The sequence below is a fragment of the Sturnira hondurensis genome, unplaced genomic scaffold (genome assembly GCF_014824575.4).
Source record: "Sturnira hondurensis isolate 20B ecotype Veracruz unplaced genomic scaffold, ASM1482457v3 Scaffold0008729, whole genome shotgun sequence".
Classification (NCBI taxonomy): domain Eukaryota; kingdom Metazoa; phylum Chordata; class Mammalia; order Chiroptera; family Phyllostomidae; genus Sturnira; species Sturnira hondurensis.
This window is the reverse complement of record NW_028081360.1, coordinates 390,016-462,104: the sequence shown is the minus strand read 5'-3', so window position 1 is coordinate 462,104 and position 72,089 is coordinate 390,016. Positions and strand designations below refer to the sequence as shown.

Genomic DNA, 72,089 nt, shown 5'->3' with positions numbered 1-72,089 from the left:
CACACTAAATGCTCCGATCTAAAAACAAAGGGTGGCTGAATGGACAAACAGCAATTCCTATCCATATGCCTCCTGCATGTGGCTCCTGCATATGGATATGTTTACTTCAAATCTAAAGATACACAAACTCAAAGTGAAGCATTGGAAAAAGATATTCTATGCAATTGGAACTGAAAAGATAGCTGGGGCAGTATTACTTAAAACAGACAAATAAACTTTTAAAGAGTGTAAAAAGAGACCAAGGCACTATGTAATGATAAGGGATTGATCCAAAAAGAAGACATAATACTAGTAAATATTTATGCACCCAATACAAGAAGACCTGTATATATAAATCCATATTAACAAACATAAGGAGATAAATTGAGTCATACAATAATACTAGAGGACTTTAATACCCCACATACAGCAATAGATAGAGCATCCATACAGAAAATAAATAAGGTATCATTGACCTTAAATGACATAGTAGCACAAATTGACTTAATAGATATATGCAGAACATTCCATCCAAAAACAGCAGAAATACACATTCTTTTCAAGTGGAACATGGAACATTATTTAAGGACAGATGCATGCTAGGCCACAAAATAACTATCAATAAATATAAGAAGATTTAAATCACATCAAGCACATTTTCCAATGACAATATGGAACTAGAAGTCAACCAAAAAGAAAAATGGGAAAAAATCAAAAATAAAGAACAAACAAAGCCCAACAGTACAAGGAAGAAAAAATAAGTATCAGGCCAGAGAAAAAATAGAGACTAAAAATTTTTTAAAGATCAATGAAATTAGGAGTGGTTTTTTGAAAATATGCTCAAGATTGAAAATCCTTTAGACACACTCAAAAAAAGAAAGAGAGAGAGAGAGAGAGAACATGTCTAAATAAATAAAATCAGAAATGAGAGAAAAGTTACAACCAATACCACAGAAAAACAAAAAAATTATAAGAAACTATTACAAATAGTTATACACCATCAAATTGGAAAACCTAGAAGAAATGGATGAACTCTTACACACATATGATCTACCAAAAGGAATTGAGAAGAAATAGAAAATCTGAAGGCACTGATTATTAGTAATAAAATTGAATCAATAATCAGAAAACTGCAAAAAATAAAAGTTCAGAACTAGATCACTCCACAGGTGAATTCTACCAAACATTTAAATAAGAGTTAATACTTATCCTTGCAAACTATTTAAAAAATGAAAGGAAAGAAACACTTTCAAACTCATTCTCCCAGGCCAGCATTATCCTAATACCAAAACTGGAAAAAGATACTACAAAAAAATTACAGGCCAATATCCTTCATGAAATAGATACAAAAATCTTCAGCAAATATTAGCAAAATGGACTCAGTAACACATTAAAAGAATCATACACCAAGATCAAGTGGTATTTACTCCCAGAATGCAAGAATAGTTCGAATTCAAAAATCAGGAATAGAACTACCTCACAATTCAATAATTCTATTTCTGGGTATTTTCAGTTAAAAAAATTGAAAACACCAACTTGAAAGATATATGCACCCTATGTTCATATGTCCTGATTGCAGCATTATTTACAACAGCCAAGATATTGAAGCACCCCAAGTTTCCATTCATAGATTGGATAAAGAAGAATTGATACATATACACAATGAAATATTATTCAATCATTAAAAAGAATAAAATCTCACCATTTGTGAAAACATGGATAAACCTAGAAGGAATTATGATAAGTGAAATGAGTCAGACAGAAAAAACCCACATGATTTTACTTCTTTGTGAAACCTGAAATATAAGACAAATGCCCAAAATAGAAACAGATTCCTAGATGCAGAAAACAAAATTGCTAGGGAGGAGGGAATTTGGGAAGATAAGCAAAGTAGGTGAAAGGAATTAAGGGGTATAAGCTTTCAGTTATAAAATAAATAAATCACCAAGTTATAATGTGCAGCATATGAAATATAGATAACAATACAATAACTTTGTGTGTGGAAAGATGGTTACTAGACCTATCAAGGTGATCATCTTCTAATGTATACAAATGTCCAATCACTATGTTGTACACCTGAAACATTGAATGCCAATTATAGTTCAATTAAAATAAAATAGAGGAAATAAATCTTTCTTTGTTGACCCTATAAAGTCTCAATTTTCTGTTATTCCTGCTACGTTTAATCCAGGCAGCACCCACAGGACCCAGAACTGGATGTGGACAGCTGTGGCCAGAGCCTGTGTCAGGCTGGTCAAGAAACCGGCCCTGGGGCCTTCCCTCCATCTTCAGGAAGGACTGAGTTCCTATCAAAGCCCTGGTGAAAATGCTATTATTGAACCACAATGTGAAAAAGCACAGTAAAAAGAAACAAACCATTGATAATCCCATGCTTATTCACATTCATGTCTGAGTGGTAGGGAAAGCTGGAGCGGAAGTACCCAGAACAGTATCCTGGTCCTCTCAGGGGGACTGAGGCCACCAGGCAAGATGTGCAAGTGGGAGGCAGGGCAAGGAGAGTGAGTTAGACAGGGTCAGAAATGGGAGTGGACTTGGGGAAAGGGTGTGGCAGGAAGGGGTATAGGAAAGATGGGGGAAGAAGAGAATATTCCGGACATTACAGTGGGGAGTAAGGGGGTAACATAAAGTCCTAGAGGGGAGGGACGAGGGTTTGCACAGGTTAATAGGTTAGTAGGTCAGTAAGTCAGCAGGTGAGCGAGGCACTAGTAGCAGATGAAGTGGACTTTCAGGAGTAATGGGAGGCAACACTAGTCCCTCTTCCTCCAGCAGTTCTGTTTCAGTGCAGCCTTTGCAACCGAATGCTTTACACTCCCTCTGGACCCTTGAGGATTCCCCTGGAGACCCCATTCTTAGAAAGCTCTTCCTCCCATGCCCCACCACCAGCCATCCCAACTGACAGGTCCTCTCTGGAACATTTCAGGCTGTGCCTTCTGGACCTTTACAACCCCAGCCTCTGTCACCCACTTCTGCATGGTCCCTTTTTCTTTCTGAACTCCCAAGGTTTCCCATGGGCAATGGCCTGAAGGGCAATGGTCCCTTTGTATGAGAAACATACAAAGCAAAGGATGACAGGCCTGAAAGAAGAATCAAACACATAAGCATAGTGAGGGGTTTCCACACCCTTCTCTCAGTAATTCACACAACAAGTACAGAGAATTTGTACAGATCTTTTTGTACAGAATAAGATACAGATCTTTTTTTAATGTTTTATTTATTTTTAGAGAGAGAGGAAGGCAAGGAGAAAGAGAGGGAGAAGAACATCAGTGTATGGTTGCTTCTTGTGTGCCTCTCCACTGGTGGCCTGGCCTGCAACCCGGGCATGTGTCCTGACTGGGAATGGAACCAGCGACCTTTTGGTTCATGGGCCCATGCTGAATCTACTGAGCTATAGAAGCCAGGACATCACTTTTTTAAAAAAACAGGCTTAATTCACTTTATTTTTCTTGTATGCAATTATGTGGTGACCACAACTGGAGCCTCGGTCCTCTGCACAGGCATGCTGGGGTGGGTCTTTCCAAGATGGTCAGTGAATTCTTGACAGAGACACTTGGTGAACAAGGTATCTTTACAGAGATTGGGGTGAGAGGGCTGTGGGTCTTGGAGATGGCATCAAAAGTGGCCTTGGTGAAGTTGCCCAGAGTGTCAGTGCAGCCCCTGACTGAGGTGTAGAAGTTGTCAATACTGGCTATCAGTAGCAGCTTCTTGAGCACAAAGGTTGAAACAATGCCAGTGCCCCATATAAAAAGGGCAAGATGCACCAGCATAGAGCCACAGCAGCAGTCACCTTGCAAGGAACAGTGTGAGACTTGTAATCTTTTTCCCCCAGTAGCCCCACCACAAAAAGACAATAGAGAGCTTGGCCAGGATGATGGCCCCACAGATGACAGTGGCTACTTCCTTTGAGCACTTAACAGACCAATATGTCCATTGTAGTCCTCAATGGTGAAAAATGCCTTGAACCAAGCCCTCTGGCCAGCCCATGTCTGCTTTTGTATAAGAATAATCCTCAAATCTCAGCCATGAGAGATGCCCCCCCAAAAAAGTCAATCATCTCAGATTCCTTGACTAGCAGGGAGAAGAGATAGATCTCCTCCAGGGACTTGATCTTCATGTCCTTGACCTGGTAGCCCAGCTTGGTGACAGGGATCCACTGCTTGTTCTTGGCCTTGCCTCTGTGAGCTCCATGGCCTCTGCCACAACCCTGACCCTGCTTCCTTAGCCCAGCCCTGGACATTGCTGCCAAATCCTCCAAGAAAGTGACTGTGGCCTCCCATTCTAGGTCCCCCTGGCTCTCTGGGCTGCCCACAGCACCAGCATCATCTGCCACTTGGGGTTTCATCAGAAAAGGTTTTCAGGAACAAATATAAAGGACGCATGGATAAAACCAAGGCAGGCATGGAAGCAGGCGAGGGAGGTGGGGAAGGCTGGGGTTGGAGGGAGTGGTGGGAGGTAAATGCAGACAACTGTATTTGAACAACAATAAAAGAAAAGAGGACTTCTGGCCAAGACAGAGGCATAGGTAGACACATTGTGCCTCCTCGCACAACCAAAATTAAGGGCAACAAAAATTTACAAACTAAAAAACAACAAGATCTGACAGAAAATTGAACTGTATGGAAGTATGACAACCATTCATCCAGACAGGTAAGGAGGGCAGAGTCGGTGGCTGGCAGAGAGGGGCTGAGGCAGGAAAAAGTGGTGGTTGGTGGTCCTGGGCATGCAAGCAGTGGCTGGCAGACCCCGCGTGTGGGGTGGCAATGGGCAGACCCACTGAGGCACGCAAGGATGCTGGATGACCACAGACACATATACGCATGCAGATAAACCAGGCAAAAATGGGGAGCAAGATGAACTGTGCAACCCACGGCCCCAGCACCAGGAAATAAAGGCTAAAAGCACTGATTGAAAACACGTGTGGGGGTTCAGGTACCAGGAGAGACTCCCAGCCTCACAGGAGAGTTCATTGAAAAGACCCATAGGGTTTTAGAATGTATGCAAGCCTATCCACACTGGAACCAGCACAAGAAGGACCCAATGTGTTTGCAGAAAGTGGCGGAAGGGACTGAAATACCAGAGTGGAGCAAGTGCCATTGTTTCCTCTCCGACTCCACCCCCACATACAACGTCACAACCCAGCAACTGAGTTGCCCTGCTCTGGTGAAAACCTAGGGCTCCGATCCTGCTATTTAACAGGCACGAACAGCCCAAAAGATGGCGCAAGAGGAACTCAAAGTCCCAGAGCCCATAACTCTAAGCGACCAACAGATTGCCAGCCTCTCAGAAGCCCAATTTAAGACACTATTTATCAGGATGCTCACAGAATTGGTAGATTACAGCCACAAATTAGAGGAACATATGAAGGCTAAACTAATTGAAATGAAGGGAGATGTCCAGGAAACCATAGCGATGGAAAGGAAACTGGGACTCAAATCAATGGAATGGACCAGAAGGAAGAACGAAACATCCCACCAGAAAGGAATGAAGAAATGAGAATTCAAAACAATGAGGAGAGGCTTAGGAACCTCCAGGACATCTTTAAATGTTTCAACATCCGAATTATAGGGGTACCAGAAGGGGGAAAGAAACAGCCACGAGTGGAAAACGTATTTGAACAAATAATAAAGGAGAACTTCCCCAGTCTGGCAAAGGAAATAGACTTCCAGGAAATCCAGGAAGCTCAGAGAGTCCCAAAGAAGTTGGACCCAAGAAGGAACACACCAAGGCACATCATAATTACATTAGCCAAGACCAAAATGAAGGAGAGAATCCTAGAAGCAGCAAGGGATAAGGGGACAGTCACCTACAAAGGAGTACCCATCAGACTGTCAGCGGATTTCTCAAAAGAGACCTTACAGGCAAGAAGGGGCTGGAAAGAAGTATTCCAAGTCATGAAATCCAAAGACCTACAGCCAAGATTGCTTTATCCAGCAAAACTTTCATTTAGAATGGAAGGACAGATAAAGTGCTTCTCAGATAAGGTCAAGTTCAAGGAGTTCATCATCACCAAGCCCTTATTATATGAAATGCTAAAGGGACTTATCTAAGAAAAAGAAGATGAAAAATATTAACAGTGAAAGGACAGCAAACACACAGTTATTAACAACCACACCTAAAACAAAAGCAAACCAAGAGGACAGCTAGATCAGGAGTGGAACCATAGAAATGAAGAACACATGGAGGGTTAGAAACAGGGGGGTGGGAGGAGGAGAAGGGGGGAGAAGGCACAGAAAATAGCATAGATGGTAGGTAGAAAATAGATAGGGGGGAGGGCGAGAATAGTGGGGGAAATATAGAGTCTAAAGAAATTGAGACATGTGGTTATAAACTAAGAGGGGGGAGAATAGTGGGGGAGGGAGTGTGCAGGTGGAGGGGAATGAAGAGGGGGAATAGAACAACTGTAATGGTATAATCAATAAAATATATTAAAAAAGAAAAAAAATGAAGGAGAGAATTCTAGAAGCAGTAAGAGATAAGGGGATAGTCACCTACAAAGGAGTTCCCATCAGACTGTCAGCTGATTTCTCAAGAGACCTTACAGGCAAGAAAAGACTGGAAAGAAGTATTCCAAGTCATGAAATCCAAAGACCTACATCCAAGATTGCTCTACCCAGCAAAGCTTTCATTTAGAATGGAAAAGCAGATAAAGTGCTTCTCAGGTAAGGTCAAGTTCAAGGAGTTCATCCATCACCAAGCCCTTATTACATGAAATGTTAAAGGAACTTATCTAAAAAAAAAAAGAAGATAAAAAATATGAACAGTGAAAGGACAGCAAACTCACAGTTATTAAAAATCACACCTAAAACAAAAGCAAACTAAGTGGACAGCTAGATCAGGAGCAGAGCCACAGAAATGGAGATCACATGGAGGGTTAGCAACAGGGGATTGGGAGGAGGAGAAGGGGGAGAAGGTACAGAGAATAAGTAGCATAGACAGGGGGGAGAAAATAAACAGGGGGAGGGCAAGAGTACTGTGGGAAATGTAGAAGCTAAAGAACTTATGACACATGGACATGAACTAAAGAGGGGGAATGTGGAGGGAGGTGTTCAGGGTGGAGGGGAATGAAGAGGGGGATATGGGACAACTGCAATAGCATATTTAAAAAAGAAAAGAAAAAGAAAAAAGAATTAAAAAACAACTCACTAGTAAAAAAAAGGTGTAGATCTTAATAGCAAATCATCTTAATCATATAGCTATAACCTATATCTATATAACAATAGTAGAATATACATTAATTTTAGGCACATATAATACACTTATAAAATTAGCCCTATTTATTTTGGCCACAAAGCAAATTTAATGTGCTGTATTTCAGAGGTATGAAATGACACAGAATATACTTCTGGTAATGTAATTGTGGTAGAAGTCACTGAGAAGAAAATGCTAACTAGAAATTCCCATATGTTTGGAAATACAGAACTATCATTATAAATCAAATATCAGTAAAGAAACCCCAAGGAAAAGAGATTATATTTGAATGAATGATGTAATCATGATACAATGGGCATAATTCAGGACTCCTTCTGGCCTGGGAATCCTGCTGTGTGTGACAAGATTGTATAATTTTAAAATGAACTTAAACATTTAACATATAAAAGAGTGGTAGACATGTCATTTATCTATGTCACCTGATAGCATGAGCTTCACTTTAAGAACTTCATTGGAAAAAAAATCCAAGCTGACTTGTAAGCATGTTAAGAGAGGAAGTTCATCAGCTTCTCTCCTGAGAGATCTAGGGACAACACCCACAGCTTGGCAGCATGAGCAGTGAGGGGCACAGATGACTAGGACAGACCCAACTGTGATCATCCCCCCTGGGCGTTGTCTTTTTTTAATATATTTTATTGATTATGCTATTACAGTTGTCTCATTTTTTCTCCCTTTCATTCCCCTCCACCTTGTACCCTTCTCCCACCATCATTCACCTACCTTAGTTCATGGCCATGGATCATACATACAAGAATTTTGGCTTCTCCATATCCCATACTATTCTTCACCACCCCCTGTCTATTTTGTACCTACCATTTGTCTTCTTATTCCCTGTACCTTTTCCTCCATTCTTCCCCCTCCTACTACCCACTGATAATCCTCCATGTGATCTCTATTTCTGTGAATCTGTTTCCATTCTAGTTGTTTGCTTCATTTGTTTTTGTTTTTTTAGGTTCGGTTATTGATAGTTGTGAGTTTGTTGTCATTTTTCTATTCATATCTATGATGTTCTTCTTTTCTTAGATTAAGTCCTTTTAACATTTCATATAATAAGGGCTTGGTGATGATGAACTACCTTATCTGAGAAGCACTTTACCTGCCCTTCCATTCTAAATGGAAGCTTTGCTGGATAGACTAATCTTGGATGTAGGTCTTTGACTTTCATGACTTTGAGTATTATTTCTTTCCAGCCCCTTCTTGCCTGCAAGGTTTCTTTTGAGAAATCAGGTGATAGTATTATGGGAAGTCCTTTGTAGTTAAATTGCCTCCTTTCCTCTTGCTGTTTTTAAGATTGTCTCCTTATCTTTAATTGCTAATGTAATTATGATTTGCTTTGGTGTGTGCTTCCTTAGGTCCAATTTCTCTGGGACTCTCTGAGCTTCCTAGACTTTCAGAAAGGCTATTTCCTTTGCCAGATTGGGGAAGTTCTCCTTCATTATTTTTTCAAATAAATTTTCAATTTCTTGCTCTTGTTCTTCTCTTTCTGGCACCCCTATGATTTAGATGTTGGAATATTTACAGTTGTCCTGGAGGTTTCTAAGCCTCTCCTCATTTTTTTGAATTCTTGTTCCTTCATTCTGTTGAAGTTTGAATGTTTCTTTCTCTCTTTCTTTCTTCCTTCTGGTCCACACCATTGATTTGAGGCCCAGTTTCCTTCCCTTCACTGTTGGTGTTCTGTACATTTTCTTTTATTTCACTTTTCATAACCTTCATCTTTTTCTCTATTTTGTGACCATACTAAACCATTTCTGTGAGCATCCTGATTACCAGTGTTTTGAACTATGCATCTGATAGGCTGGCTAGATCTTCATTGCTTAGTTGTATTTTTTCTGGAACTTTGATCTGTTCTTTCATTTGGGCCATATTTTTTTGTTTTATGTGCCTACTACATAGTAAGGGATGAAGCCTCAGGTGTTCACCGGGGTAGGGCAACCCATACACCTGCAGTTGTGATGCTTTATGTGAGGGAGGGGTCTGCAAGGGAACAATGCCTCTTGCTCATGTCTTAGCTGGCTTTAAGTCACTTCCTACACTACCCACAAGTAAATTGGGCCTTTCTGGTGCTGATTTCGGGTGGGTGGTTTTGTATACATTCTAGGGCTCTGCGGGTCTTTCCAATAAACTCTCCTGTGAGGCTGGGAACTTCTCCTGCCTCCTTAACCCCCACAGATTTTTTCAGTCAGAAGTTTTGAGGCTTTATTTCCCCATGCTGGAAACCTGGGTCATGTGGTTTGTCTTGGTTGTTCCTCCTGGTTTATCTGCATGCAAATGTGGGACTGTCCATTCCATCAGCTGCTGCCTTACCGGGGCCTTGTCTTGAGCTGAGCTTCCTAGAGGTACATTTTTGCATGACTGACACTGTGTTTCCCCAACTCCTTCAAGCTTGCAGAAGATTTACAGCATTGGTTTAAATCTTACTGCAGGTTATTGTTACAGAAATTATAGCAAACAGGAAAAAATGTATCACTGTTATAGTAGAACATCAATCTTTAACATTAATAAAAAGAAACTATAAAAACTTGCAAAACAAAAACAGGGATAGCAACAACAACAAAAAAACCTTAGATGCTCTTGCCTGCCTAAAGAACCCAAGAGCTGGGCTGTGCTGGTTATGAAGGGGAGACAGGTAAAGAATGGGTAGAAGTTAGACTAGCCCAAAAGTGAATGGGAGAGAGGCCCAGACTATAAGGCACTGTGGACTTCCTTGAAGGGTGCCAGAGTCCCCCTGACTACAGCTTGAGCAGGGATGAGGGAGGCGAAGTAGAAGGCAGAGAATATCTGCACTTGACTGATAGGGGCTCTCCTAGAACTACGTCTATAAAAGCAGTGACACTAGTTTACCAGAATCACAACTATTATCTGTTCAGGTAATCTGTCACAAAAAGCCCCATTTATTTCTAAGCTGCAATCGTATACTATAAACCATGAGAAAGAAGGCATGAAACTTCAAGAGAATTCAAGAAACAGAAAGAGGGGTTTTGGAATGGCAGGTAAAAGAGGTACCAGGTTCCTAAGTGGAGCAGAAATTCAATGAATATGGCTGCCCCACTATGATGCTTGGCTGGCATATGTTTATGGCCAATACAGGGAAGGATGGAGTCAGAGAAACTGTGAAGGAGGCCCATCTCTCAGCCTTATGCAATGTCAAGAGGGACCAAAAAATTACAAATGCATGTGGCATTTTAATGGTAGGTTCTTTTATAACATACTTGCTGAATTCCCATGAAACACAAGGTCAGTCGACCTGTAGTTTCTGACTTTATTTTTACAACTATTTTTTGAGATGGAATTATTAGTATCCTCCCTTCATTAATGAGGAAACTGAGGCTCAGAGGTTAATGGTTTGCTCTTGTAAATTGTTGGCCCAGAATTAAAAACCAAACATTTGACTTCAAGTCTCATATACTTTCTTCTTATTAATGAGCACTAGAGAGAGAAGTTTAAGGAAAAGAAACCTCAATGTTTTCTTCTGTTTTACCTTTTTAAATTTTATTGTTGTTCAAGTACAGTTGTCTGCATTTTCATCCTACCATTACACCCCATCCCAGACATCTCCACCTCCCTCCCCTGATTCCACCCCTCTTGGTTTTGTCCATGTGTCATTTGTGCATGTTCCTGAAAACCCTTCCCCCTTTCCTCCCCATTATCCTCCCCCACTTACCCTCTGGTTACTGTCAGATTGTTCTTAATTTCAATGTCTCTGGTTGTATTTTGTTTGCTTGTTTGTCTTATTGATTAGGTTTTACTTATAGATGAGATATGGTATTTGTCTTTCACTGCCTGGCTTATTTCACTTAGCATAATGTTCTCCAGTTCCACCCATCCTCTCACAAAGGGTACAAGCTCCTTCTTTATTTCTGCTGCATAGTATTCCATTGTGTAAATGTACCATAGTTTTTTAATCTCTTCATTTCTTGATGGGCACTTAAGTTGCTTCCAGCACTTGGCTATTGTAAATTGTGCTGCTATGAACATTGGGGTGCATAGGTTCTTATGGACTGGTGAGAAACCTCAGTGTTTTTAAACCCAAGAAACCATCAGAATGATAGTAAGCAGCAAGGGAAAAGAAGATAGTAATTACCCATAATGTGTCCTCTTCTTTTCTCTTACAAAAAATAAAAAATATAAACCATGTAAAGGTGCATGAGAAAATAGAAATACAAGGCTCACTTCTAATAAAATGATTATTTATTGAATATATCATAAGAATTGATAATTAAAATGCTGTTATATAGTTATGCCAGTGAATGGCAAGCAACAATTTCTTCAACAAATGCTTATTAAGTGCTAAATAGTGTCCTAATACTGACTATACAATAGTGAACAAATCAGAGCTCATTTTATAGTGGGGAGTTAGACAGTAAATAAACAAATCACTCAGATAATAGTTCAAATAATAGCAAGTGTGAGAAAGGAAAGAAAACAGCATAAGTGGTGTTACTTTAGAATGGAATGATCAAGTGAAATTTAGAACTGACATTTGAGTTGAGACCTGATGAACAATAATCAATTACATGAAAAATTTGAGCCCTGGCTGGTGTAGCTCAGTGGATTGAGCACGGGCCTGCGAACCAGAGGATCTCGGTTCGATTCCCAGTCAGGGCACATGCCTGGGTTGCAGGCCGGTTCCCTGCAGGCCAACTCCCAGCAGGGGATGCACGAAAGGCAACCATACATTAATGTTTCTCTCCCTCTCTCCTTCCCATCTAAAGATAAATAAATAAATAAAATCTTTAAAAAAAATTTTAAAAAAATTGAAGTGATGCACCTCAGACTGGGGGAACAAAAAGACAGCTGGAGCGTGGTGAACACAGGACAGAAGGGCTGTGGTAGCTGAGGCTGGGGAGGTGGGCAAACCATTGACGACGCTTTTAAAAAAACCATATGACTGGATTCCCTGTCTCAGAGAAACTGGTCTGAGATGAGACTCAGATACAGGTGTTTTGAAAAGCTCCCTGGAGATTCTTATGGATATCCAAGTTTCAGACTCTCTCATATTGAGGCTTCCAGAGAGTCTGGAGTGAGGAGAATATACGAAAGATTGTGTGTAGACACAGAAAACTGATGAAAACTAAACCCAGTAAGCTGAAGAATCATTTTAAAGAATTGCTTTCTCAAGAACATTTGCCCACAGAAAAATTTAAACAGTATTAATTTCCAGACCTCCTGAGGACATAAAAGCATTCCCTTCCAAGAACAGTAAGCCAAAGAGGCACACAGTAATAAAGAGTCAAAACTTTCCATTTTTCAAGCTAGCTGACATTATATTTTTATGGTGTGCCACACTCTGTGTGCTCAGTACTTTTCTACACGTACTTGTTTTACCTTCACAGCAATTTCATCCTATTTGTTCAGTAGACCAATTTTAAAGATGAAAATACTAATCTTGGAGAGATCAAGTGTCTTAAATAATGGCACATAACTATTAAGCAGGACTGACTTGAATTCAGGTCTGTCTGATTCAAAAAATGCGATTCTTACCACTGTACCATATATAAGATCTTGTTTGCTGTAGTCACAAAATGGCCAGGCCAATTTTTCTAAATTTAAAGTACTGCTCCTCTCGGAGCAATACTCCTCTAAATTTAAAGTACTGCTCCTCTGTGTTCTTCTGTGAAAGGCTCCCAGACATACAGGAATCTAAGCCATTCTGGCAAAATGATAACTATAGTAGTCATTACCCAGCTCTCCCCGACCCCTCAGGAGTGCCAGTATATGCACTGTGGCCAAGAGACACACAGTCTACCCTCTGTGGGGTTTTTTTGTTGTTGTTGTTGTTGTTGTTTGTTGTTTGTTAGCCAGGTCACAGAAGACCCATGAGGGACAAGTAGTGAGAGCAAAAGATAAGCAAACTCCTGTTGTTTTATACATTACAGGGACTTGGGAGGGGGGGGTGTTATACAGCCTGACAGAGCTGATCATTTATCCTGATACAGACTGGATCCTTCTGCTCTAATTTTTCCTAGGTATGACAAATTAACAGTCCTATTTATGCAAAACACATGCCAAAAGTGTGTATGTGCTTTATTTTGTTGCTAATAAGTCTATTAAAATTTAAAACTCTAAGTTTATAAGTGCAAAAAATTTCTCGAGGTATTTTTTCAGTATAAAGGGTCTGACAAGACAGTTGATGAATGGAAGTTCAAAGAATACCCACATTCAGACCACAAATACCTCCTTGGGAGGAAGATGCATATGTCAGCCAAGCAATGATAAAAGAAAGTTCCCCAGAGAAAAGCCTACACATGTTAATGTCACTATGGAAGCAACACATAATTTATTGAACAAACATTGAAAAAACTACTGTGTTCCAGGCATTACCCAAAATTCTAAAGACAGAATAGTGAACTGAACAGACAAAAATTCATTCTCTTGTAAGCTTATATTCCAATGGAATGAAAGAAAATGATGACATGACTCCAAAAGCATTTAATTGTACCAGTATAAACTCTTCTCATGATCTGAGGATCTGGCTGAATAAATGAGAAATGTAGAAAGCCAAGACCTCCTTTTTGCCTCAAGAATTAGTGTAAAGTCTGAAGCAATATGTGTGGTAACCTAACCTATATCATCCAGATCCTGCAATCCAGGTCAGTAATTTGGCTTAAACTCTTAAACACTGGTTTTTTATTTCCTTTCATAGGAAACAACAGCTCTTTCTTCTGGCTGCACCTGTGATCCTTCCCACTGGCCTAGAGAAAGAAGTGGAGTCATGTTTTGATATACCTGGTATCTAAGGTTTCCTTATTCTCTTGGGAAAACCTAAAGCTATGACTCTCCCCAGGGCAATTACCTACTCAGGCCAGAAGGCTCAGAGGGTAGAGTTTGAAGTTAGTGGTGACGCTATCTTTGACTCTAACTTGAATGTTCACATAGAAAATACTGCAAGTCTTGGTCAGTTCTCAGCTATTATGCCATCAATTCTACGAGATACAAAGGCAGTGATGGCTCCACCACATTTGTTTTATCCAATAACTATGAGCTTCTGTGTATCTATACCTCATGTGCCTCCAAGACATGCACAGCACCTGGTACAAAGTATGTTAATTAGTAAATATTTGAGGAGTAAATGTACCCTAAGTAATCACAATCTTCAACCAAATACAGAGAGATATAGACTCATAATGCTAATTACCAAAAGCAGGAGGTCACTTAAACTCATTGACTTGCCTCATGATATGATAAAATGCACTGTTTGAAATAGCACACTATTTTGAACATTAAAATGTTAGCAAAATGCAACAGCAAGTGGTGGCTGATTAACTGCTCATCAAATACCATGTCTCACTAAAAGAAACTGCCAGTCCTTGGAGAAAAGGCAGATTTAATAAACTGGGCAAGTAATAAAATGTACAAGATAGCTTATTGTGCCAGAAAGAAAACACATTTTCAAAAAAACACAAGGGTCATGTCAAAAGGACACAGAAGCCAACATGTCCCTTCTGGGGCAAGGAAGCCCACAAAAGAGGCTCCCATGAGTCACTTTGTAACAAACTGAGCAATAAATAAAATAACCTGATTGCATACAAACACTGTGTCCGAATACATAAAATTTCTACAAAAGAATCAAACATTAAAATGAGACTTGGAGAGAAGATGGCAGCAAGGGAGGTGGGAGTGGTGCCCAGTTCTCCCTGTGTCCCACTGGGACACCTAGCTGATCTTCTGAGGAACAGAGTGAACAGCCAATGGAAGCCCAGCCTAAATGAAGTTTGGAGGCCACAAATTGTTGAGGACATTGAGAAACAGACAGTGAAAAGATTGGGCTGGGACAGTAAGGTCCCTGGGATCTGCTCAGGGGCCTAGGCCACTGTGGCCCCTGGCCTGGTGCTTGCGGCAGGGTATGGGGAGGAGAGTTGGATCACCAGCTCTCTCCCCTACCAGAGCAGGGAAGGTAGCACTGCACCAGGAGGGACCTGGATGCTAGAAGTCACTGGGGGAAATAGAGACAGTGGGAGACACACAGAGGTGGTATATATCAGCTGGGACTGTGGGCACCAGCACCACAAAAATCGGGGTGCCGGGTGACACCTAGAGAAGGGAGGAATTGGACCATGTCGGACACTGACTCCGATAGTCTCCAGACTGGTTGGAAATGGGCTATGTGAAAAGACAGCCCAACTGTCTTTGTTTGGGTGCATGTTAAGAATGGCAGGGAGCTGCTTTGTAAGGAATTCTCAAGCAGTGGCTGGCTCATCTGAAGGGTGATTTGAGCTGTGCATACCCAGAGACTGAGTAGCAAAGTGGAACTGCATGCTTGAGTTTGGCTCAAGCTGCGCACCCAGAGTCTGAATGGCTGAGTGGAACAGTGCGCCTGAGCTTGACTCGCAGTGTGCACCCAGAGACTGAGTGGTTGATTTGAGCCTGGCAGCTCATAGAGGACCCGGACTGGAGGCTGGGCACCTGTGAATATTGCAGCCCAAACCTGGTCCCTATCCTCTCAAAATCACAGGAAGTGAGAAAAGTGAAGCCTAGCATCCCTCCTTCTGTGGATCCAGGAAGACCAGCAGAACTCCATGAACACTATTAAATAAAGCAGGAGGCTTATTTCTTTTATTTCCTCTCCTTTTTTCCTTTTTTCTTCCCCCAAGTGAGAAATAAGACATGAAGTTACAAAGGACCCAGAGAAAGATCCAAAGGGGGAGCACAAGGCTAACCCCAAAAGCTGAGACACAGAGACAAATGTCACTTTGCTAACCCATTAAGCAAACACTGTATTGTTTCCGTGTATTTTTTCATTATTTTTATTACGTATATTTTTTAGTATTTTTATTGACTTCCATATGTTTAGTTTTCATCATTTTATTTCTCTGTTTAATTGCAGTGTCTGACTGGTTTTCCTTATTCTCTCTTTATTGTATTTTAATTTTCCTTTCACTTCACTTGTGCTCTAACACACTACTCTTGATTGTGTACTTTCTATTCTGGTTATCAAAATCATATATCTCTTGTCATGTTATTGTTGTTCCAGTACTATTGTAAATAATAGTTATTCCATACAATTGTACATGCTACACAGAAATCCTCTATGATCTTAGCCCACTTCACTTTATTCCTTAGTATTATTATTGTGGTTAACTCTATTCTCTCACACACTATGTCTACTTTCTATCCTTTACTCTCACTATATATCATCATCTAACCTTGCACAAGTGCTCTATTTTCTGCATTCAGCTCAAAATCATCCTCTCCTCTACAAGAGTCTTATCTCTCTTTCACCTTTTATAAAAAGTGGCTAGTTGGGTGAAATATCATGGTTAATGCTATACTTATCCAAAGAATCTCCAATCTCTTCTCTACTTGCTAGTCCTTTAAACCCCATAAAATATTCTCCTGCTTTCTTAATCCATTTTGCCTACAACCTGCCACTGATTACATACCAGAATAGGTGGGAGCTGTGAACATCAGTATACCTGCAGGAGGAGAGAAAACACCAAAAAAAAGGAACCACCAAAAGATAAAAACCCAAGTACAACAAGAAAGCCCACACGAACAGAAGAAAGGGCATAGCTAGAGCATCCAGACAAAAAGATCAAAGAGACCACACCACCGAACCCCACAGAATTCCTACCATAGAATTTCACCCTACAAAGACAGCTAGTAAAGAGAAACACCAGAAAGTGTAAAAACAAACCGAAAGAGTCACCTAAAATGGGTAGACAAAAAAACACCATGCAATTAAAAGGAATGGAAGACTCCTCACTAAAAGAGCTAAATGAAATATAGATAAGCAAACTATCAGATATAAAATTCAAAATACTGTTTATAAAGATGCTCAAGGAACTCACAGACAACTATACAAAACTAACTGAGAACTAAAACAGTCTGGAGAAAAAAGAAAACATAAACAAAAACCAAAAAGAAATGAACAGTAAAATCTCAGAAATAAAAAAAACACACTAGAAGGAATTACAAGCAGGCTGGATGAAGCAGAGGATCAACTCAGTGAGCTGGAGGGCAACGTAGAAAACAACAGCCAGAAAGAGCAAGAAAAAGAAAAGAGATTCAGAAAGAATAAAAATGTGGTAAGGGAACCGCAAGACAATATGAAACCTATACTAATATCCATATACTAGGAACAAAAGAAGAAGAAAATAAGAAGAAAGAAGAAAGGAAGAAGAAGAAGAAAAGAAGAGGAAGAGGAGGAGGAGGAAGAAGAAGAAAGAAGAAAAGAGGAAGAGGAGGAGGAGGAAGAAGAAGAAAGAAGAAAGAAGGAAGAAGTAGAAGAAGAAAGAAGGAAGAAGAAGAAAGATGAGGAGGGATAGAAAACCTGATTGAAAAAATAAGGATAGAAAACTTCCCTAATTTGATGGGAGAAAAAGTCACACAAATCTAGGAAACAATGAGAGTCCCAATCAAGAGGAACCCAAAGTGGCCCACTTCAAAACATATCATATTTCAAATGACAAAATCCCAAGATAAAGAGAGAATCTCAAATGCAGGAAAGGAGAAACAGGAAGTAACATACAAGGGAGCCCCATTAAGGTTTGCAGCTGACTTCTCAATGGAAACACTCCAAGCCATAAGAGAATGGCAAGAAACACTACAAGTAATGAAAACCAAAGGCCTACAAGCAAGACTACTCTATCTGGTAAGACTCCCAATTAAAACGGAAGGCCAAATAAGGATTTCCTCAGACAAAATAAGTCTGAAAGAATACAACCCCATGAAACCAGTTCTGTTAGAGAGGCTGAAAGGACTGCTTTAAGAAAAGGAGGGAAAAAGAGAGAGACAAAGAAATACATGTATGAAAAAGTGGCAATGATTAAGCACCTATCAATAATAACCTTAAATATAGATGGATTATATGTTCCAATCAAAAGACATAGAATAGCTGAATGGATAAGAAATCAGGACCCACACATATGTTGCCTACAAGAGACCAACCTCAGAACAAAAGACCCATACACACTAAAAATGAAGGGCTGGAAACAAATATTCCCATCAAATGAACAGGAATAAAAAAAGCCAGGGTAGCAACACTCATATCAGACAAAACAGAACTCACAAAATGGGCCATGAAAAGATACCCATAAGGTCACTTCATAATACTCAAGGTAAGAGTCCATCAAGATGACACAAACATTGTAAATATATATGCGCTCATCATAAGAGCACCCAAATACATAAAGAAAATCTTGGAAGACGTCAAGGAAGATATTGACAGCAACACAATTAGAGTAGGGGATTTTAACACCCCACTGTCAAAAATGGACAGATCTTCCGAACAAAATATCAACAAAGATATTGTGGAATTGAACAATGCCCTAGATGAAAGGGACTTCAGTGATATATATAGAGCCCTTCATCCCAAAGAAGCTAAATACACATTCTCTTCGAATGCACATGGAACATTTTCAAAGATAAACCACATGATAGGACACAAAACAAACCTCAACAAATTCAAGAAAATTGGAATCATACCAAGCACTTTCTCTGGTCACAAGGGACTGAAACTAGAAACCAACTTCTAGAAAAAAATTCAAAACATTTAAACTCATGGAGATTGAATAGCATGCTATTAAACAAGGAGTGGAACAAGAATGAAATCAGGGAAGAAATCAAAAAGTTCCTGGAAAAAAATAATAATGAACTCACACAAACCCAAAACATATGGGAAAGAGCAAAGGCAGTCCTGAGAGAGAAGTTCATAGTGACACAGGCCTCCCTAAAAAAAGATAGAAACATTTCATATAAATAACTTAACCTTACACCTACAAAAACTTGAAGAACAACAAGAAAGATAGCCCAGAGCAAGTAGAAGGAAATAAATAACTGAGATCACAGCAAAATTAAATGACATAGAGACTAAAATCACAATTCTAAGCATCAATAAATCCAGGAGCTAGTTCTTTGTAAAGATAACTAGAATTGACAAGCCTTTAAGCAGACTCTTCTGGAAAAAAAGAGAGAGGACCCAAACAAATACAATCAGAAATGAAAGAGGAGAGATTACAACTGATACAACAGAAATACAAAGTATTGTAAGAAATCACTAAGAAGAACTATATGCTAAAAAATTTGAAAACCTAGGTAAAATGGACAAATTTCTGGAAAAATATAATCTTCCAAAACTCAATGAAGAAGAAACAGAAGCCTGAATGGACCAATAACAGCAGACTAAATTGAATCAGTAATCAAAAAACTCCCAACACGCCAAAGCCCTGGACCAGATGGTTCTACAGGAGAATTCTACAAAGCATTTAAGGAAGAGCTATCCCCTATCCTGCACAAACTATTCCAAGAACTCCAAGCAGATGAAAGACACTCAAACTCTTTTTATGAAGCCAGTAGCATCCTAATGCCACAACCAAATAAAGACACAGCAAAGAAAGAAAACTTCAGGTCAATATTGCTGATGAACATAGATGATAAAACCGCAACAAAATATTGGCAAATTGCATCCAGCAATACACTTAGAAGATAATACACCATGACCAGGTGGGATTCATCCCAGGGGTGCAAGGATGGTACAATATTCACAAATCAATAAATATAATATATCGCATAAACAAAAGAAAAAAACAAAAATTACATGATCACATCAATAAATGCAGAAACAGCACTTGATAAGGTACAGCACCCATGTATGATAAAAACACTCAGCAAAGTGGGAATAGAGGGAGCATTCCTCAACCTAATAAAAGCTGTATACAAGAGACCTACAGCCAACATCATACGAAATGGGTAAAAACTAAAAGCTTTTTCACTAAGGTCAAGAACAAGACAAGGTTATTCACTTTCACCACTTCTATTGCACATAGGATTAAAAGTCCTATCCACAGCAATCAGACAAGAAAAAGAAATAAAAGGCATCAAAAATGAAAAAGAGGAAACAAAACTGTCATTGTTTGCAGATGATATGATAGTATACATAGAAAATCCTATAGACTCCACCAAAAAACTGTTCAACCTAATAAATGAATTTGGGAAAACAGCAGGATAGAAAGCCAATATGCAGAAATCAAAGGCATTTTTGTATACCAACAATGAAATATCAGAAACATAAGTCAGGGGTAAAAAAACCATTTGCTATAGCAACAAGAAAAAGAATGTTTCTAGGAATAAACCTAACCAAGTAGGTAAAAGAACCATACTCAGAAAACTACAGAACACTGAAGCAAGAAATTAAGAAAGACACAAACTAATGGAAACATGTACCATGTTCATGGATTAGAAGAATTAACATCATCAAAATGTACATACTACCCATAGCAATTTATAGATTCAATGCAATCGGTATTAAAGTACCAATGGTATATTTCACAGATATAGATCAAACACTTCAAAAACTTATATGGAACATAAATTACCCTGAATTTACACCAATTTTGAGAAAGAAGTACAAAGTAGGACGGATCACAATGCCTGATATCAAACTCTATTACAAGGCCACTGTAATCAAAACAGCCTAGTATTAGCATAAGAACAGATACATGGACCAATGGAATAAAATAGAGAGCCCAGAAATAAACCCAAGTCTCTATGGTCAATTAATATTTGACAAAGTAGACAGCAGCATAAAATGGAGGGAAAAAAGCCTCTTCAACAAATAGTGTTGGGAGACGGGGACAACTACATGCAAAAAAATGAAACTGGACCACCAACCTTACAGCATACAAAAAATAAATAAATTCAAGGTGCACAAAAGACTTAAATAAAAGTCATAACACATAAAAGTCCTTCAGGAGAAAATAGGCAGGAAAATATCAGATATTCCACATAGCAATATTGTCACTGATATGTCCCCTAGAGCAAGGGACATAAAGGAAAGAATAAACAAATGGGATCTGATAAAAATTAAAAGCTTCTGCATGTCTAAAGAAAACAGCATTAAAATTAAAAGAGAACCAAATGTATGGAAAAACATATTTGCCAATGATACCTTAGACAACAGTTTGATCTTCAAAATATAGGAAGAACTCACATGACTCCATTCTAAGATGTCAAGCAACCCAATTAAAAAATGGGCAAAGAACTTGAACAGACACTTTCCAAAGAAGACATAGAGAGGGTACAGAGACATATGAAAAGATGCTCAGTATCACTAGCCATCAGAAAAATGCAAATTAAAACCACAATGAGATACCACTTCACACGGGTCAGAATGGCCATCATAAACAAATCAACAAACAACAAATGTTGGAGAGGTTGTGGATAAAACGGAACCCTAGTGCACTGTTGGTGGGATTGCAGACTGGTGCAGCCACTTTGAAAAGGGTATGGAATTTCCTCAGAAAACGAAAAAAAATGGAACTGCCTTTTGGCATGGCAATTCCACTGCTGGGATTATAGCTGAGGAACCCCAAAATACCAATTCAAAAGAATCTATGCACCCCAATGTTCATAGCAGCACAATTTATGGTAGCCAAGTACTGGAAGCAACCTAAGTGTCCACCAGTAAATGAATGGATAAAAAAACTATGGTATATTTACACAATGGAATTTTACTTAGCAGAATGGAAGAAAGCTCCTACCCTTTGCAACAGCATGCATGTAACTAGAGAGCATTATGCTAAGTGCAATAAACCAGGGGGTGAAAGACAAATACCATACAATCTTATGTTTGAATGGAACTGAATCAACAAAACAAACAAGCAAGCAAAATATAACCAAAGACATTGAAATAAGAACAAACTGACAGTAACCAGAGGGGAGATGGTAGGGGGTAATGGGGGAAAGAGTGAATGGTTTACAGGAACAACTATAAAAGACACATGGACAAAAACAAGGGGGAGTGAAAACAGGGGAGTAAGGTAGAGATGGCTGGGATGGTAAGGAGAGGTGGGAGGAAAAGGCAGAAAACTGTACTTGAACAAGAATAAAATTCAAAAGTATTTAATAAAAAATAAAATAAATAAAATGAGACTTGGCCTTGGACAACTACTTAACCTCCCAGAGTTCCAGTTGCTTCATTTATGAAATAATGATATTAGTGCTGCTTACTTTATAAGATTTTTGTGAGGATTACATGAAATAATAACATGTGATTTAATAAGTTACTAAGTACTATATGCATATAAAGGACACCTGTAATTATTATTTGCACTATTTCCAAGTGAAAACAGATCTCTGAGGATTTTTAAACTCCTAGTTTCTGGATCAGTGTGTTTATAAGTCCCTAAGGAGTGATTCAATAGTCTTGGCCTCTAACCCAAGCAGCTAATCTAAGGGGTTAAGTGTAGAGTCTCTATTCTGAAATGATTGGCAATCTCCTTCTTGAAAGCTATGCTGGGTTATAATTACTATAGTTCCTCACTCGCCAGGGATGGAGAATGCTCCCTAAAGGCCCAGCTAATGGTCCAAGCTACATGACCATATATTCTCTGGTGTCTCCTGCATAACAGGTTCCCTTGTGCTTATCACTGGAAAAAATCTTGGCCCTTCCAAAAGAACCATTAGAGGGGTGGTGGCAATCTAATGGTGGTGATGTTTTCTTACCTTCCTAGTTAAGCAAGAGGCTCCCACAGGACACCTATAGAACCAAGTAATAAAACATAGAATATGTACTGTTCCTTGCAGGAGGGTCAGTTCAGTCCTTACAATCCAAATGAGGCACTCAAAGACCTCAGAGATGCTCAAAGAACCAAATGGATTCCAAGTGACTGTTGCTGGAAGATTCTGCCCCAAATGTTGGATGTAATCACTGAGGAGAGAGAACTCTGGAGAACTGTAATTCAGCTTGTCCAGGAATTCGTAGTTTTTCTTTTTCACTACATCCCTGAAAGGGAAGATAGAGTACTGCCTCACATCCTCAGATCCTAAACCTGAGACAGGCATATAAAAAGCATTTAATAAGTGAAACAGGTATCTAGAATTGTCTACCCAGAAACCAATGTCTTAGAATATCCTTTCTCCTCAACCAAGGACTATCCTGACAGCGTCATATTTCTTCTAGACCCCCATCCCCACTCTGGCTTCTGCTGATTGATCCTTAATCTAAACCAAAGCTGTTCTCCAGAATTTTTCAAGGTAGAAGTAAAATAGTCTAACTTGAGTACCAGGGGTTTTAAAATGAAAAACATAGGAATTAACAAAGGCTCATGTTTTCTACCACATGGAGAAAGCCAATTCCCAGGGAAAGAAAATCAACCCATACAGAAAAACAGGCCACAATGATCATGTCTGAGACCCTTGTTTTTCTAAGGACCAACTGAACTTCTTATGGTTTGGCCGATCAACGCATAAGTTTTTTTTTTATTTTAAAAAGAATTTTATTTACTTATTTTTACTGTGTTGCAGGGTGTGGGAGAAAGAGAAGGAGAAAAACATTGATGTGCATGTTTGCAGACCAGTGCTCAATCCACTGAGCCACACCAACCAAGGTGCTCCACACATTCTTTTTTAAAAGATTTTATTTTATTTATTTATTCAGAGAGAGGGGAAGGGAGGAAGAAAGAGAGGGGGAGTAACTAACCATCCTAAATATTTCTTATTTATAAAATATTTCCTGGCTCCTGCATCTTCCCCAACACACTCAGGGGATAATCAACCACTCTCTTCTTAAACCTGTTCACATGTCCCATGCAACACTTTAGTGCACTAAATGCTTTACATATCTCTCCCCAACCAGAATGTAAAGCCCTCCAGGACATGCACCATGTCTTCATCTGTGATACCCCTGTTCCTAGTGTATGGACTGAAATGTTGTAGCATACAGTGATTTTGTGCTCCCCTAGCCTGTCTCTATGGGGTGATATGGTCTTTATCAGGGTCCTCAACTGTCTGATGAAGGTATCAATCTAATTACCACTTCTTATTCTCTGTTCCTAACCCTTCATAGAATTTGCTTTCATCAAATTATATATTCCTGAATTGTTCTTGGCTTGGGTACAGAAATGAATTAAAGAAACACTTGCTGAATTTACTGGAGATGATGGTGATGGTAAGGTGCAGGAGAAAATTTTCACTCTGCTCTAAAATACAGAAAAAAGTGGGGATTTTCTAGGCAATAGGTCTATATTCTCCTTATGGATACTACATATGTCTGGCCATTTTTTAATTCATCTGCATATTGTTTTACATAATTGGGATCTTATTGTGTCAAACTATTGCCAATCCTGTTACATTAAAACTTAAGGAAGCCCAAAGGCACAGCAAGACATAAAACATAGCCACATGCACTGCAGCATGCCAAGAATTTCTTTTCATGATAAGAAAGGATTCTTGGTAGTGATGTGCTTGACTGGGCTTTTACAAACTCACCAGAGCCACATGTACACATCTCTTCCCAGCTGCTTTCAGTGACATACCCTAATGGGTGAAAATGCCACATGAAGTCAGCCATGATGGGAATATTTACACAACAAAATTGGCAAATGCTACAATCAAGGGTTTCATTTACTCAGTAGGCCAGTTGTTAAACATTTACCAGCACTCCACTGCCCTGAGTACTGACATGTCCTCCACTATCTCATCATCCCTAACTCATGCTGTGATGCACCTCTGTGTGTCCTTGATCTTGGTATATTCTGTGCACTGTGTATTTCTTGGTTCTACAGCAAAACAAAGTGAAAGTAACTTTAGCCCTATCTGAGTTGTCACTGTGATCGATCCTCAACCCTATAGCAGGTCCAGTCTAGCTCAAGATTACATATAAAATTCTGTATATAGTGTTTTACTAACTTACTTATTTTAATTTCATTCAGTTTCATCATGTTTTGTTCAAATAGACTAGAATAAATTAATAAATTGTTGTTACCACCATTATTGATCAAAAGTTCAAAACCATCAGAGTCCCCCTATTAATCATAGAATAAAGTCATAAATTCTTTGCCTGGCACCTAAGGTCCTTCATAACCTGTCTTTTCAACTTTCTCATCCATCATCCCCCAACATAGAGCTCTGCTCTAGAGACAAGGTCATCTATCATCCCTGGCCAAGCCTACTTATTACTACTTTCATGACCTCCTCCATCCTTTGGTTCTTCCTTTTAAAAAAAGATTTTATTCACTTATTCTTTTAAGAGAGGGGAAGAGAGGGAGAAAAATATCAGTGTGTAGTTGTCTCTTGTGAGACCCATATCAGAGACCTGGCCAGCAACCTAGGCATGTGCACTAGACTGGGAATAGATCCAATGACCCTTTGGTTTACAGGCTGGCTCTCAATCCACTGAGCCACAGCAGCCAGAGCTCCTTTGGTCCTTTCTGAGTTACCTAATAGCTCTCTTTCCACCTACTCATAGTTTTGCCATCCTCCAAAGCCCAATTCAAATTCCATCTGGTCCTAGAAACCCCCCACCCACACCAACTTGGCCCTTAGTGACCTCTGTTGTTCCTGAGCTCCTATAGAGGAATGGGTAGGGGGGGAATGATCTCGACTACTATTGGTCAGGCCTGTACTATTTACCAGGTGTTGTACAAGGTGCCCCCTTCCTCTTACAAGGACCCTTGTGATTAGGTCAGGCCCACTCAAATAATCTAGGATAATCTCCCCATTCAAGATCCTTAACTTAGACTTTTAATTAAGATGGAGGCATTGGTATGCATGATTTGCGTCCAAGTGCTACCACACAGAGAATTATAACTATTTCTCAAAACAAAAAACAACCAGAACTGTCAGAAAACCAAGCTGTCTGGAAGTCTGACAACCAAGGATTTAAAGAAGCCACATTCAACCTGAAGGGTAGGAGGGGTGGAGTCACGGAGAGGGGTGGAGTCACAGAGATGGGTGGAGAGGTGGTGTAGTGCAGAGAGGTAGCGGTAGCAGTGGCAGTCGCAGCAGAATGAGTGGTCCCAGCTGCAGGCCAGAATGCAGAGCCCAGGGCTCCAGCACCAGGAAGATAATTCTCCCAAACTTCTGGCTGTGAAAGTCAGTGGGAGTTAGGGTGGTGGAATAAACTGCTTGATTTTCAGGACAGTTCATTTAAAGGGCCCACATGAACTTAATATGTATGCAAACCTACTCACTCTGGAGTATACCACAGGAGCAGCAGCTGGAAGGGTGCCTGTTGCATACTAGAACGGGATGAAGTGACTGAAAATGGGGCAAATGCTGAGCAGGCCTCCAAAAGCCAGGCAGTATCATTGTCCCCTCTCTGAGCCCTTCCTCCACACACAGCCACAAAATAGTGAAGTTGGCTGTCTCAACCTGGCAATTACCTAAGGCTCTGCCCCACACAATTTACAGGTGCCTTTTACTGGGAGTCAAAGCAGCTCTAGTACACAGAAACAAACATAAGGCAGCTGCTGAATTGAGGAGACAAAAGATATGGCCCAAATGAAAGAATAGAATAAAACCCAGTAAAATAATTAAACACAATGGAGATAGCCAACCTATCAGATGCAGAGATCAAAACATTGGTTATTAGGATGCTCAGAGAACCCACTGAGTATAGCAAAAACATAGGGAATAAATGAAGGCTACACTAAGTGAAATAAAGAAAAATCTACAGGGAATCAACAGTGGAGAGGATAAAGTTGAGAATCAAACTGATGATTTTTAACACATGGAAGGAAAAAGCATTCAATAAGAACAGCAGAAAAGAAAAAGAATTTTTTAAAAAAGGATAGACTTAGGAACCTCTGGGACAACTTTAAACATACTAACCACCAAATCAAAGAGGTGCCAGAAGGAGAAGAGGAAGAGCAAGAAATTGAAAACTTATTTGGAAAAAAAATGAAAGAAAATTTCCCTAATTTGGTGAAGGAAATAGGCATACAAGTCTGGGAAGTACAGAGAGTCCCAAACAAGTTGGACTCAAAGAGGACCATGCAAGACACATCATAATTAAAATGCCAAAGGATAAAGAGAAAGAGATCATCTTAAAAGGAGCAAGAGAAAAGCAGAGAGTTACCTACAAAGAAATTCGTATAAAACCATCAGCTGATTTCTCAAAAGAAACCTTACAGGCAAGAAGAGGCTAGAAATAAGTATTTAAAGTGATGAAAAGCAAGGACTTACAACCTAGATTACTCTATCCAGAAAAACTATCATTTAGATGGAACAGCAGATAAAGTGCTTCTCTGACAAGATAAAGCTAAAGGAATTCATCATCCAAGCCATTATTACATGAAATGTTAAAGGAACTTATTTAAGAAAAAGAAGAAGCTCAAACCTATGAACATTAAAGGTGCAACAAATTCACAACTATCAACAGCTTTATCTAAAAAAAAAAGAAAAAAAAACCCTAAGCAAACAGCCAGAACAGGATCAGAATCACAGAAACGGAGATCATTTGGAGGTTAATCAGTTGGGAGTGGGGAAGGGGAAGAGAATGGGGAAAAAGGTGCAGGGATTAAAAAGCATAGCTGACAAAATACACAGGGGAATGTCAAGAATAGTATCATAAGTGGGGAAACCAAAGAACTTATATACAGGACCCATGGACACAAACTAAGGAGGGGTATTGCTGGAGGAAATGGGGTTACTGGGTGTAGAGTGGTGAAGGGAGAAAAATTGGGACAAGTGTAATAGCATAATCCATAAAGCATACTTTAAAAAAGATCCTTTAATTACATCTGCAAAATTCCATTTGTTATACAAGGTAACAACATGTCACAGGTTCTGGGAGTTAGAACATGGACATCTTTAGTCTACCACACTGGGCTTAGCTTTAGACTTCATTTATTCTGGCCCTCTTCACGTCTGAGCACATAAGAGATGCTCTTTTCTGGATCTCATTTGAGGTGACAATGAATTCTGAAGGTGAAGACTGCCACTGTCTGCCCTGGCTGGTGTGGCTCAGTGGGTTGAGTGCTGGCCTGTGAAAAAAATGGTCGCTGATTTTTGTGGTCAATTTTTGTGGTCAAAAAAATGGTCAATTCCCAGTTAGGACACATGCTGGGTTGCGGGCTGGGCCCCCATGAGACATGCACAAGATGCAACCACACTGTGATGTTTCTCTCCCTCTCTTTCTCCCACTCTTCCTGTCTCTCTAAAAATAAATAAATAAAAAACCTTTAAAAAAGATTGCCACTGTCTGACCACTGTCCCCATCACTGTGACCAGCAAGCCACAGTTGGGCACAGACTTCATGAAACTCAATTCCTGTCACCAATAACTGACATTCACAAGGTCACAGCCAGGCAAAGTTTGTGTTCAAACCAGTCAACAAATTGTCACAAAATAATACCCAGATAAAATAAAGTTCAGTACAGACACCTAATAGTGGTTGGCACACAGTCAGTGCTCATTAAAAGCCAGGAGTTCAGGGGGTTTCTCATATTCTCCTCTAGTCAGTAAATTGAGAACTCATATATGATTCTTTTGACAAATCTGCCAGGCCATATCCAGTTTTGCCATTATAACCAAGCCTACCAATGTCCAAGGCTATTCCTTAATCATATCAGGGAGGCTCTTATAACAGGCTACTTGAGCAGTATGAACCTTGATAATCCAGTAATGTGCTGAGGCTTAACCATTGTTGGGCACCGAATCATGAAAGTAGGTTGCTCCAGCATTTCCTCTACCCTACCCCCTAGAGCTGTGCCTTATAAGTTGCTGTCTCTTTAACCACAGGTTGTCCAGAGAAACGATAAACCTCCCTGGGGATTATGACCCTCCTGACTGCACACTGGAGACCTGAGGCTCTGAGGTATGGGTGCTATGAAAAGAATGGAAGGAAGGAACCAATTTCCTGGCAGATTCACAGCTGAGTCTTTGTGAAGGAGCTGAAGGTCTTTCTGCACCCATAACACCATTTTCTGGTAAGGAAAAAATGCATGTAGTAACATGGAAGTGATTCTAGTGAATGAGAAGTTGTAAGAGTGTATTTAAATCTACAGAGCAGCAATAGGCGGAGAGTCACATTGCCTTGTCATAATTAGATAACTGAAGACAACCCTGGATAAATGTCCCTTTGACAGGAAAATTCATTGTTCTACTTTATGAGCATTGGAGAAATGTAGCAAAAACCTGTGACTGTTTCCTTGGATTGGCTTTGGACACAACAAATGTGGTCTGGCATTTGTGCTGCTTGCTACATGAATGGCTTTTGGTAAATTACTCACTTCTCAGGGCCTCAGTCACCTTATACATAAAATAAAATACTGGCCTCAAAGGGCTGTGCAGAGAATTAAACAAGATTTCACACAAAAATAATGCAGTTCTGAGTGTACACCAATTGTTCAAATGTCTTTTCACTGTTAAGGTTTCCCTTAAAATTAACTCTGGAAATCACTGAGACTTTAGAAATCACCTAATTCAACTCTCACTTCTACAGCTACTTTTGGAAGATATTTTGTTTCCATAAACATATATGGAAATAGAGAAAGAGATTTCTATTAAGATAATTTTGTGATCTAAAATGGTTAGTGATCATCAGATTTAACCTTAGAATAATATGGACTTCCCATAAAATCCCAAACCAGGAAATGATTATTTAAAGCAAAAGGATTACTCTTGAGAGTTTTGTGATCTCCTTTAAAAGCCTATCTGTATGAATAGGCCTTTCAGAAAATCAAAAGTACACCAAAGAGATAAAAAGGAAAGTTGCCAGCAAAAATAAATAAATAAGTTAAATTGAAAAATCCTACTCTGTGATATTTTGGGTTTTATTTTATTATTAAAGATTGTGTTTGCATATGCAAAACCCATTTCACGTAACACAGAAAATGCTGAACATATATTCAGATTATACCAGTTTGTAAAATTTTAGTATGTTTTGTATAAAAGTGTTTTTCTTTATGGAGACTGGAAGTAAACACAGAAATATACAAGTGTGATATACAAACTGTAAAACAGATACTATAATATTTCCTTTTATTTTAATGTTATTTAGCTTTATTATGGATTTCTTCTTTGTCAAAAACATTTGATACTATAGTATTGTGCATTTGAAAGTAGTGTGTTAGCCGATACACAGGCCAACCCAGGGGCCTATACATATCAAGCAATTTACCAAACTACCTTCATTGCCATGAAAATTATGTGTTATAATTTGCCAGCCCAACAAGCCAGTTTTCTTTGCTTTTCTTTCCTTTCCTTCTCTTTGCATTCATTCATTCATTGTTTATGCTATTACAGTTGTTACTGCTTTTTCTCCCTTTCCCCACTTCCACCCAGCCTCACACCTTCCTCTCCCTAAGTCAGTCCCCATGTCGTTTATGTCCACGTGTTGTACATAAATGTTCTTTGGTTAATCCCTTCACCATCTTTCAGCCTGTCCCCTCACCTCCCCTCTGGCAGCTGTCAGTTCCATGTATCTATGCTTTGTTTCTATTTTATTAGTTAGTTTATTGTGATAATTCTATTCCACACATAAGGAACATAATGTGGTATCTGTCTTTCACTGACTGGCTTAATTCAGTTAGCATAATTTTCTCCATGTCCATCCATACTGTTGCAAAATGTAAGAGTTCCTTATTATTTTACTGCTGCATAGTATTCCATTATGTAAATGCACCACAGCTTTTTTATCCACTCTTCTACTGATGGGCACTTAGACTGTTTCCAGATCTTGGCTTGTAAATAGCACTGCTATGAACATAGAGGTGCATATATAGTTTTTGCATTGGTGTTTTGGGATCCTTAGGATATATTCCCAGAAGTTAAATATTTTTCTTTTTACATATTGGGATACTCTAGTTCTTTTCTTTGCAGTACCTGACCCCTACCTTCATTTTCTGAGATCTGGCAACTCCTACTATTATATTATGAATTTTTAAATGCACAGTTTTGTATGGTTCTGGAAACTGATAAACTTTTATAAACATATAAATAAACATAAAAATACTGTTTATGACAGCACATAGAGTAGTTTTACCATACCAAAGTTAATTTTTGTGCATGCTTTAAAAATATACACTGGGATGTATAGAAATGCAACTATCCATACATTTTTACACACAAGTTTGTACAGATAGAGTGTTTTTGTAAATGACTGTATTTTATAACACAATCATGTAATATACAGAACTGTAAGTAGAGAATTTGCAAAATGAAATAAAGAACTGCATGCTTATTTTTTTAAACTTTAGTTTTAGATATGTGGTATGTTAATTTGATGATTTATTGAGAGATAAAAAAAATTGTCCATGGAGGTATAGGAAATAAGAAATATTCGAGAAAATTCTTTTTTTTTTTTAATTTGGAGAAGATGGAGGGGAGATTTGTATTAGAAACCATCTGCTGTATTCCCTGAATTATTCTTCTTAGGAAGCAAGAATGTCCCAGGTGCTCCAAGTCTTGAGAGTCTTTCCAATTCAGCCAAGAAAGGTCAAAATTATGAAGATGAGGGCTAGAATGCTTCAGACTGATGAGACCTGAGTTCAGCCTCAAAAGCCTGGAGCACAGTGAAAAGACACTTATGATAAAGGCAAAAATAAGATAAGCCACCAAGATGTTAGTGTCTGCAGTCCAATGCCTTTTCTAGTTTTTGTGTATGTTGAGTAACTAAAGAATTCTTCCCTAAAGAGTTTTGAGGATTGATTTTGAATGAGCAGGAATCCTAGACATGTACCAAGCATTGTGCTGAGGTGCCCACTTAAAACCACAATGAGCTAATGAAGAAAGTATTAGCATTACTCTCTTTGCACAAATGAAACGACACTTGAAAATATTAAGCAGTTTGGCAAAGGTCATCAAGAGAGGCAAGTGTGGATGCAAGACGTGTGTGATATATGTATGTGCATGTGTGTGAATGCGTATATTTAGGAGGAAGGTGAAATCTCACTTTCAGGAGTGTCATGGGCATGTCCCTCTACTGACTTTCTCCTCTCCTCCAGCTCCTCTATACTCTTGATGCCTCCACCCTAATTCCAGCAAATGGCCCAGCTAAGGCATTATCCCTCTTCTTTTTATCTTGATATAATAGAGGTCAAAGCCAGTGGTATTGCCAAAAACTTGCATTTGCATGAAATGGGCTCCTCCCATGTTGCTCTAAATGTCATTAGAGCAGCAAAGATGGCTTGGCAAAGAAAAAAAAATCATCAGCCTTTGTTCTTCTTATTTGTTCTCACCATGCTGAAGACTCAGACACCCTTTGTACCTGCACATTTTTCCATTTCATGCAAACCAGATAAGTAGGACTCCAGGGAAAAAGGCTGAGGGAGTACACCACCACCAGGAAACATTTATTGAAGAAGACAATACAAGGAGGTAGCAGAGGTTAGTAAACAAAACCATATAGGTTCAAACCTTGCCTCTGCCATCATGAGATGGATAACCTTGAGAAAGTTACTTAAATCAACATGGGCCTCAGTTTCCCCAACTGTAAAATGGAGATAACAATACCACTGGACTCACAAGCTTGCGATAATGTGAAATGCTCTCAAGAACGTGCAGTTTCTGGTCCACAACAAGCATTTAGTAAACAACAGCTTTTATTCTTGAAGAAGCTCTGTGAGACATGTCCAGTGCTAAGGATGCAGTACATAGCCTCTACCCACACAGTCTAGGTAGGTTAGAGGGACAGGGCATATATGTTAAAAACAATAATTAATGATTCAAGATAGACAATTGCTACATGAGTAGTATTTATGCAAATTATGGAAACTCAAAAGAAGAAAAAATCTTAAAATTAGAAAAAATGTTAGATTACAATTGACAATTGTAAAGAAAAGTGACTTTGCCAGTGTCACGAACCTAGTTTTAAATGAGCTGGGAGTAAAGGTCAGGTCTCCTGCTTCATACTATCAGACTATTTCATGAAACTATGCCAAATAATACCAATGAAAACAATCTTAACAATAGCATTAGTTAACAACTTAAAGGCGCTTTTTATATGGTATGCATTTTATATGCATTATCTTAACAAATCCTCATAATAATCCTAAGAGGGAGGTATACTTTCCCCATTTTACAGATGAGAAAATTGAGGCATAGGAGGGATAAATAATTTTTCCAAAGTCTTACAACATGAAAGGAGCTTAGCCAGGACTAGATCAAGGTTTCTAACTAGTTATAATGGAGGCAGGTAGGGTAGCCAAAAGCAAGGAGAATGGCAGACCTAATCTCAGTGGTGGAAATGGACATTTATGAAAATTGAATGAGCTGCTTTTACTAGAAGAGGAAATTCAGGTAGAGGAAGGAGTAAGCAAAAACACTTCAGAGTACAAGGCAGACAGAAGGGAGCCTTGAATGTTAATCCACACAGCAAATACTTCATCTATTGTTTATTTGGACAGAAGCTAGAGTCAGAAGATGGGCTTGACAATTCTATGGTTGCAAAGATTTTTTAAGGCTATCTGCTTCCAGACAGAATGAAGAGAGAGAGCCCAGAGGCAGGGAGGCTGGTCAGTGGCTAACTGCTGCAGCTCTAAAGAAGGATGGAGTGTTTTTCAGCTGTTTCTCAACTTCTCAGGGGCACACAGCCTCAAGTCCACTTCCCAGTATCACCACAGGCATTGGAAGAGAGTAACACTTCCCACCCATCTCTCCCCACAGGCTGTGTTGTACTTCCACATCTGTGCCAGACAACAACTCCCTTTGGGAAACATGAAGATGTTTTCTCTCTACCAGGCGTTCAGATTCATCTGGCTGGTCAAGCCAGCCGGCCGGCACTTTCACAGATATCACCAGCTTCAGGTGCCACTGACTATTGCTGACTTTGAAGCCATCAATCGCTGTGAGAGACCATTGCCTAAGAACTTTAACTTTGCAGGAGATGTGCTGGACCAGTGGTCCCAAAAGGAGAAGGTATAAGACAATTGGCTTCCAGGTGCTTGGTGTAACTTCCCTTTCCTTGTTCTGGGGTCCACTGGTCATTCTCAATTCAATTCTTGATTTCCTTTTTTTCCCAACTGCCCTATTCTCTCCCCAGGGAAGATATTTGAGGCTTAGCTATACATGGGTGTCTTTCTCCAAAGCCTCCACAACCCCCTTCAACATGGTTACTCAGTCATGCCTCTTTTCCTTCATTTTTTCGAAGTTCTTTGCTCTCCACTCATTTGTTTGAGCTTGTCACAGGCTTATCCAAAAAAAAAAAAAAAAACCAGTAATCTGAGCTTTGGTTTTGTGAATAGTTTTCACTGGAGTAATCAGAAGAGAATTAGAGGTTGAGAAGAACAAAGCAACAATCCTTACAGGGTATCTGCAATGTAACATTTACTTAAAAAGAAAATATGTTTAATCACCACCATATTGGAAATCAGTACCACCTGCTAAAAAGTTTACTGAGAAATAAGTATATTGAAAACACAGTATATTGAAAACTCAGGTCAAGGTCTGTGCTTCCTGACCCCCACATGATGACAAACACTAAGCTGAACACTTTACCTAATAGTGCCTACCAAACACACTGCAAGAACCTGTGATTCAGAAAATTGTGTTAAGCCCTGGCTGACATGGTTCAGTGGATTGAGTGCGGGCCTGCGAACCACATGATCGCAGTTCGATTCCCAGTCAGGGCACATGCCTGGGTTGCGGGCCAGTTCCCAGCAGGGGACACATGAGAGGCAACCATACATTGATATTTCTCTCCTTCTCTCCTTCTCTTCCCTTATAAAGATAAATAAATAAAATCTTTAAAAAAGAGAGAGAAAATTGTGTTAAGTACTACATATACAAGGTATGAAACAATGCCAAGTCAGTACCTCCTTTTAGAAGGAAAATTTTTTCTTTCAATCCACTAAATTTTAACGCCACTCTAACACTTGCTAAACTCTTTTGAACAGAGAGAGTAGGTAAAATATAATAATCTGTAGATAAAATTTAGTGGCATACTGTGTTTTCAATATACTTATTTCTCAGTAAACTTTTTAGCAGGTGGTACTGATTTCCAATATGGTGGTGATTAAACACATTTTCTTTTTAAGTAAATGTACACAAGTAGAAGTGAGTTGATGTAAATAAAAATACAAAGAACAATAGCACAAATGTAAATAGATTTGACAAACATTAGTGATGCTCAAATGACTAAAGATTGAGAAACATTGACCTATATTATTTCATCAAATCCCATCACCACACAGGTGTTGCAGATTGCTTGCTGTAAGCTAAGCTACTTTCAAGGGTACCTGAGCCAATCCCTGACCTTATGGAGCTCATGTCTGTAGGGAAAGGATGCATCTGTGATACAAGAAAGTAAAGTGGAGTCCCTGGGAATGTGAACACGATGCTGCAGAACACAGAGAAGTCAATGGGCAAAGAGGAGGCTAAGAAAGGCTTCACAGAGGGTGATGTGGAAGTTGGGCTTTGAAGTCTTTTCCAACCAGGGAAGGTAAAATGAGCACTCCAGATAGGAGAAGGACTAGGGAGTAATAAGGAATAGGGAGTATACATTCCCCCCAGGCAATGTATACAGTAAGGAGTTTGCACCACAGATCACTTGCTTTATAAAAGCATGGGTGATAAATTTCCTCCAGAAATCAAGCAATCATGCTGATGCCTATTCCCACCCCCATGGCCCTCCACCCTGCTCTCTGTTATCTATGAAACTCACACTCTCAACCTTTTGGGTGTGAATACCCAAAAGTTCCTAATCAACCTTGGACATCCATTAGGGTTATTTGGATTTTGTAAAATTTAACTTAAACAAGGAAGAACTTTATTGGAAATATGTGGGAGAGCTCAAAAATTGGGTGGGAAGCTGGCACTGTCAGCCCCGGCAAGGACAGAAGCTAGGCCATCTCCCTGAGGATGCATAAGCACCAAGAGCTGATAGGTCCAGGAGATATCTGATTGGCCTTATTTGGATCACATGCCCACCCACTTGTCAGAGAAGGGAGAGCACTCAGGTGTGATGTTTCACCAAAACTGCATTCAATAGGAGAGGAGTAGTTCCTTCAAAGACAATCAGGAGTGCTGTTACTTGTATCCATAGGCACAGGTACTGAAAGGAAGCAATGGTAGATGTCCCATCTACTTGGTGACCAGTCACATAAGCCTTCTCCTCTCTTTCCATGTGCCTGTGGCCAGACAGGAGAGAGACCAGCCAACCCAGCCCTCTGGTGGGTGAATGGCAAAGGAAGCGAGGTGAAATGGACCTTTGGAGAACTGGGCATCTTGTCCCGAAAGGCTGCCAATGTGCTCACTGAGCCCTGTGGCCTAAAGAGAGGAGACAGAGTGGCCATCATTCTGCCCCGAATCCCTGAGTGGTGGCTGGTCAACGTGGCTTGTATGCGAACAGGTCAGTGTCCATATTTAACTTTTGTAAATCAGGCAGAAACAGAGAGAAGCCAAAAGTTGAGATTTTCTTAGTTCTTAGTTCTGACTAGAAGCTATGCTTACAAAGGACAGCAAAATCAGAGTTGAAATTAAGAGCAATCATAATGTAATAATAATTTTAAAACTACCTTAAAATGTAGATAGTATTGTGATGCTCATTTTTCAAAAGAGGAAATTGAGGTTCAGAGAGGTTAAGAAACTTGCCAAAAGTCATACAGCTCGAAAGCTATGCAGTTGGGATTTAAGCACTGAGTTCTGTAAAATCAAGTATGGGTACCAACACCTTTTTGCAAAGCTAGATTGCGATGTGTTTATCCAGGCGATACAGCAATTACTTCTCTTCATGTATTTGGATTCTCCCTTATATGAAAATACAAAAGGAAGTAAAAGCATTTTAGAATGCAAGAACTTATAAAAATGTGACTGTGGACCCAGTTGGAAAACCTCCACCTCCTCCCAGACAAAAAGATGAATATACTCACTGACACATTTTTCTCCCAAAGTAGTAATTTATAATGGACCCCCAATTTCCAAAGGATTCTTTTCTTCTCTGGCACAGAGGTCAGCAAAAGCCATGACCTACAGATTGGCCATCTATTTTTGTAAATAAAGTTTTAAGGTTTTATTGGAATACAACCAGGCTTACTCATTGACAAATTGCTTGTGGCGCTTTTTGTTCTATAACAGTGGGATTGTTAATCGAGACACAGATGGTATGACCCAGAAAGCCCAAAATATTTACCATCTGGCCCCTTACAGGAAAAGTTTGCCAAACCCTATTCTAGAATACAACAAAAATGTTCATAAAATAAAAAATAAGTAAGAATATACTTCTGTAGAAAACACAAAGATATCTATTGCAATAGGGTCAAAAATAGAAAAAATGGAAATAACTATATAAAGATGATCAAATAAATTATAACTTTCCCAAGAATAAAGTTTAGTGGAGGTGTGTTTATTGCTAATTGAAATTATGATGCTTCAATTTGATGGTTATCATTAAAAGATAATTATAAGGCTATTACAATGGTGTTAATAATGCTCTTACTGCCCATGTTAAATCAAAACAGCAACATATAAAATTTATTTCACATTCACTATAAAAAGGAATTTGCTAGTATAAAACCAACTTGGAGTTGGAAAGAATTAAAGGTAGTTTATTTGTCATAAAAATGTATTTAATACTACTTAACATGATTTATGCAATTTATGAAATGTGAAGATTAAAAAAACACAAGCGGAATAGTCAAAACCATTCAATTAATTAGATGTTAAGCAAGCAGCTGAGGAATATTTTCTAATTCCAAATTATTAAGGCTGCTGAGTGAATATGGAGATGCTTGTACCATATGGCAAAATATTTTGCTTTTGCTATAAAGTCCATGTAGTCTACAATCCAACAGAAGACAATCTCCTCTTTTACCTCCAAGCCAGCTGCCTATCCATTGAACCCATTCATGCCACAAATCTACCAATGGTCCTAATAATTTCTGAGCTAATAAGAACAAGTGGTTTGCAAAATAAATAATCTTATATTTTTATATTGAGTGAACAATTTGAGATCCTCTAAGGTGTTTTCTTAGTTAACTTCCTCATCATCACATATTTATTTGTTTTATCAAGAAAGAATAATATCTAAGATCTTTTAAAATATATTTTATAAATAAAGTTTCCCTCCTAGGAATTCAACTTTGCATCTTCCTATTTAGTTGACTTTAGGGTACTTACCAAGAAATAAGGTTCTGATATACAGTACAGGCCTTGGGAGTCTCAGATATGTATCTTTGAACACTGGTTCTGCCACTTACTGGCTTTGAGAACTGTGGACAAGTTGTTATCTATACACTGGGATTAATTTCAAGTGAGATACCAGGCACATAATATATGCTCCATAGATGGTAGCAGGTCTCTACATACATCCTGCTTTCTTCCTGTTGATTCACTTTAGAAAGAACAAACCATCTTCCATATAACTCTCATATCTCTCTTCTCACAAAGAACTGGCACTGTAAAATCAAGCCTGCTTCAGGCCAGTGTTTTAGATGAAGTGAGGAAGTGAAATAAACTCAGAATCACCTTAGTAAGCAGTGTAGGAACACTATGAGGGCACCAGACCACTAGGAAGACCTGGGTTTGAGAGCAGATTCTGCCACTCACCAGCTGTGAGCTGACCTCACAGTCCATCAAATGGCAGCAACTGCATGGACCCAAAGGGCTGCTTAGAACAGTGTTCTTCAGGCTTTTTTGGCTTCATGATCCATCAATAAAAATATCTGGGATATACATCCTCTCATCTAGATAGTTATTTATATTGTTCTATACTAATATAACATGCATATTATAAATTATGTACAAAAATGAGATAAAAAGTGATGCAGACCCCGGCTTGTGGGGTCCACCACATTGTGGATGGGTTACGAGAAATTCACATGGACTACCGAGTCCTGTGGAGGAAAAGGGTGAGAGCATAGTTTTTTCTCTCAAGGGGAACCTTTGAGAGAAAGGTTACCTTTTACAGAGAACAAATGAGCCAATGCTGCTAATCACATCATAGAAGAAGGATATTTGCAAATGCAAAGGGAAAAGTGGTTGAACTGATTACATTCATCCTTGGATGGTTTAGCATGGATTTTAGGAAGTTACAGTAGGCACTTGTTGCCTGAATTCAGGGTGAGGGAGTTTTAGCAAAAGCAAGTCTCAAAGTGGCCTAGGTACAATGCAGGCCTGATTTCCTGTGGGAGAACCTATCCGTGGGCATGGATCCTGTGCATCTCCAAGTGGGAGCTGGGCCCATGCCACACTGAATGGTCTCCTATAAACAAGAATTCAATATTTTAACATTTTTTAAATTTTTTTCTCACCCCCTGTGAATTATCTTGCAAAAGTCACTTTGGAGGCCACTGGGTCAAAAGTGTTCATAAAAATGTTATAAGCTATAAAGAGCTATTTAAGTGTTAAATAATGATTAAAATGTTTCACAAAAATGTTACATAATAATAGCTCAGCATTATAATGCCTCCTATATGCCAGACACTATTATTTTCCCCATTATATTTTACAGATAAGGAAAGGAAGCCACAGAGAGATCAAGTAACATGCTCAAGGTCACAAAGCTAGTAAGTTATAAGGACAGCTTTAGGCACAAGGACTGTCAGACTCTGAACACAGCTCTAAGTATCTCCCAGCAATCAGGGTCCCATGGGCCATCCCTGGGAACCAAGGCAGGGTTGGCTGAAGACTAGACTGCACAGCTCTTCCTAGCCCAGGCATAAAGCCTAAGTCATCAGTCTTACCTAGGGAACAACAGTTTTTTTAGCTCAGGGTCCTCTCTCCTCTCTAGGGCTTATCTTCATGCCAGGAACAACACAGCTGACTTCAAAAGACATCCTCTATAGGCTGAAAGCATCCAAGGCCAAGTGCCTCGTTGTCAGTGAGGAGGTGGCCCCAGCAGTAGAGTCCATCACATCAGAGTGTCCTGATTTGAAGACCAAGCTCCTGGTGTCTCCACACAGCCGTAAGGGGTGGCTCAGCTTTCAGGAGTTATTTCAGTGAGTATTTCCCCTGCCCCGTGTCAGAAGCAGAAATAACACCACAGCCATGTCTCAGATTACCCTTGCTTCCATGGACTCAGCAATATGGGCTGATCTGGAATCCTTCCCAGAAAAGAATCACCTAATGAAAGGTTTTAAGAACAGAAGGAAGGACTGCAGCTCTGCTTCCACTGCCCTATGTCCCACCTCGTCCTGTGGTGAGCACCCTGCCTGGTAGTTTCTAACTTGTGGACCACTCTCCTTGCCTTGACTCCCTCTGGTCACCCATTTATTCCTCAAACATGCCCTACTTCAGGGCCTTTGCACCTGCTGTTTCTCTGCCTGGAATGCTCTTCCCTAATCCTTCCCATCAGATTTCAGCTTGAATGTTTTCCTTTAGTGAGGCTGTCCACGGCCACCACATCTATAGCAGAATTCCAGCCACTCTGGACTTTGAGTGCTGTTGTTTTATTCATAGCCCCAATACTATCTGAATATATGTCCAATCACTTGTTCCTTATTTATTGGTTTTCTCCTATACCACAGAGATTGGCAAATTAGGGCCCGTGGGCCAATTCTGGCAAGGCACCTGCTTTATGAGTAAAGTTTTATTGGAACACAGCCACATCCACTTGTTTACATATTGTCTATGGCTGCTTTTATCTTACAAGAGATGAGTTGAATAGATGCAAGAGATATCTCAAGGCCCACAAAGTCTATGATATTGACTATCTGGTCCACTACAGAAAAAGTTTGCTAGTCCCTGTCCTAGATTGTAAGCTCCAAAAAAGCAGAGGCACTGCTTGTTTAATGGCTCACTCTCTCCCCAGTCCCTACCATGAAGCTGGTGCTTTAAAAATATTTACCAAAGAATCAACAAAACAGATCACTTAACCTCAGTTTTCTTTGTATGTAAAATGGGGATGATTATTCTGCATATATCAAGGAGTAATGCAATATAAAATCAGCTAATATGTGAGAAAGTGTTTCCTAAATTGTAAAAAAGAAAGGAAAATGCTACTAAATGGTATGATCCTTCAAATATCTGTTAAGTAGCTTATGTTTCTTTAAAAAATCTCCTAGAGAAGTTTATAGAAAAAAATCCATGAAATCCCTGTTGAATAATAGAGCGATTTTCTTTGTGGGAAAAAAATTTTATCCTACTAATTAATATAAACCAAACCCTACTGGCCAATATCAAAATTCTTTCCCAAGGGCCACGCCAGTAAATCCTGTTTGTGTCTTTTATAAACTATGTAACTTTGCATAGGTCAAGTAGCATCTCTGAGACTCTGTATCTTCTCCATAAAATGCCAATAAAGACAGCATCTCCCTCATGGAGTACAGAAGAACCACGTGTGATAACGCATGGGAAGGGCTTAGCAATGATGCCTGGCACAGAGTGTTAAGAGTAATTATAATTACTATCATTATTATTTTAAAGTTAATAAAGTCCTTTAGCAGTGCAGTAGTTCCCTAAGGTAGTGATATCCAGATTATTTGAGTATGCATCTTGATTAGTAAAATATTTTACCATGCTCCCCTGACACATGTGTATTTACTGATTTATAAATTACATCATGTGCTTTTGTACATTGCACTGATATAGAAAATAAACATTTTAAAGGATTAACAAAGGAATACATATACTTTGCAGTTCTGTTTTCTTCCCTCTCCCAGTTGTTCTGCATACTCCCTGGGCAGCAAGCATCCCTTGTCAGAGACTGCTCCTCCAGCATTCTGCTGGGTCCCCAAGAAACCTTAAAGGCACCACAAAATTGACAAAAGAAAGGGGTCTTTGAATTCATGTGAATTTCAAATTAAAATTTATACATTCAGGGAGGATATTTTAAAGATAAACAGAATCCTTACTTCAAAAGAACTTTGGAGTATCCTAACTCCAAAAGTACCATGGACTGTTTCTCTAAAAACTAAGGAAAGGAGAGTTGTCATTGTCAACAGTTGGCCAGTGCTTCAGAAATCCACAAACAGCAAGAATCAGGTCTAATCAGGTTAGAGTTAATCTTCTACTCAAGGAGTTCATTTTAAGACCTCTCAACCTTCTGCCTCTCAAGGATAGAAGTCCATGAACACTTTCCAGAATATTTATAATAGGATGTAGAGAATGACAAAATTGTGGGCCAGAATGATGTTTCTCCCTTCCTATCCTAGTAAAAAAGACCCTTCCCTGTGTATCTAAAACCCTGAATTCTGGTCTTGAGTGAACTGGAACGGCATGAGCAGAGATATGGAAGCAAAAACATCCTAAGGCATGCAGGAGATGGACAGTTAAGGAGTCACAGTGGAAGCCAGAGTATAGCTTCTCATATAAAGACCCCACATGCATGCTAAATCTTTAATTTAAACTACAATCGAAGAAAGCCATGATGAATTTTAAGAAGGGGAGTGTTAAGGTCAGTTCTGAATTTTAAATAGATTTCTCTGAGAGCTGTATAGAAAATTAAATTTAGAAGAACCAAACTTGAATCAGGGAGACCATCTTGGAGTCTAATGTAGGGCAGAAAAAATGAGGGTCTAAATCTGGGCTCTGTTGAATGGGATGGAGGGAAGGAGGCACACTAAAGAAGTGACAAGACTCAGAGATTGATTGGACATTGAGGATGAAGGAAGGAGTTGAGCTGATCTGCTTTTTAACTTGGGTGACTGAGTGGATGGCTACCATTAGCTGGAGAAAGAGTACAAAGTTGGACATATTGAGATTGAGGGGTCTACAAACACCCAAATATCTAGCAAGTGGTAGATATGAGTCTCAGACTCAAGTAGATAAAGACAATTCTGAAAGCCATAAACATTTAATCAGTTCTGAAAAATGCAGAAAGACATAACTCAAATATCACATGAAAAAGAGAAGTCAGATAATGGAGTCACTGCTTGAAAATCTCCTTGCCACTCACAGCTTGTAATATCTTTCTTTTAGTAAAAGAAAAAATGAAAAAGTATTATAACTAAAGGTTTCTATACAGGTTTGAGAAGCATTCAAAATAGGAAGTATTTTTTTGTTTTCACAGGTATCAGACACTGTGAAGAAATTCTCTTATCTACCACCTAACACATACCATCTTCACTCTATTTATATATTGAATCAATACAATGGAAGAGGCAAATTAGCAAGAAATACTGCATTAATAGTTCATAAAACTACTTTTGACAATATAGCATAAGTTTATATAGTTAATGCTCACTGTTTCACAGTTTCAAAGATAATTTTACTTATTTGTCATCAAGATTAACTAAAATAATGTCCTTTACCCTATTTCCTACAACCTAGGAAGTTAAAACTATTATATAAGAGTCTCAAAAATTTTGGAGCATTTTATCAGTTATCCACTGAGTAACAAAACATCCCAAAACTTAGTGGTGTAAAACAACAATCATTTTATTTGCTAATGACTCTGTGGGTTAGAATGTTCAGAACAGTCTGAACATTTTTATGCAATAGCTATGTGTTCCTCCCAGTGAAAGTGGGAGGAAAAAAATCTCTTGAAGCCTAGGCTGAAGAATCACAGAACTTCTGCCACACTCTACTGGTCCAACTAACTCACAATGCCAGCCCAGTTTTAAGAGAAGAGGACATGCTTGTACAAGGATGGAAGGGATTGTTGGAAGTCTCTATGCAAACAGCATTACACAGGGCTAAGGGTTAGAATGCTCTTGGATTTGGCAATAGGAGACATAAGCAAAAGTGGCTTAAACAAGACAAAAATTCTATTATACCACAAATAAGAAGTACAGAGGTGGAATGAGAGTTGGTTAATTCAGTGGGTCGATGAAGTTAGCAAGAATCCAGATTCATTCATCTTTCCATCATGCCACCTCAGATGTGTCTGCTAATTCCTCTCATGATCCTAGTATGGCTGTATAGTTCCAGACACCATGCACTTTCACAGCAATATCCAAAAGCCAGAGAACAAAATGGATGGGATAGAGGAAGGCAGCATCCTTTCCTCCTGACTTTTTCTAGAGCAAGGAAACATTTCCCATTCTCACTGACCATAAATGCATGCATAAACCAGATTGGTTTAGATTAATCAAGATTAATTTTTGACTTCCCACTCCCAACCTCCAAGATCTATATAGGGAAGTTTCCCCATCTGAAGCACATGGCTACAAGATACCTGAACAAAATCAGAAGTTTATTGATTCAAGGAGAAAGGAAGGGATGCTATTTGGTAAGCAACTAACTGTGTCTGCTGGTGATATTGAAGATATTAAATAAAAAGTATTAAAAACATTAATTCAAATGCCAAAAGGTCTTCCTTTAAATCATAAAAGCTCCTGAAATGTAATAATAATTTACAAAGATTCAAACTGTTTAAAAATTCATAGATTAAAAAGGCACTTAGAAAAAGTGTTTAAATAAGTAAAACATACCTCTTTTTAAAATTGAAAGTGATTTTAGCTATCCCTTTGGCCTATGAGGAAATAGAGCTTAAAAAGAGAGAGTTAGCCCTGACTAGTGTTGCTCATTTGGTTGGGCATCATCCCACAAAGTGAAAGGTCATCAGTTTGATTCCTGGTCAGGGCATAAGCCTGGATTGTGGGTGCTGCCTCCTGTAAGGATGTATATGAGAGGCAATGTTGTTTCTCTCTCCCATTGATGTTTTTCGCCCTCTCTTACTTCTGCTTTTTCCCTCTCTCTAAAAATAAATAAATAAAAATCTTTTGAGAAAGAGAGGAGAAGTGAGCTGTTAAAACTTAGCACTAGGCTAAACTGAGCTGTTAAAAGTCACTCTAGGATTTCATGAGGAAATTCCTCTCAGGGAGTCTTTGGATTAGGTTCTGTTCTATTAGCCATCTTTGGTGTCAAGAGAGCATAAGTAGCAGAACAAAAGAAACACCAGTTGAACTGATCTTCCATCTTCAGCCCCCATTTGGCGGTCTATATTTTACAGGTCTGCCTCTGCAGAGCACACCTGTGTGGAGACAGAAAGTCAAGAGCCAATGGCTATTTATTTCACCAGTGGGACCACAGGTTCTCCTAAGATGGCCCAGCACTCTCAGAGCAGCCTTGGAATTGGGTATACCCTCTGTGGAAGGTAGGGAGCAAAACTCCCTGTTTTGGTTAAATTCTTTCCTGAGCTGTTAATATGTGTATCTAGCCATCTAGTTAACACCTCCACTTGCATCACTACCAGACATCTCCCATGCAACATCTAGAAAACAACTCTTGACGCCCCCTCCCAGCTTTAGCTCAGTACATGGCACAAGCTTACTACTGATCAAGCAAGAACTTGGGAATCGACCTTAAACAAATCCCCATGAGAGTATCTCTGGCTCCTTCTCTTCACTACCAGGTAGATTCATGTACCCTGAAAGATGGTCTTCCTGGATATCCCCAAACTATCACATTACCTTGTTTTATTTTCCTCATAGCACTTATCACTATTTAAAATTATATCAATTTACATATTAATTCACTTTATTGTGTGCTTGTTCACTCTCTAGTACCTTAAAATAAGAGCATGGATCTTTTGGTCTATGTTGCTCACTATCCTAGGTAGAACAGTGCGTAGCATAATATTTGCTCAATAAATATTTGTTGCATCAATGGACAAACTCAGAAAATTATGCCAAACCCAGCTTCCCACTCCACTCTCAGACTACCTAGGATTCTGAAAAAAGTTTTCTAACAAAAGTGGGAAGTAGAATCACTCATGCTGCTTTGGGACTTCCTTTGACCCTGTTCTGTAGCCATTGAGGTTCCAGCCAATCCTCAAAGGCACCAGTTTGATTGCTTTCCTGGTTGTTTTGTTTTGTTTTTGTCTATCTGTTGCTTCCTCCATATTGTTTAGGTATTGGCTAGATCTGAAGTCGTCAGATATCATATGGAATATGTCCGACACTGGCTGGATCAAGGCTGCCATTGGCAGTATGTTTTCTTCCTGGCTTCAGGGAGCCTGTATCTTTGTGCATCAGATGGCCCGGTTTGACACTAATACCTTCCTAGATGTAAGTCATAACTTCTGGCTATTTCTCTCTCTTGTCTCCCCGCAAACCACAGAGAGATGAATCCTTAGAACACAGGACTTCTTGGGCTTATGGAAATCATTCCTTTTTAAGACCTAGAGTCTTCAGGTCTTTTGAATGTACATGTGCTTCAAATTGTTAAGGATTTGCTAATGTTGCTATATCTGTACCTGCTGAAGAGTCTCGTTCTAAATAACAAAGTAGAAGTCTCCAGTCTAAACAAATCTGATTAGTGAAACAAGACAATAACTGATAAATCTGAAACCCTGTGTGGAGGAAACTGAAGGTGGAGTCACCTTTCTGCCAGAGCAGCTCATTCTTCCCATGAGAAGCTTTGTTAATTCTCAGAACTCAACATTGTTCTTGAAACCAAGCATGCTCTTCCTTCTCAGCCAAAGACAGCTAGATATCTAATGGCTCCAATTTAGCCTTTAGAAAAATGGGATTCAGTCCAATTATTTTCAACTGTGCAACACCAATTAAGTTTAACAAAATACATATCATTAAATAAACACTACACTTGTCTGTCCATAAAAGCTATCCTCACCCTGTTATTTTGTTAAATGGCTGGAAAAGATAGATGGCTTGACAACTTAACAGAAATGTCAGGTAACATAAGAACTGGAATCTCTACATCAGGTTTGCAAAGTTCCCTAAAGTAGATGAATTAACACCGTATTTTCAAAATGTACATTTGTAAAACAAGTATACTTTTATAAAATATGTAATATTTTATACCTAATTTTTTATTTTAAGGTACCTCTTAATATTGCATTTGCTATTACATTAGGTAAGAGATATTAACATTAACATTAGACTGTTAATATCAATATATTCATGTAATGATATATTCTTATATTATTAATCTTATTTAATATAACATTAAATAAGATATTAGAATAAGAATACTATTTTACAAAATAATGTGCATTTTAAGTACTATAAAATGTTTATGGTTTCACACTGTTCTTAGTTATAGACGCTACACTAATTAAGAATAGTTGGGATGTAGGGAGCAAATACACACAGTTGAAATGCTTGTTTACAGATCAAGAGTTACACTTGACCTATGATAATCCAGGCAACCTAGACATACAGTTTTAGAATGATCTCTCATATGCTTAAATTTAATATACACTGTTGATTCATTATGTAATATAGTAGAACCTGTCTAGAAAAAAGAGCTCTAAAACGTTATTTCTCCAGATTTAAGATGCCTTTGATTTTAAAGACTTAGAAGCTTAATGAGTCCTGCCAATCTTAATAAGAGGCCCAAAAATGCCTTACTTATGCATTTCATCAATCCACTCAAAAGGACTAAAGTCTTTTATAGAAACAGTGTTTGAAAAGTTTTGGTAGATTCACTTATAGATCCAGAGTCAGTACTATCCAGTAGTCAGTACTTCAAACTTCCACCATGATAGGTAATTTGCAGCCCCAAAGTAGAATAAACCAGTTAAAACTTAAGGGTGGCTCTCAAATTCAACAATTCACTTTTTGTTAAATTTGACTGTGTACGTCTAATACTGTAATACATACATATTCCTTCCAATATTGAAAATTCCCAGTAGACATACAGTCACTGGTGACAACTAATAAGTATTTGCTTTCTTATCCCTATGAGATGGGTACATGTTAAAATGAAAGAGAATCTGGGGTTGTAGACATCAATTCTAGTCATGGTCTTTAATGAGCCACTTTTGACACCTGTGTCTTTCCATCATACAGACGCTTACCACTTACCCCATCACGATCCTGTGCAGTGCTCCCACTGTGTACCGGATGCTTGTGCAAAAAGACCTAAAGAGGTACATGGGCAGAAATCTTCATTTGAACTATAAACAAAAGCTATACTGGGAGCAAATAATTCTGTGCCCTGAGGGGCTGTCCTGTGCATTTTATGATTTTGAGCAGCAATGTATCTATTAGATGCCAGTAACACCTCCCTCTCCACCAGATGTGATGATCAAAAATGTCTCCAGGTATTTGCTAAAGTCTCCAGGGATGGGGAAGGAGGCAAAATTGCTCCCCAGTTCAAGAATAACAGGGATAGCTTCTGAACATTTTCCAGGGAAAACCTAAGTCCTACAGTCCCAGAACTCCCACCACCTCCCACCCCACAAAAAACAAGCATAATGCATTTATACTGCCCTGAAGAGAAACTAATGAAGTCTTATAATTTGAAGATTCTATTCAATTTGGCCAAGTCACCTGAATATCCAGTGCAGTTGCAATGTATGTTTAAGTAATATACACTGAATACATGAGGACAGAAAGAAGAAACAGTTTAAATAGTGAGTGCAGGCTCACCCACCCTCTGTTCCCCCAAAGTGTGGACACCCAACAGGGAGAGCACTATGAGAGAATAAAGCAGATATGAATCTTCTCTCATCCTAGTCAGTGTCAATTCCTTTGTAGCCCTCAAATGTGAGCACCCTGGTCACATTTCAAGAGTAATTCAAGGGCTACTCAAAGGTTATTTTGAATAGGCAGTATTCGTGCCCTACCACACCCTTTGATTCAGTTAGGACCTCATTGTACCAGAGTAAGGCTGTTCCAAACTTTCTCACCTGAGGCCTGTGGTTAAAAATTCAAGCTCCAAAGTCAAAAAGGCAAGACTCTGCTACTTACTAACAGTGTGACTTTGGACATTCAAGATGACCTTGATAAACTTCCCTTAACTCTATCCATGAGGATTAAGAGCACCTCTTGGGGTTATGGTGAGAATTCAGTGTAAGCAGAGTGCTTGGTGAGGCACCTCACAAGTGCCAAGTGCAAAGGACAGAGTATCCAGCTCAGCCCTTTAATGTAAGGCCTTGGGAAAGTTCTTTAAATTCTCTCAGTTTCAGTTTTCTCACCTGTAAAGTAGGGTTTATGAGGATTATGAGAATGCTCCTAAAGCCTTTACAACATAGTAAATGCTCAACTAATTAATAATATATAACTTATAAGTGCTTAATATCATTATTAATATTTTCTCCTACATTTTCTCCTTTTTAATAACCTGCTAAAATATAAGGTCTGTCAGGAAACTCTGTTTTAATCACTATCATGCCTGGAACATCTGACAAGATTGGACGTGCTCAACAAATATTTCTTAAGTAACCTAACCCTCCTGAGACTTTCCTCTCCTAACTCATTTGCTTGTTGCTACAACATCCCAATTATCTTGTAATGAAAGCCACTCAGATTTCTTCCCTAAAGACCCATGCAACTCTGTCTCTCAAGGTATAAATTCAAGAAGCTGCGGCACTGCTTGACAGGAGGGGAGCCGCTCAACCCAGAGGTGCGGGAACAGTGGAAGGGGCAGACTGGGCTGGAACTGTACGAGGGCTATGGACAGACGGAAGTGGTATGTTTAATGGACAAAGCCTTTTAACCCCAGGACTGTCAACTGAGCCCCGCAAGTGTCTCCATCATGCTCTAAATGTTTAGGGAGCTTCTCAGGATACTTTACCTTGCCAGTAGTTACCAAAACCTCTGAACTACCTAATTAGGTTTTGCTGGAGGGGAATTATGACTATTCCTTACAGTCTTCCCATTTCCTCCCCACACAGGAGGAGTTTCAGAGAGGTTTGGGATTGGAGAGGTTAAGAATTGTGCAGCTCATCTTTCCATCACACTGGGAAGGACCCCAGAGAGCCCCAGTAAGGAATTTATTCCAAGGTGCACTTAATGGCACCCTTGGCCTACAAGAGTGATCTTCAAAGTGTGGGTCTCAAGCCAGCAGTATTAGCAGCCTGTGGAAATTTGGTAGGGATACAGATTTTCAGAACCTTCCTCCCCAGGCCTACTGAATTAGAAACTCTTGGATAGGGCCCAACAATTTATTTTAACAATATTCCAGGTTATTCTGATAAACATTCAAGTTTGAGAACCACTGGTCTAAAATATTTCAGAATATGAGCATATGAGCTTGCATACTGAAAAAATTGGTCAAAACTGAATCCTAAGTTTCACTGTCATAATATAAATGGCTACTAAATATGAATGTTTATATACTTATATGAAACATGCCCTCCCAATAGGGAATAATTTGTGCCAATCAGAAAGGACAAGAAATTAAACCAGGCTCGATGGGGAAGGGAGTACTACCCTATGATGTCCAGGTGGGTAACACATGCCTGGCTCAATAAAGAATGTTTTATATAGTTTTCTGCTATTCATCATATAAATATTCATAATCCATTTTCATTTTGTGAAAAGGAAATTTTAAAAGCCTACATTGTTTCTTTCATTTTAGGTTATAGATGAAAATGGCAACATCCTTCCACCTGGCAAAGAAGGAGAAATTGCCCTCAGACTACAGTCTACACGGCCCTTCTGCTTCTTCTCAGAATATGTGGTACAAGAATGTAGAATGTGCTATTTATACTTTAATGAAAAATGTGGTATAGGAAGTCACACAGACTTGAGTCCAAATTTCATACCCATCATGTTTTGCTCTGTAACCTTGGGCAAGTCACACCATCCAAGTCTATCTCCTCAATTGTGAAAAAGAGATATCTTCTACCTCCTAAGAGTTTCGTAAAGGTTAAATTCTATGTTAGAAACCGGTTGCAGTGGTTGTCCTCACACCTGGGCAGGCTCCTGGGGAGAGGGTGTTATATAAAGCACTAGAAGTGAAAGATTTACTTTTTATTATACTCTCAGGCCTTTTGTTTTCTATACTAGGAATTGCCTTTAAAAAACCAATTTCTTTTAGAAATAGAATGTGCAATGTACTAGTCACTTTATGGGTGCCATACCCCTTTTCCCCCCTTTTTTTTAGATCCTCACCTGAGGATATATTTACTGATTTTTTTTTGAGAGAGGAAGGGAGAAATGTTGATGTGAGAAACATCAATTGCCTCCCTCCCATATGTATGACCAGCGATCAAATCCACCTTGGTATGTGCCCTAACTGGGAATCAAACCCATAAGCTTTTGGTGTATGGATGATGCTTCAGCCAACTGAGCCACCCAGCAAAGGCCATACCCCTTTTTCTGTTCTGGCCAAATTAATCCCCAATGTCATCTTTTGATTTCTAGGACAACCCAGATAAAACTGCAGCGACGATAAAAGGGAATTTTTATGTGACTGGAGACAGAGGAGTGATGGACAGCGATGGGTATTTCTGGTTTGTCGGCAGAGCTGATGATGTCATCATTTCCTCTGGGTTTGTACATTAACCACTGCTAGAAAGTAACAACTTGCCAAAAGAGATTTCTGACTTGGTGGTGTAGTGATCGAATACCTCTTTTCTTCTAGCTACCGTATTGGACCATTTGAAGTTGAGAGTGCACTGATTGAGCACCCAGCAGTTGTTGAATCGGCTGTTGTCAGCAGTCCAGACCCAATCAGAGGAGAGGTAGCATGAATGTCACCAATTAAAATAGCTATTTTATATTTTCAAGTTCTGTCCATGTGGCCACTCTAAAGAGTAAATCAAGAGTAGTCATATAATTCTCATTATGAGGCATACATGTGGTAAAAAAGTACATTGGCAATCAACTTTACACATGAATTGTATCCCGAAGGGGATGTAATAGGATTACTTTGGTGACAAGTAACAAAAATTCAACTCAAACTAACCTAAGTTTACAAAAAAGAAATGTATTGTTTCACCCATAAGTGAGGTCTACAGGTACAGCTACATCCAAGGGTTCACACGAAGTTGGCAAAACTTAGTCTCTCCATTTACTAGCTCTTCTGTTATGTTCCCTCCATTTGGAAGGCTATTCCTACTTCACAGCAACCAATTCCAGATGTGCACAGCTTCACAACCCCAGAGAAGACAGCTTTCTTTCCAAGTTTCAAGCAATTCCCAGAATGGCATTTGCCTATCTTGGATCACATCTCTAACCAATGTGGTCTGGGGAATGCTATATGCCGACTGTCCAGAAATGGGTCATATACTGGTCACTGGAAGTAGGAGTCAATGTCAATTCTGCCAGAGAGAAGTTAGGGCTATCCTCCATAGGAAAGTCAGGGTACTCTTACAAAAGAAAAAAAAAAGGCTAACACATACTACATAAGCAAAAACTGCAGTTATTATTGTATATACTATTAGCATGAACTAAGAATGTATTTTCTCAGAGAAACAATGCAAATAGGAGACTGTGACCATGTTGCCAAACAAGTCCCACAAACCTCCTCAGGACTGATGAAATGAAATTTGGGGAATGAGAACAATACCTTACCTCTAAATACAGCATGGAAGGAAAAGATCCCTTTCCTCATGGAAGTCCCTACAGACCTCAGCAAGTGGAAAAATTACAAAACCAATTTGCCTATCAGTACCTTCCCACATCTCTCTCCCCTGTCCTCTCATACACCAGTGACCCTCTGCAGTGACCCCGTGGATCCCACACTCAAACATCCTGTACCACTTCCCTGCTCAATTGGAGTCCATTCTCCAAAATATTTTTCTCCTGCCACCATCTTCTCATTCTCTCAATATAACTGATTTCAGCTAAACATCAAAAGTAAACACAAATTAGAATCAACATATGAATAATTTAAACTATACTCGCTAACCTCAATAATTATCTAACTGATGGGTTTTAAATAGCATTACAAAGAGAAGCAAAAAATATCAGGCAAGATGTTTCTCTTCTCTCTCTCTCTCTCAAATCAATAACCATATCCTTGAGTGAGTATTAAAAAGAAAAAAGAAAGACCTTTCAAAGGTGGATCGATCCTTCCTGAGGTTCCATCTCCCATCATACACAATCCTCCTTTAGGCCTCCTCAAACCCCTTTCAAACCTCACATTCCCTAGCACCTCCATTTGTCACCCTACTACATGCTCCTAACAGTACAGGTTTGATGGAGTAAGTGGTCAGCTGCAAGCCAAGGACAGCCTATGTAATAAAAAGGATGAGTCAGATTGAAATGTTAAATATATATGCAACATATATATAAAACAACCCTCAGCTTTATTGATACACTACACTCCTCACACTCACAAGCCACCATCTGCAATTAGATCTCAAAATCTCAACTTGTACCCACCAACATTTTGTTCAGAGATTCAGAAGTGATCAATGGCCATTTGCATTCATCATTTAAGTTATTAACAAATCATGAGTACCTGCATTCAGCATTGGTTCCCAACTCTTGTGTTTGAAAAACAAATGTATCAAGATAAATTCACTCTTCTCCTACAGGTAGTGAAAGCTTTTATTGTCTTATCTGCACCCTTTAAATCATCCAACCCAGAGAAATTAACTCTTGAACTTCAGGATCATGTGAAAAAATCAACTGCACCTTACAAATATCCAAGAAAGGCAAGTATTTTGCCCAAAAATAAGTGTATGTGACCAAACCAGGGCCTAAGCTAGTAAGTACAATATATAGATTTTATTAGCTTTTGAATTTAGGTTGGCTCATTCTGTACAGATTATATATTTCAACTTTTTAGCTATAAGAATTTTGCTTTAAAATATTTTGTATTAGGATATTACAAATACCTGATAAACCAGAAGTTTTGATCAACTCTGTAAAACTGAGTAACTATTACAAGAGGCCTCACAGGACTAAATCAGACCACCTGAGAAAAACAATGGTGGCAAACTGCTTTTAAAGACAGTACATGATTTATCTACCATAGTACTCTTAGGCCATAAGATGCTTATAACTTCAAAGTGCAGGCCCTTAAGTTTCAAGAGACCAAATTTAAGGCTCAGGATGAAAATATCTAAACTGTTAAATCTTTCCTGAAACATTCTTCAAAGGGGGATTTAAAAATAATTCTATACACAGGATTTAATAATTCTATTCTGTGTATAGAATTATTTAAGAATAATTCTATAATTATTTAATAATTCTATTTAAGAATAATTATTTAAGAATAATTCTATACAGAGAGATGGCACTGCAATGTCCTCGCAGTCCAAGAATCCTACTGGTTGATAATGATGAAAATCCCATTTCAACTGGCATCATTTTGGCAAACAGGTAGTCAATATCAACCTATGAACTAGTTACATTTTCTCCATTAAATTCACTCAGTGACCAGTTGATTCTCAGAGAAGTGTGAGGTTATTTTACAATATAGTTTAGTCTTATCTTGAGGGAGTGTAGGTCAAAGCATAAGAAAATAGTGTATAATTAAAATTATCTCTAAATCTCCTGCAGAACCTGCAGAACCCAGTTTTTAAAATAAAGCTCAAAACCCTAGAATTAACAATACTCTGAGCATTTAGATAAGGCCTCTATTTGCCTGGAGCAGTCGAGGCCTAGGTCTAGTTTAAACTGGAAGAAAGCAATGGAGTAAAAGATTACATTCTTCTAGCAAAGCATGAGTGAATGGGCACTTAAAAAAAACATAATGAAGCACCACTGTCATCCTTACTATATAAACAAAAGTTTCTGGTACCCTCCAAATTCAATGAGCTTAGGCTCAGACAACCCCCATACTCTAAGTAAAACTAACGACATAACTTCATGAATACTTTCTACTATTGTACTGACAGTGTAATAAGTCAAAATGGAATCAAGTGTCTCATAATATGTTTTTGTTAATTAGGTGGAATTTGTTGAAAACCTCCCAAAGACAATCACTGGAAAAATTAAACGCAACATTTTGAGAGACCACGAATGGGGACGAACATAGCCTGATAGGAAACTGAGTCATGAAGAACTTACGGAGTCATTTTCTTTTAGTCTGTTTTCTGATAATTCAGTGACAACTCTCTTAAAATGTTTCAGATTTCTCCTGATTGAAAACTCAACTGAGTTTGTGTTTTATACTTAGCCAAAAAATAAATAAAAATAAAAAAATACTTGGGAAAAAAATTGTTATAATGACTAAACTGACAAAGGCAATGATTGTCTTGCAGGGTTTAAAATTGCAGGGGTCAAATGACTGACTGTAAAATCACAGTGGACAATGAATTTGTTTTGTGCCTGATTAATTCAAAATAAAGATTAGAAGTATTCTTCTGGAAATGTTCGAGACAGAATTCTGCTTAACATGTTTATATATTACTAATTCATGTTTTAAAACATTTTATTTTTTTAATTTTATTTTTTTAATATATTTTATTGATTATACCATTATAGTTGTTCTATTCCCCTCCCTCATTCCGCTCTACCTGCACACCCCCTCCCCCACCATTCTCCCCACCTTAGTTTATAACCACGTGTTTCAAGTTCTTTAGATTCTGGATTTCCCCTACTATTCCTGCCCTCCCCCCTATCTATTTTCTACCTACTGTCTATGCTATTTTCTGTACCTTCTCCCCCCTTCTCCTCCTCTCACGCCCCTGTTGTTAACCCTCCATGTGTTCTTCTTTTCTATAGTTCCACTCCTGATCTAGCTGTCCTTTTGGTTTGCTTTTGTTTTAGTGTGGTTGTTAATAATTGTGAGTTTGCTGTCCTTTCACTGTTAATATTTTTCATCTTCTTTTTCTTATATAAGTCCCTTTAGCATTTCATATAATAAGGGCTTGGTTATGATGAACTCCTTGAACTTGACCTTATCTTAGAAGCACTTTATCTGTCCTTCCATTCTAAATGAAAGCTTTGCTGGATAAAGCAATCTTGGCTGTAGGTCTTTGGATTTCATGACTTGGAATACTTCTTTCCAGCCCCTTCTTGCCTGTAAGGTCTCTTTTGAGAAATCAGCTGACAGTCTGATGGGCACTCCTTTATAGGTGACTGTCCCCTTATCCCTTGCTGCTTCTAGGATTCTCTCCTTCATTTTAATCTTGGCTAATGTAATGATGATGTACCTTGGTGTGTTCCTTCTTGGGTCCAACTTCTTTGGGACTCTCTGAGCTTCCTGGATTTCCTGGAAGTCTATTTCCTTTGCCAGACTGGGGAAGTTCTCCTTTATTATTTGTTCAAATAAGTTTTCCACTCGTGGCTGTTTCTTCCCCCCTTCTGGTACCCCTATAATTCGGATGTTTGAACATTTAAAGATGTCCTGGAGGTTCCTAAGCCTCTCCTCATTTTTTTGAATTCTTGTTTCTTTACTATTTTCTGGTTAGATGTTTCATTCTTCCTTCTGGTCCATTCCATTGATTTGAGTCCGTTTCCTTTCCATCACCATTGGTTTCCTGTGCATTTCCCTTCATTTCAATTAGTTTACCCTTCATATGTTCCTCTAATTTGTGACTATAATCAACCAGTTCTGTGAGCATCCTAATGACCAGTGTTTTGAATTGTGCATCTGAGAGGCTGGCTATTTCTTGGTCGCTTAGAGTTATCAGCTCTGGGGCTTTGAGTTCTTCCTGAGCCATCTTTTGGCCTGTTCATGCCCGTTATGTATCAGGATCTGAGCCCTAGGTGTTCACCAGAGCAGGGCAACACAGTTGCTGGGTTGTGAGGCTGTATGTGGGGGCGGGGTCAAAGAGGAGCAATGGCGGTCATGTCTTCCGCCGCAGCTGCCACCGTCACCAGGGCCCTCGCATTTTGTCCCACTGCACGCGAATGTGCCACTGCCATCAGCCCTCCACCACTGGGTTCACCCGCTGGGGCCTGTGCGGTCCATCTCACTGTGTGCGAATGTGCAACCACAGTCAGTCTGCCCCGCACCCCGACTGGTGCTGGGCTGCCTGCGTGTTGGTCAGGGGATCTTTCCTTCCCGACCCTGCTCCACTGCTGGCTCCGCCCCTCTTACCGGTCCTGGTTGAAGGGTTCGTTGTTGCCGGACTTCTGTATAGTTCAATTTTCTGTTCTTTGGCTGTGTCTTTGTTTACTAAACCTTTGTTGTAGTCAAACTTGGTTGTGGGAGAAGGCACAATGTTTCCACCTATGCCTCCATCTTGGCGGAAGTCCCTAAAACATTTTATTTTTTTAAATTTTAGACAGAGGGAAGGGAGTGGGGAGAAAGAGAGAAATATCAATGTATGGTTGCCTCTCATTTACCCACTTATTGGGGACCTGGCCTGCAACCCAGGCATGTGCCGTGACTGAAAATTGAACTGGCAACTCTTTTGGTTCATAGGCTGGCACTCAATCCACTGAGCCACACCAACCAGGGCTATTATAACTAATTCCTTAAGATGGATTAAAATATTAATGATTAAATGAGAAACATATACAATTCAAAAGCCAGCAAGTAAATTTAATTAAGTACTACATTACTGTAACTCATTTTGAAGCATATTCACTATAAAATATCTGAAACTTGGATGAATTAAAAGTAATTATTCAAGAGCAATTTTTTAAAAAGAGCAATTAATAAATTTTGTATCATTACTTTTTAGTACAATATAATGACTTTTATTGATACATAACTAGGCATAGAAACATCTTTTATGATATATCTACTTATTATAATAAAAGAGATTTACTAAGAGAAAGAAAGAAAATGTACAGGACACCAATCTTTACAGAATGCTTGATTTTTTCTAAAAATATCAGGAACTATTAAAAATAAACTCAATATTTTGCCATACCAAAAAACAATACAAGTAAAAATAACATTTAGAAATCATGTTTAACCTTAGAGACATGTTTTAAAGTAGCAAGTTAAACACTCTTCCCTCCATAGAGCAAAACAAGTACGTTTACTGAACCAAAACACTGATGTGGACTTTTTAAAACTGACAAGATTTTTATTATTTATTTTTTTTTATTTAATTCTTGCTCTAGTACAGTTTTCTGTCTTATATTCCCAGCCCTGCCCCACCCCCAGTGCTCCCCACCTCCCTCCCATTTCCTCCCCCGCCTTAGTTATTGTCCATGTGTCCTTTATACTTGTTCATGTGAGTCCTTCCCCTTTTCCCCTGTGATTCTCTCCCCTCTCCCCTCTGGTCCCTGTCAGCCGATTCTGTATTTAAGTGTCTTTGGTCATATTTTGCTTGCTTGTTTGTTTTGTTGTTTAGAATCCTGTTAACGGTGATATCATATGGTATTTGTCTTTCACCACCTGGCTTATTTCACACAAGATTTTTTAAAAGAAAAACAAAAGCATTCAAGTCTAACCAGGAAACTCATCATTTATAAAATAACATGCTCAAATGTCAGTGAAAATAAACAGCTGGTTTACGGGAAAACAAATCTTTCACTGAATAACTTCAGATTCCAACAGAATACAGCATTTGACAGCTGGGGAAGCACAGCTCTTGTCACACTCAGGTTTTATGGAATACAAATGAATATAAAAAGGGGTTAAAACAAACTACTACACCAAAGTAGCAGCTTTCTCACAGTTAAAGGAACCCAGTTCTGCAGAGCTGTTATATGTGTATTAAATCCATTTTACTTCCAGAGACCCAGAGTTTTGTGCTATTGAAATAAAAGTAATCTTCAACTTGGAGCAAGTTTGTAAGGCATCTAAATCCTATGTGTTCCCCCAAATCCTTCTGTGTTTCCCAAAATGGTTCTTAGAATGCTCTTATTGCCCTTCCAAGATGACTTTAACCTATTCAGAGTTAACATTCTAAGTACAAGGTCTGTACAGAAAAAGTACAGCCATTATTATGAGTATGGTTTGCATGACATCGCTGTAACCTAACAGCCAAGGACAGTGAAATGGAATGCACATGCTGAACAATGACAACTTCGCTGTACTAGTCAGGGGGACAGTAGATACCACTGAGTGAGCATGTGTTCTGTGTGGCTATCACATTCAAAATGATCAAGCAAATAGAGCAACGAATCTGCATCAAATTTTGCATTAAGCTTGAATGTTCTTCCACAGAAACTATTCAGATATATCAGAAAACCACAGCTATGGGCAACTGGTGATTCACAGCTTCATCATGACAATGTGCCCACTCATGCATCACGTCTCATGTAGTGTACTTTAGCAAAACATCAAATCACCCAGGTGACTGTGCTCCCCTACAGCATCACCCAGTCATACACAAGTGGTAAGAAAAGAAGGAAAATGCTATTTAATTTGGTATTGCAATTCTTCAAGAAGAGTTTTAATGACTTGAGACTTGTTACTTTCTTCATTCTCAGGCTATGAAAACATTTCAAGAGTTCTTTTGGCAAGGTGATTGTTCCAGACTTCATTTCTTTTTAATCTAGGAATCCTGTCACTTCTAAGAAAAAAACATTTTCTCCAGGACCCTGCAGAAACTTGTTCATTTATTCATGTAATGAGAAATGTCTGCTAAGTAGACTAGTATTTACAGACATTCTTCATCTTCATAGCATTCAGCAAAATCTGGCCCAGTATTTTCTTGTAAGTACTCTGGTAATTCACCTTTCAACTCAAGCATCCCCCTCTAATAAGCCACTGGGGTCTGTATGTAAAAGAATTATATGTTGTTTGTTCACGTTTTATTTTTTGGATTTTAAAAAAAAATATATTGAATAAATGGGTCTGTAACAGAGCTAACCATTTTTATAGCATTATCCAACACTTTCATTTCATCCAGTTTTTTTATATCAGCACCTCTCTGTGAAGAAAGCAGTGTGCTATAACATCAACATTAGGATTATCTTTTAAAATGAAGCGAAAATTGTCCTGAAGCCAACCACTGATGGTCCACTAAGAGTACAGATGACAGACCTTTAGTTTTCAGATATAAAGACCCATTAAATGTATACTGGTCTTTGTTTTAGAAGTTCCTAGTAGCTGAAAAATTTTCTTGAATGTCATCATCATCTACAAATCTTGCAAATACTACACCATTTCAAATATTCATGCTATATAAATGTCTAACCACTATGCTGTATGCCTAAAACTAACATAATATTGAATATCAACTGTAATTGAAAAGTTAAAAAATAAATAAAGCAATAAATATTCATGAAATCTGTTGACTCTCAACCCAGATAGAGAAGCTGCTTCTTTGCAGTTAATGACAAAAAAGAAAACTTTTTAGCATCATATGACATAGTCAATTTCTTAAATTCGAGTAAAATATTCTCAATTTTTTAACTTCTTGCCCTAGCATTCAATGTTGGTATTGTCAGATTCTTCCCAACTATGAGAAATTTTATTTTGTGGAGTAAGTTCTGCTACTAAATATTTTGCTCTCTGAAACTTTTTACCAAATGTAATTTAACAAAACTTTACTGTTTTGATATTCCAGGAAGCATTTAAAGTAATCAACATCTTTACTTATTGAATGGCTATGAGTTTTAGATACAACTGCTGGACCAAATGCTACGTTTACAAGTTGCATTCCACAGACAATATACAATAGAATAGGATAGCTTGGATTATAAATCCATATAACCATTGAGAAGTAGCTTTCATTGTAAAGTAAGAATCTCTCTCTGTCCCTTGTTGTAGCAATATCCTCAAGTAACTCAGAAGACTGTAATTCTTTATCACTACCCATATCAGAAATGTGTGTATTCTATGCCTAGCATGGTCCTCCTCTATGCCACACCTGCCTTCAAAAACTGTAGCACAGGACCATCAGATTTGTTTGCAACAAATGTTAATAAAATATAACAAAGGGCATAACAGCTAAATAAGAAACCACAAAAAATATAAAAATGTCACAAAACAATTCACTTCTAGCCTACCTGACCCACATTTTTCCAAAGTTTACAGCAAAATGACAGGAGACAACTGAGTTGCGACACACAAAAATTCCTTCCTTACAATGAAAATTTCCTCAAAGTTTGTATTTTACAGAGCTGGTTTATTCCCATTAGTGAGCTGGCAGTGCAGGGGAGGGGAGGTAATCATGAGGGAGAGGCCAATGTCATCCTCCTACTACACTCCCCTATGTATGAGTGTTCCCCACTTATCCAGCTTCCCATGGCTCACCCAAATGCACATGGGCTAAGTGTACACTGCCAGACAGGGCTGAAACAACTTAAGAAAACTGTCAATAGGGCTGCTCGGTCACTGTTCAGCACTGTGAACACAGTGTTATGTAGCACTAGAAGTTCAAAACCAAAATTTTCAGTAACAATTTTATAAGGAACCTCACCAACAGTTCACAGAATCTCAGTTGAAAAACTCATCTTCAACACCAATTTTTTTTCCCTATGAGAGGTCATTTTCACTTGACTCAGATGCTTCTGTGACTTGACTTGCAAGTTCAGGTTTAGCTCCTCCCTCATTTGCCACTGATACCTCAGATACTGGCTTTGTCTGCCCCAGTTCCTCATTACTGTTTGGTACCATCTTCTGGTTATTTTTTTCTTCTGCTGGGTCATTTTGATTTGATCTGCCACCAGTTTCCAATTTAGCTTCTTTTCCATTTCCTGTTTGCACAGTCTGCTTGGAGTTAAGTTGCGGCCGGTCTTTAGTACTCTTCACCACCTCCTGGAGATTGTACTTTCTAAACAACAGGTAATCTTTCACAACACTCAGGCAACAGACAGCTTTAATGATTTCTACTACCACTGTGTACTGTGGATTGGTAAGATCCACTTTGTTTTCTGAATTGAGACTTCCGACTATTCCTGTAACAAAAAGAACAGGAAAACACCTAGGCTGAGAAGGATATCTTGAAGCTTGGTGGATACAAAACAATCTTTCATCTCTTTTGGTCTGGGACTTGTTAAACCAAAACAAATACAAGTCTATTCTTCTAAACAGACCTCAGTCAAACACCCTGAACTCTCTCAAAAAATAAATAAAATGAAATCCTAAGACATTTAATAGCAGTACTTTCTTTCAAACAAAAATTTAATCTTGATTTGGAAAACAATATCTAACTGCCAAAAAAAGTAGTTAGTAGTATCTAACTACTCTCATATCCAACATACTAAAACCAGTTAGGTTGGACAATATTTTAAAAACTCAAATATATTTGCTCTAACTCAAAAATGTATGACTTACACCTTTAAAAAACAAATTTTAAAAAATTTTATTTTAGTACAGTGCAGAGAGAAAGGGGGGGTAGAGACAGAAGAAGGTAAAGGGAGGGATAAATGGTGATGGAGGGAGACTTGACTTGAGGTGGTGTACACACAATACAATATTCAGATGATGTATTACAGAACTGTACACCTGAAATCAATATAATTTTATTAACCAATGTCACCCCAATAAATTAAATTAAAAAACAAATCACTCTATCACAATGAAAAAAACACAATTATACTTAAAAATAAAGTAAAAAGAAAAATTCTATTTCATTTTTCAATTACAGTTTACATGCAATATTATTCCTTATTAGTTTTAGGTGTACAGCATAGTAGTTAGATAATCACTTACTTTACAGAGTGGTCCCCTCTAATATTTCAAGTATTCACCTGATTCCATTCAGTTATTACAGTATTATTGACTACATTCCTTGTGTGGTACTTTACATCCCTGTGACTGTTCACTACCAATTTGTACTTCTTAATGCCTTTACCTTTTTACCCAGTTCTCGAAATCCCCTCCCCTCTATCGAAACCATCAATATGTTCTCTGTACCTATGAGTCTGTTTAGATTTTGTTTTGTTCTTTAGATTACACATATAAGTTAAATTGTCTTTCTCTTGTCTGACTTACTTCACCTACCATAATGCGCCCTAGATCCATCCATGCTGTCTGTCACAAAAGGTAACATTTCATTCCTTTTTATGGCCAGTACTCCACTGGTATATAAACACCACAGCTAGTTTATATACTTGTCTACTGATGGGCATTTGGGTTACCTCCATATCTGAGCTATGTAAAAATGCTACTATGAACATGGTGATACATGTATTCTTTTGAATTAATGTTTTAGGTTTCTCTGGATATATTCCCAGAAGTGGAATTGCTGGGTCATGAGGAATTCTTTATATCAGTAAATGCAGAAAAAGCACATGACAAAATCCAGCACCCATTTATAGTAAAAATTCTCAGCAAAGTGGGAATAGAGGGAACATACCACAACATAATAAAGGCCATATACAAAAAACCCACAACCAACATCACACTCAGTGGAGAAAAACTAAGTGTTTCCTTTAAGATCAGGAACAAGATAGGATGTCAGCTTTTTCCACTCTTATTCAACATAGTATTAGAAGTCCTACCTTCAGCAATCAGATAAGAAGAAACAAAAGGCATCCAAATTGGGAAGGAAGAATTAAAACTGTTCTTAAATGCAGATACTATATATAGAGAACCCTCAAGATTCCACCAAAAAAACTATTAGAACTGATAAATAAATTCAGTAAAGTAGCTGGATACTAAATAAACATCCAGAAATCAGTTGTATTTTTATATACCAATAAAGAACTATCCAGAAAGGGACACTAAGAAAACACTACCTTTTACAATTGCATTAAAAACAACACACAGGAATAAATTAAACCAAGGAGGTAAAAGATATGTACTCAGAAAAATTATAAGAATTGAAGAAAGAAATCAAAGAAGAGACTAATAAATGAAACACACACCATGCTTGTGGATAGAAAAAATTAGTATCATTAAAATGTCCATACTACCTAAAGCAATCTGTAAAGTCAACACAATTCCTATCAAAATACCAATGACGTATTTCACAGAACCAGAACAAATGATCCAAAAATTTGAATGGAAATACAAAAGTCCCCAAATAGCAACATAAATATTGAAAAATAAGGACAAAGTGGGAGGTATCACACTACCTGATATCAAACTACACTATTAGTACAAGGCCAAAGTAATCAAAACATGGTGCTAGCATAAAAACAGACATATAGATCAATGGAACCAAACAGAGAGTCCACAAATGAACCCACACCTATAAGATCAAATTAGCCTATGATAAAGAAAGCAAGAACATATAATCGAACAAAGACAGTCTATTCAATAGATGGTGCTGCGAAAACTGAACAAGACACATACAAAAAAGTTAAACCAGACCACCTTCTTACACCATATACAAGAATAAAGTCAAAATGGGTTAAAGACTTAAATTTAAGATTTGAAACCACAAAACTACTAGAAGAAAACATAGGCAGTAAAATCTTGGACATTTCCCTTAGCACCATTTTTTCTGGTATATCTTCTCAGGCAAGGGAAACAAAAGAAAAAATATACAAATAGGACTGCAGTAAACTAAAAAGACTTTTGTACAGTAAAAGAAGCCATCAACAAAATTAAGAGGCAACTTACTGAATGGCAAAACATTTGCCAATGACACATATGATAAAGAGTTAGCATCCAAAATTTATGAGGAACTCAAGACAACTAAACACCAAAAAAAGGAACATTCCAATTAAAAAGTGAACAGAGGACCTGAATAGACATTTCTTCAAAGAGGACATACAGATGGCCAACAGCCACATGAAAAGATGCTCAATGTCACTAACCATCAGAGAAATGCAAAGTCACAGCCACAATGAGATACCACCTCACACCTGTCAGAATGCCTATCATCAATAAATGAACAAACACCTGGCTAGTGTGGCTCTGTGGAATGATTAGCCAGCCTGTGAACCAAATGGTCAACAGTTTGATTCCCAATCAGGGTACATGCCTGGGTTGTGGGCCACGTCCCCAGTAGGGGACATGTAAGAGGCAACTATACATTGATGTTTCTCTCTCTCTTTTCCCCCTCCCACCCCTCTAAAAATAAATAAATGAAATCTTTAATTAATTAATTAATTAACTAACTAACAACAAGTGCTGGTGAGAACATGGACAAAAAGTAACCCTAGTGCACTCTTGGTAGGAATGCAGACTGGTGTAATCTCTTTGGAAAAGTGTGGAAGTTTCTTTTAAAAAATTCTTTTTTAAAAAATATATTTTGTAGATTTTTATTTATTTCTCTTTAGAGGGGGAGGGAAGGAGAGAAGGAGAGAAACATCAATGTATGGTTGCCTCTCGTGAGTCCCCCACTGGGAACTGGTCTGCAACCCAGGCATGTGCCCTGACGGGGAATTGAACCGCGATCGTGTGGTTTGCAGGCCTGCGCTCAATCCACTGAGCTACACCAGCCAGGGCTTAAAAAAATTCTTAAAAAGAAGAACAAGTATTTATTACTGATACCAACGCAAAATTATTAAGAGAAACATACCTGCCAATTCTTTGATAACTTCTTCTCTATTCACATGACTGTTATTTCGAGCTTTGTATACAATCTGAAATGTCCCTTTATTTGGAGCTTTAAACCAGGGTTCCAAAAAAGTTTCTGCATATTTTTTCATATCTTCTAAGAAAGCCTTACATGTGCCTGAGATGGGTAACATTCGCAGAATAGCCCGAGTCTTCTTCTTCTTGGTTGTGTACATATCCTGGAGAATATGATGCACTAATTTCTCAGGTTCTAAAAAAAAAAAAAAAAGAAACAGGACAAACAAGTTGAGACTATAAATTCTCAGACATTTTAAAGACTCTCCAAACTCTCTAAAATGAATTTTCATTGGCAGTGTCCTAAGTTGATAATAGAGTAGAAGAAATTATCATAATAAAATTTAAATAAGTCTAACCAACCATATTTTCCAATTAATATTTCTCAGTGCCTAATATATATTAATACTCTATCTAATATTTTAACTCTTCAGCTTATTACTCCTTTCACTAAAAAAACAACTGTTCATGAAGACAGTGGAGTCACATTTTTGTGATGTCCAATTTAGCCAATGACAAAACCATACTGTTGTTTTCCTTTAAAAACGGCGACTAACAAAAGTATGTATTTTTTAATAAAAACAAAAAAGAATCTGCAAGTTACTTATTTAAGTCTGTACAGAAATCTAGATTTCAGTCTTTGGACGAACCCCAAATCATGGAGTACACAAGGTCATTGTGTAGTCTTTATGCCACATCCTGATAACATGCAGTTTTGGGGGCTGCTCAGTGCTTCCAATACTTTTAAATTAGTTAACTGCATTTAAATCTAGAAACTTCTCCAGATTTCCAACTTCTTTTGTGAAATCAGAAGATTCAGCCCTAGCAGGACATTCCCTAAAGTCTGAAGCTATTCCAAACTGGCTGGAGCTGACCAGCAGCTTCTCCTTTTAGACAGAAGTTGTCTTACCTGAAGTTGTATATAAACAAAGTAGCAAAACCAAGTTTTCACTCATAAATCCTTGCTATCACCCCATTCTACCTCTCTGTATGCCTACTGATAAGACAGTGTAGAGAGGATGCAATCAAATAATTAACTGAACCATAACCATGAAGCCATTTTGTTAGGTAGTGTTCTTTGTGATAGGGAGATGTCCAGATATTACAGGATCAATAATGTTAAAGTGTATTAGTCAGACACACCTATCCCAAGTGTCCTGATGAAGACTACATTATTGGCTCCACTCTCCACTGACTGGAATCTTCTTAGCCTCATCTCTGTAGATGCCTTAATGTCACCAACTTCTTTCTTCAAGGCAGCCTCCATATCATCATGATCTCTGCGTTCACTTCCAGAGGGCTGCTGATCCTTGTCTATAAACTGTTTACATAAAACTAATGAACAAAAACACCGTAACAGCTCATATGAAAAGCTACAATTAACTACTAATGTGAAACCCCCAGTGGAAAATAGCTCAATATTGACAACAAACTTTTTATTAAGACACTGAGACTTCACTCCCTCCAAAATGAGGATGAAGGAGGGTGTTCTCTCAGAGTGTGTGGAGTGTATAATTTCAAAATGTTTTCAAAGGCACTCTGACAGTCTGGGACAGAGAGAAATGTGTTCACCAGATAAATCATTCCAGAGTGGACCTCAGTCCCATCACTACATACCTTTGTGCTTAATGACATTCCCATTTTGAACAGATTAGACCAATAATTATTGAATTAAAAATCCTTACTCCTGTTCCACTGAGGAACAGGGAACAGAACTAGTTCAAGAACTTCTTCAAAAATACCACTGTAGACAGGACAAGCACTTGCTGCCCAGTTCTCCACCCCATCTCATCTCCCACCCCAAGCACTAGAAACTGTACACATTTTTGGAGGCTTTATTATACACGAGGATGTATTTCATGTATATAAGCAACTTTCTAGTTAACCTTAGAAAGTACTGTCCTGCCCTGGCTGATGTGGCTCTGTGGACTGAGGGCTGGCCTGGGAGCCAAAAGTCACCAGTTAGATTCCCAGGCAGGGCACATGCCTGGGTGTGGGCTAGGCCTCCAGTAGGGGGGAAATGACAAGCAACCACACGTTGACGTTTCCATCACTCTCTTTCTCCTTCCTTAAACTTCTCTATAAAAAATACAATCTTAAAGAAAAAAAGTACTATCATTATTTTCTTTTTTTTTATCTAGCTTAGCAAAAGCAAATAACGTGTCCCAACCACAGAGCCAGTAAACGGTAGTAAGTAAATTCCAATTTCTTCTGCACTAACCCTCCTTCTTGGGGTGTCATACACGTGCTGGTCCAGATCCCAAACCAAGAACACAAAGATTTGCAGACTGCGATGGGGCCATGTGACTTGACGTGGTACAAAAATTTTTACTTTAAAAATGTATTTTTACTATTTCGGAGATACTTCTTAAGACAAACACATTATTACGGCCACCGCGTTCAGATACTGGTACAATACGGCAAAAAAAGGTGAGGACCAATGATGTTTACTTCTTGTGAAACTAGACCATCTACTTAATCTACTCTACCCTCGTGTCCTCCTGAATCTTACTCCGAAGTCTGCTGTAGTAAGTAAACGTTTCTGAAAAAGCTTCAGAAACAAAATGCCTGGACCGCACGAAGTAACCTATAAATAGAAAACACCACGATTAACAATCGGAAAAAGAAGTGCAAGGTGTAAGCATTCTCAGCCCAAGCCTAGGCGTGGGTGTGCCACCTGACGACGCGAGGGCGGGGCCGTGGCGCGCAGGGGTGGGCACGTAAGCGAGGCCACACCCTCCTCCCACAAGCGACAACTCGCGCCTGGGTCTAAAGGCCGGTGGCCTTCCCTCCTCCTTCAAAAGCCTGCCGGCTGGCCTCCCGGCCCCAGGGCCGGTACCTTTTCTGGCCCATACAAGTCGTCCCCGTATTCGTTGAGCAGAATGTAGGCTTCCTCTATGCACTTGCGCTCCTTCATGTTGCAGGTGATGAGAATGCCCTTCAGCCCGGGTTCCAACTGCCGGGATCCGCCGCCGTCGCAGCGCCGAAAACGCTTGGCCTGCAAGTACTGAGCCTTGCCCTTGCGCTTCCCACCGCCAGAATGGGGGTGCTGCTGGTCGGGGCTCGCCATTGTGCGTGGCAGCTGAGCAGAGAAAGAAACGTGCTTCACGGATATCGGCGCCCCGACTCCAGCGGGCGCAGGCTGGTAACGTCACGGGTGCGCGAAGGTCTGCCCTAGTCCGGTCTCCAAGCTTTATTCCGGGCTTCGCCGGGTCCTAAAGCCCCTCTTTCTCATTCTTGACAGTTAGCGCAAGGCCTGCCCCTACCCCGTCCTTGCGGGGATTAACAGACACTTCTCACCACTGGAAGGAGTGGTTTCCCTGAAGAAGTGGTCTGCGGAAGGAACCAGCCAGTAAACTTAGATGCTGATGCTTAGTTGGATTTAGACCGTGCTTGCGAAGAACCGTTTCACTTACTCATAATTATTGATTTACTAAATTAATATTTATTAAGCACCTATGTGCTAGTAATTGCCCTATACTGAGGTTGAGACTGTTAGCAAAGCAAGACACACTTCATACTCCCATACCTCTTAGAGGTCAATGTTTCTTAGAAGTCAGTGGAGCCTTCCAAACCATCCTAGAAGTTTTTGCTTTTATTGAAATGTGTTTATTCAATACACTTCCTTCAGTACTCCTGTTGCAGGACCCCAGAGTACAAAGAAAAACAGGACACAAAGTACATGGAACTCATTGAGGAGAAACCTGATTATTACAATGAGAAACAATACAAAGAAACAGTCAAACTTCATAACATTACATTGTCTCCAAGGGAACATTTTAACTTGTAAAATATATTTATATTAATACCAAAAATATCGTATTAAATTCTTCATGCACTTTTGTTTGACACTGATGTTATAACAAGTGATTAACATTTTGGTGAATTATTGTTTCAAGTTCACTTGATTTGGACAGGAAGTCACATTCTTTGGTTTGGATTCCAACCCCAGATCTACCAGTCTTAACAAAAAGTATGTCCGCGTTCATTTCTTCCTTCTACCTGTATATTGAGCACAGCCTTTACTTTTCAGAACGTCACTGGAGGTGGATAGCACAGAATTCTGGAGGTCTTAGATGGTGAAGAACAGTCTCCTTATGCCAGCATTGCTGTGGTGTCAGGAAGCATAGAAAGAGCTAGCTGAAATTCGTTTTACTTTTCCTTTCATCCTGAGTGCCCAGTATAGAGCCTAGTCCACACTGAGTGATCAAAAATGTTTTTGAATTATACTAACACAAAAAAATGATGGCAAAGGGAAAGATTAAGAAGAGTCCTGATCCCACTAAACCACATAAGGGAAGCTAGAAAATGGCATTAATCTCTGAAAGAATCTATCTTCTACTGTTTAAATTTCAGTTAAAACAGTACTGCCCTCTGGAACCAGAATTCTAGAGGTTAGCATACACATAAAAGTAAAAATATTTAGTTTGAGCCCCAACTATAATTTTTATTTTACAATTATGGTTTACATTCAATATTATTTGGCATTAGTTTCAGGTGTACATCGTAACTGTTAGATAATTATATACTTTAAGGACTGATCCCCACAATATTTACAGCACTCACCTGTCACCAAACAGTTATTGCATTATTGGCTATATCCCCTATACCTTACTTTACATTCCTGTGACTATTTTGTAACTATCAGTTTGTACTCCTTAACCCATCCCTTCAACTTCCCTTCCCTCTGGCAACCATCAATCTGCTCTCTGTGTATATGAGTCAGGCGTTTCTGTTTTGTTTGTTTTTTTAAGTACATATAAGTGAAATAATAAGGTATTTATCTTTGTCCTATTTATTTCACTTAGAGTAATACACTCTAGGTTCATCCATGCTGTTGCAAAAAGTAAGATTTCATCATTTTATGGCTGAGTATTATGCCATTATATAAATGTACCACAGCTTTTTTATCACTCATTTACTGATGTTCACTTAGGTTGCTTCCATATTTTGGCTATTGTAAATAACGCTGTAATGAACATATCCTTTTGAATTAGTGTTTTGGGATTCTTAGAACATGTTCCCAAAAGTAGAATGGCTGGGTCAAAGGGAAGTTCCATTTATAATTTTTTGAGGAACCTTCACAGTTTTTCATAGTATCTGCACCAATCTACATTTCCACCAACAGTGCATGAAGTCTCTTTTCTCCATATCCTTGCCAGAATTTGCTGTTTCTTGATTTATTGTTGATAACCATTCTGACAGATGTAAGGTGATATATTATTGTGGTTTAAATTTTCATCTCTGTGATGATTAGTGATGTATGACATCTTTTCATCTGTCTATTGGCCATCTGTATGTCCTCTTTGGAAAACAAAGAGGTGCTCTGCCCATTGTTTTTAAATCCTTACCAATAATACATTTTTATTGATTTTTAGAGAGGGAGAAAGAGAGAATGAAACATTGATCAGTTGCCTTCTGCATGTGCCACAAGAGGGGATCAAATCTGCAACCTTTTTGATGTATGGAATGAAGCTTCAGGCAACTGAGCCTCCTTGCCAGGGCCTCTGCCCATTTTCTTGAGGGTTTTTTTTCTTTTATTGGGGAGTGGGATGTAGAGTTGTATAAGTTCTTTATAAATGTTGGATATTAACCCCTTATCAAAGGTATCATTAATGAATATGCTCTCCCATTCAGTAGGTTGCTACTTTATTTTGTTGGTGGTTTCCCTTGCTGTGCAAACCCTTTTTAGTTTACTATAGTCTTATTTATCTTTTATTTCCCTTGCCTGAGAAAGTATGTCAGAAAAAACATCGCTGAGAGAAATGTCTGAGATTTTACTGCCTATGTTTTCTCCTAGGAGTTTTATGGTTTCAAGTCTTAAATTTGTCTTTCATCCATTTTGAGTTTATTCTTTTTTTGCGATGAATTATTTTGGGGGTTTTTATTGTTGTTCAAGTACAGTTGTCTCTGTTTTCCCCCCACCACTCCCCACCTCCCACCCTCAATCCTACCCTCACTGATTTGTTCATGTGTCTTTTATACATGTTCCTTGACAACCCTTTTCCTATTTTTCCCCATTATCCCTCTCCCCACTCCTCTCTGGTTACTGTCAGTTTGTTCTTTATTTCAATGTCTCTGGTTATATTTTGCTTGCTTGTTTGTTTGGTTCATTAGGTTCCACTTATAGTTGAGATCATATGGTATATGTCTTTCACTGAGTGGATTATTTCACCTAGCATAATGCTCTCTAGATCCATCCATGCTGTTGTGAAGGGCAGGAGCTCCTTTTTTCTTTCTACTGTGTAGTATTTCATTGTGTAAGTGTACCATAGTTTTTTTATTCACTTAGTTACTGATGGGCACCTAGGTTGCATCCAACACTTGGCTATTGTACATTGTGGTGCTATGAACATTGGGATGCATAGGATCTTTTGAATTGGTTTTTCAGGATTATTAGGGTATAATACCAGCAGTGGAATTGCTAGGTCAAAAGGCAGTTCTACTTTTAGTTTTCTGAGGAAATTCCATACTATTTTCCACAGTGGCTACACCAGTCTGCATTCCCACAGACAGTGTAGTAGGGTTCCCTTTTCTCCACAGCCTCACCAGCACTTACTGTTTGTTGATTTGTATATAATGGTATGATGTGGTATCTCATTGCAGTTTTAATTTGCATCTCATTGCAGTTTTAATTTGCATCCCTCAGTTGCCTGAAGCTTCATTCCATACATCAAGAAGGTTGCAGATTTGATCCCCTCTTGTGGCCAATGATCAATTGATCAATGTTTGATCAATGTTTGATCATTGAGCAACTGATCAATGTTTCATTCTCTCTCTTCCTTCCTAGTGTTGCTGAGCTTTTTTTCATATGTTTCTGGGCCCTCTGTACATCCTCCTTGCAGAAGTGTCTGTCCAGGTACTTTACCCATTTTTTAATGAGATTGTTTGTCTTCCTGGAGTAGAGTTGTGTGAGTTCTTTATATATTTTGGGAATCAAACTCTTTTGTCCAAGGTATCATTTGTAAATATATTTTCCCATATGGTTGGTTTCCTTTTTTATTTTGCTGATGCGAATGTAGTTTATTTTTGTATATGGTGTAAGAAGGCAGTCTAGTTCAATTTTTTTTTGGCGTGTATCTGTCAAATTTCCCTAACGCCACTTAATGAATACACTGCCTTTTCCCCACTGTATGCTCTTGTCTCCTTTGTCTGTATAGGCATGGGTTTATTTCTGTGCTCTCTATTTGGTTCCATCAATCTATATGTCTGTTTTCATGCCAGTACCATGCTGTTTTGATTACTTGTAGTATAGTTTGATATCAGGTAGCATGATACTCTGACTTTGTTCTTTTTCCTTAAGATTGCTGAGGCTATCCATTGTGTGGTTCCATACAAATTTTTGGATTACTTACTCTAGTACTGCAAAAGCACAATTGGTATTTTCTTAGGAATTGCATTTAATCTATAAATTGCTTCGGTAGTATGGA

The 72,089-nt window shown here is 38.7% G+C and overlaps 2 protein-coding genes across 2 annotated transcripts; one reads left to right on the top strand and one right to left on the bottom strand.

Moving 5' to 3' along the window:
* Positions 1-28,679: 28,679 nt before the first annotated feature.
* LOC118993414 (acyl-coenzyme A synthetase ACSM4, mitochondrial) lies at positions 28,680-54,696 on the top strand. Its single transcript, XM_037055793.1, has 14 exons — positions 28,680-28,853; positions 33,532-33,783; positions 36,004-36,214; positions 39,593-39,800; positions 44,696-44,839; positions 45,596-45,752; positions 47,499-47,578; positions 48,999-49,122; positions 49,799-49,879; positions 50,014-50,115; positions 50,802-50,929; positions 51,022-51,121; positions 52,922-53,041; positions 54,283-54,696. Exons 2-14 carry the CDS (start codon positions 33,583-33,585, stop codon positions 54,367-54,369), a joined length of 1,743 nt encoding a protein of 580 aa, XP_036911688.1. The 5' UTR covers positions 28,680-28,853; positions 33,532-33,582; the 3' UTR covers positions 54,370-54,696.
* A 4,274-nt stretch (positions 54,697-58,970) lies between these two features.
* Positions 58,971-67,802, bottom strand: THUMPD1 (THUMP domain 1 NAT10 acetyltransferase adaptor). The gene is made up of 4 exons (XM_037055792.1): positions 67,499-67,802; positions 65,803-65,980; positions 64,607-64,855; positions 58,971-61,088 (listed from the first exon to the last, which is right to left on the bottom strand). Exons 1-4 carry the CDS (start codon positions 67,727-67,729, stop codon positions 60,667-60,669), a joined length of 1,080 nt encoding a protein of 359 aa, XP_036911687.1. The 5' UTR covers positions 67,730-67,802; the 3' UTR covers positions 58,971-60,666.
* Positions 67,803-72,089: the final 4,287 nt, after the last annotated feature.

Bases quoted from the DNA above. Each gene is read 5' to 3' on its own strand.
- LOC118993414 (XM_037055793.1), top strand. From the start codon at position 33,583: ATGAAGATGTTTTCTCTCTACCAGGCGTTCAGATTCATCTGGCTGGTC. The intron at 44,840-45,595 runs GTAGGGAGCAAA...CATATTGTTTAG, and splicing joins GGGTATACCCTCTGTGGAAG to GTATTGGCTAGATCTGAAGT. The intron at 47,579-48,998 runs GTACATGGGCAG...CTGTCTCTCAAG, and splicing joins GTGCAAAAAGACCTAAAGAG to GTATAAATTCAAGAAGCTGC.
- THUMPD1 (XM_037055792.1), bottom strand. From the start codon at position 67,729: ATGGCGAGCCCCGACCAGCAGCACCCCCATTCTGGCGGTGGGAAGCGC. The intron at 64,856-65,802 runs GTGTGTCTGACT...TTTTTTTTTTAG, and splicing joins CATCAGGACACTTGGGATAG to AACCTGAGAAATTAGTGCAT. The intron at 61,089-64,606 runs GTATGTTTCTCT...TTTTTGTTACAG, and splicing joins AGTTATCAAAGAATTGGCAG to GAATAGTCGGAAGTCTCAAT.